The sequence below is a fragment of the Wolffia australiana genome, chromosome 7 (genome assembly GCF_029677425.1).
Source record: "Wolffia australiana isolate 7733 chromosome 7, ASM2967742v1".
Classification (NCBI taxonomy): Eukaryota; Viridiplantae; Streptophyta; class Magnoliopsida; order Alismatales; family Araceae; genus Wolffia; species Wolffia australiana.
Window position 1 is genome coordinate 19,507,174 of NC_135841.1, and position 70,106 is coordinate 19,577,279.

Here is a 70,106-nt window from a genome sequence, read left to right on the forward strand (position 1 = left end):
CCAGTGGAGTTGACTCAGTTGATAGGCTTGGTATTAAGGAGCTTGAAGGAGACCTTCTAGAACGTCCTTGGAGGCTTCCAAGTTGATCAAGGCACATGAGAATGACTCCAGCTGGCAGATCCTGGTTGGAGGAGAACCCAGGGTTGAGACCCAGCCCAGGATTCATGAGATGGAACCCATCCATTCCAGCTCAAATCTAAGGGTTAGGGATGAGTTGTAACTAACTCTAACAAACTTTTCTTTTCCCTTCCCATTGGTTAGAGTTTGTTGTAACTAACTATAGCCAGTTGGAATCTGGTTGGTTGGGGTCTGATCACCTGGATTGAGGCCTCAAGAACTCAATCCTGGACGTTCATCCATGATCCAACAACCAAGAATGGCTGGAACAAACACATGTACCCCTATAAAAGGGCCCCCTCACCCTCCTTGAGGGCATCCAAGAATTCAGTATTTTTTTGTTCACTTTCTTTCTGTCTGACCTTGTTCCTGGGTCCACCTTCATTCTGGAGGTGCAAGGAGTCTTCTAGGAGCGTCCTGGATCTCAAGCCAGTTGGTAGGGAGCTGGAGAAACAACCTTGGGCCCTTTGGGGTGTGACAAAAAAGGTTACGTGCTTCTTCTCATCCTAACTCCTAATAGAATTTTCCTAAGCTTCTTGGCTATTCTTAAGCAGGTAGCCAACATCTCAAGCTTTCCAACGCCTACTCACACGTGTCAAACCGAAATCTAGAACTCCAGATATCGTTGTTTTGGTCCACCGCACTTGAGAGGACCTCCGCGCGCGCGACCAGCGGCGGAGCGCTGAAGCCCAGCACACAAAACACGCTTCCGCCCGCACATTCAGCGGCGGAAGCGCCCAATTTGTGCGCTATCTCTCTCCTACTCTCCTTTTCTCACTCAATTAAATTCAGAATTTTTTTTCTCTCCCTAGAGATGATAAAAAATTCTGAAAAAATTCTCAAAAATCATTCTCGGTCTAAGCTTCCTATGGAAATGTTTTCACACTTGGTAAAATTCAGATCATCTTTATTAATTGAACATAAACCTGCTTAATCACCAAAAACATTACAAAAGAGGTGTATACAAATCTTGAACTTGAAATAATAATTGAAATTCATCTTAACTAGTTACCTAGCTCCCTGAGGGATCGATCTTTACTAAAATACTACTAGTAAGGAAATAAAATTGTTGATTGGTACCTAACTATCCTTACAAACGACTTGATATCAACTTTTACCCCTTAGTTTGGACCAATCAGCCATCTTATTTTATCTCTCCTGCGATCCATGAGACGGATCGCCAATGTGGCACACAATTTTAACAAGGTTTGAAAAATTAAAAAACTCATTAAAAATATTTAAATGAATTCATTTTTATTTCCAAAATTAAAAAATTGTTTCCTTTATGAATTTATGTCAGAAAAATTCGTACAAATACAGGAAAAATTGGAAAAATTGGACTACCATTCTAAAAATATAATAAACTCTTAGAAATAATTAAATGTATCTAAATAAATATTTTATTTATGAACTTAATGTTTGAAGATTCTAACAAATATTCAGGAAATTCAGGAAAATTCAGAATTCATTCTGAAAATACAACAATCCCTTAGAAATATTTTAATAAATCTAGATGTATATTTTCTGACTTATCAAAATATTTGACTTGTAAAATTAATTTTAAAAGTATTGTAAAATACCATTAAATTCATAAAAACATGAACTTCATTATTAAAAAGTAATAAATCATTTTAAGCCTCAATGACATGAATTTATGACCGTTTCACTGAAAACAGTGACATAAAATACACAAAGTTACTATAAAAAGAATCATTTCATTTGTGCTGATCAGTACCTATTCTTCTTTTCACTTTTCTCACTGGTTCTCCTTAACTCCCGATCCAAACCAAAATGGTGTAGTGGCAATGGTAGATCGATAATGGCTATATTGAGATACAGGGGGACATTCAATGTGTAAGGGATCATAATATTTGCCCTTTCATTGATTTTCTATCTTGAGATTAGGATCTATTAAATAATATCTACCATTGATTCATCTTCCAGTTCTTGGTACCCACCTATTATATTTATTTAGAGTCACTCTATATTCATATTTCCTCTTATCATAACATAATTTATCCGATCAGATGAACTGTATATGTGTATTCAAAATTAGATAATCAGGTATGTTTGCTATCAAGCGTAAAATAATTGGATCTATTTTAAGAATGATGTTCAATCTTTTCAAAAAAATTGGGTCATTTAATAGAATTTTTAGACATGATAATCAGTGGAAGCATCTTTTTATAGGGTTTTCCAACATCACATTCATAAACAAAAATTAAACTTAAGTGAGAAATTAGTTTTTTTGAATTTTTGGGCCTTCAATCCATAGATATTTTGATTTTTAAAGTTTATGAGTAATCCAGAATAGATTGGTCTGTTATTAATCATGCTTTGCCGTGTGTTAACATCTTAAGTATTTGAATAGCAACCAATAATTTAGATTCAGCAATGATTAGTTGTGGAAATCAGAGGAGCGCCTTCATGTCATAAGAAGTAACATGAAATCGCCACATTACCCTTTTTTATCTACCCTACTTAACCTCCAATTTGCAAGGCACTACATTACCAGATTGAGTGGGGGTCAGACAGCAGGTTTACAAACATGATTTGCTACTTAAGATGCACTTTGTAAAATCCTCTCTATATTTGCCTAATTATGGCAAATAGAGAGGCATAAAACGTGAAACATGCTATAACACTTGCCATCTTATTTTCGGGCTCCCAAAGTGATGCACTCCAACAATTTCCCCATCTCTCTCTCCTCCAATCATCCTAAAGTCATAAGTCAACAACTATTCTAAAAATCCAAAATAAAGATAAAAATGATTGATACAATCACATCCATGAACATCTAAGGTACAATTTGCACATTGGGGTAGTTGAATCTTGAAATCTAACAAGTAATGATGGTATGTCATTGTGCCACCGCTGTAGATATCCCTGGTGACAGCAAGATATACTAGGAATTAAGAGGCGATACCGAAGGAGTAGTGGTGTTTCCCTCGAGAATCCAAGAAAGGCAGTCACGCAGGAGATGGAAGTTCTGGGCTGAGGCGATGCGAAACAAGGTCCGCATGGGGCGGAAGAAGTCTAGGGAGGTCTCCTTGCAGGCAAAGGCACCGCCACAGGCACACTGCTCTGCGAGGTGGTCAGCCTTGACACCACGGCAGCGCACACAGAGGAGATCCTGCAGGTGGTATAGCTTCTCGCGCTGCCGTACAACTTGCAGCAATGCGTTCTCCATTGCCTGCCGCTCGTACGGCTGCCCGCACCGCCCCACCCCACACCGCCACTCCTGCTCCGCCAACGCCCACTCCCGCCCTAGGTCCAGGTCCCTGCAATCATTGCAGTAGCTGTCCAACCACGAGTCAGTATATTTGGACCTGATATCTTGAATCATCTTCAGTTTATTTATAGTCGATAATATCAAAAGCAGTTATTGTATTACAAACTGTCGTCCTACTTTTGAATTATCATCATAATCATCTAGTTCTTCCCTTACTTTGTAAATGGTACTTACCATACAATTATCGTGTTATTTTCTACTACTTCAATCATCATCACCCTTACCATCATCTTCTTCACCAAGATCTATGGCCGGCACCTTCCATTTCTACAACTAAAATTATAAGGCCGTCGCTTTCAACTACAATATTGCCATCATTCTTCTATTTATTATTATTATTATAATAATTCTTAGAGGGTGTTTGCTTGCTCACCTGCAGATGACATTGGGCAGGGTGAAGGAGGAGATCCCTCCACAGGTGTCCGAGAACTGAGCCTCCGGGGCAAACTCTTTCACACGCACCAGCTTCAGCAGGTTCTTCCTCATCCTCTGCAGCATCAAAAGCCATAAGAGAGAGAGGGAGATACGGAGAGATATAGTGCGAGATGAGCATACCAGAATATCATGCTGGACATGTTGATCGAGGGCCAGGACAGCACAGACATGCTTGATAAACTCAAGAGCAGGGTCACCGATGGGAGCCACCTCACTACCAGGATGGGCTCTGCTCCGTTTGAAATGCAACTGGATATCGTTCACTATCCTCAGCAGCTTCTCGGAGAAGTACCTGCTGATCTGTCACCCCTCCCAAGTGCACACCGTGAGACGATGATCACCGGGTAAGAGGTATAAATTAAGATAATAATAAAGAAGAGAGATAATATAACCTGTTCCTTGAGATATTCTGCCACACGCAAATCAAGTGCATCGGCGGAGATTAACGAGATGGGAGTGCTGGAGACAAGGTTATCGCCGTCTTTTTCTCTCTCAGCAGCTCTGGCAGCCCCTTGCTCTACTGCGTACTTCCACGGAATGTACAAATACTCGGATACCACCAAAATAAAATGGTCCTGTTCCATAATGAAATGCCCAGAATGTAAGTTTCTTGTCAAAGAAGTGTGTTCAGTAATATAGCAGACCTGAGTCTCTTTCGGCAGCTGGTCAGCAATGTTCCAGCTCGAAGCGATGTCCACCTGAGGTTCTCCACCTCTGTCGTTCTCATCATTGACGGTGGACGAAGCGGTGGGTGATCTATCCAGTATTCCTCCATAGTTGTACTGCACAAAACGAACGTAGAGTTAAGCCACAGAAACAACCCAAAAAGAATTGTGCCAAAACGCATTCCAAACCTGATCCATGAAAAGTAGAGAGTGCCACCATTGGAGGGGTTCCAACTCCATCCACTCAAATAAATCTCTACATCAAGAAACGCAGGGAAAATTTGATGAAGCAATCAAGATATTTGGTTAGATTTACTTTGGAGAGGCATCACTACCTGGCTTGAAGGGATTTCAACAAGCAGTCGCAATAGGCTTGTGCGGCGGCCAGATTTGTCTTCCCTGTATCTAATATAATTTTGAAGAAATTGGCAAAGACAATAGTCGCTCCCAGCTTTCGAAGCTCAGCGAGAAGCAATGCAAAGACCTTCTTCATGAGCTGAGTCCGGAAATTGCCAAAGGAGAAAGATTCTTATATTCAATGAAAGTATTTGAACTATTCAGGCCAAATTTAGAGCATACCTTATGAAGAACGCGATGAATTGCTGGATCATGGAGCTTGGAGATTGGGCTGGAAAATGGTACCAACATACCTGATTAATAATACGTCCACCAGAAGACAAGTTTCTGGCATTTGTGAAGTTCAAAACTTAAGAAGGAACCTGCATATCCAACGGTACAGATGCTGCAGGATTGCATCGGCAAACACGTTGCCTGATGAAACAGCATCTGCGATGCATCTCTGAACCAACTGCTTCAATGTCCTGAATGCGGAAGCACATGCGCTATCCTCGTCAAAACTGCCACTACTCTCGTGATCAAATCCAAGAGTAGCTCCTCCCTCAATTTCGTCTATTTGGCTGCTCTTCAAAAGTGCATTAATGGCCAGGTGATGTAACTGAAACACAATCAGATTCAGGATGCAATATCTAGAAAACACAAAGAAAACTTGAATAGGTGAGAAAAATCACCCAAAAAAAGATAAGTATTTCACCTTCAGCTCGACAGTCACTCTTCTGTAGGCTCCAGGATACACAAGAGATGGATTATCGACCTATTTATGGCGAATATCAAAGATCAAAGAGATAAAAGAAACCAAAATATCAGTTTCATTTTTTCCTTCTCTGTCACACTAATATTTTGAGTATGAGCTGAAGTTCCTACTTCATCAATGAACGATGTATCCTCCTCCAGAGTTCCTCCGAGGTCTGGAATGCCATCATCAGATATCCAGAGGATCTGTGCATCATAGTTTTGCGCAGATGATGACCAAAAGGAATAACTAGCACAAGTAAGATGAGCGATGCCAACTTGATGGTAAAAGATGCGTAATACAGTGAAAGTGAAAGCATGTAATCGTAGAAAATTGGTAAATCAACAAGTATGAGTTCATGTAACCATTTACTGACTAAACTTAATTGAACTGATTATTTGCTCTAAATATTGTGCACACAAAAGAGATCAGAAAAAAAAATTCTGCAAGAGTTTCTCGTATCAGAAGTGTTATAGAGACTCTCAGTCATGTGAATAAAAGGCTCAAGCTTCAACAGGTAACATTTATTCATAATTATGAGCAGAAGATACAAAGTGGGCTAACCATTAAAGCTGGTGGCAAAAATGTGGTTATAAAAATGGCAAAGTAGCATGAATGATTTAGGAATTTTCGTCTAGAAAGACCAAACAAAGATACACAGAAAACATAGTATATCAAGCGCTTGAGACTGTTTATGAAGTGATTAATGTCCAACAAATGCTTACCTGCTGTTTATCGCGCAAAGACCTTGAGAAGAAGATGTCTGCCGTAAAAAGAAGCCAGTCAGGTTCGAAATTCCCCACTGGCACCTGATACGTTAGGAATATTACAACTTTTCAACATCATAACTGAATCCCTCAAGAAAATTTTGATTTGAAAAAATAGATTACATGAGCATATCTCGACAGCAAGATTCTTTCATTCAACCACTGGGATGATGCAGCACATCGCATCATGCAGGTTCTTCCCGCGGCAATTTGCCATCCAAGAGTCTACAGCAAAAGGAGAGGAAAACCAAAGTTTCAAGACTCCATCAAAGAAATTACATTTTCACACACCACATTACATCCAAAATATGAGAACCTGATAACTGCAGTCGCGCGCATTGAAGGGAATCTTAACGCATGGCAGCTCGTCCAGAGCGTGGACGTTCATCCTCAGAGTATGATAGTTGACAGACTCAACAACACACATCATCGGCCCAGGATGATCTGACCTGTCGTTTTCAATAATGAAAAAAGGCATGAGGCTGATTGCATCATCAAGATCAACTACTTTCCAACTAGAAAATAAGAAATCATAACCTGTATGCAGTTAATGTCCTCTGCAGGCGTCTTTCAGCATCTTCAATAGTCTTGACATAATCAACCTAAAGAAGACGGTAAACTTGAGACTCCAGTTATCATATGACAGTAGAGATATCCATGATGTCATGACATGTGACTATCATTCTGACCTTCGATAAGATTTGAACTTTCTGGGTACTAGAATTAACAGATAGGGTATGGCAAGCTTCTCGAAACTGTTTGTCAAGAATTGACGAAGACAACTCCTTGTTTGGGAATGGATTAACCACCAGAACATTTATTGTCGCCGATAATGGGTGATAAACAGCATAAATGCCCCTCCCTTCAGAAAAACTGGGACAAAGATGTATTCCTCAGATAAGGGAAGTCTTTGGATTTGAAGTACTTGCAAAGAATAATGGAAATATTTTAACAAATGTTCACAAGGCGACAGTGCGTATTCAAATCTATTGCATGTGTACCGTGACTAAACACTGGGTGGAAGAATAAAACTAAACAAACTGAAAAAGAAAGAATCAACCAGGGAAATATCTCTGACAAAGTTTAATTATTGTTCAGGATGGCATTATCATTATCATTGGGAAGAAAAAGAGAAACAGTTGCAAGGGGATAAAATATCCCTTCAACAAGGAAACAGCATTTGTAACACAATAAGTTGTATTCCACAAGGAAAGCATTAGAGGTACATCTATAAACTGTGTACCTGTTGTACAAGTAACAAAACGGAATGGGCTGCTCCAAGTAAGGGCATTCTACTGTTGTCTTCATGTGTAGTTCTTTCAAGTACCAACTATCTTGGGCACTGCGGCGTCCAGCATTCTTATCTACTTTGCAAACACACCCAAGCTCGACAATGGCATTGAAGTCGAGCGAGATTTTTGTCTCATATATCCCCTGAAAAAAAAATTTCAATTATGCCAAATGAAAGACCCAAAAGTTGGTCCCCACATCACCAATATGGAGTGTGGAAGAAACCCATATATTCCCCAAGATGTCATGACCAGTGTTTAGTGAAGGGTTCGAGACAAAGGTCAAGGTTTACTTGTATTTAGATAAAAAAACATAAATTTAATGAGGTTCATTCTGATACAAAAAGAAGAAGAAATCTTGCTGCAGAGAATATACGCAAAGAAAAATCCAGCGAGCAACATGTGCGGAAATGAATTTTCAGACCTCAACTTCTGGATCAGCCAGGAGGGCGGCCAGTTTCCTGCCATCAGCTTTGAACTGTTCTTCTTCTATTATCACCTGAAAAAATAGATATCATACTTACAAAGAGGTAAGATGCTAAGGAGTCGCAATCCATGAGAATTAGTATTATAAGTTACCTCAATGAGATTGAAATTAGGCCTGCTACGAGGAAGAAGCTTGTTCACATGCTTTCCTGGAAATTCTTCAGTGATAGATGCTTTGGAATTGAGATAAAAGACTCGTGGCACAGTGACAGGAACCTTAAGCATTATTCCTTCACTAACGACCCAAGCAAAGAAATGGCCTGGTTTCTCACTTGCTACAAGTTGTATGATCTGCCTCCCAAAAATAAATAATCTTACAAAAAAAAATTGACGAAATCTAATAATGAAAGTCCATATAATTTAGTGCCGCTAAAAGCCATACCTGCCAATGGGTCTGAACTAGAAGTAATTCTTGTCTTTTAAAGAAAGAGGCAGGCCCACTCCGAGGTTTATTGTTTTTTAATGTAGTCAAAGATCCTTGGTTGCCAACAAGAGGAACAGACTCGCTGGATCCCTTTGTGGCGTTCAGCCTAAAGCCAAAAGATAATTGAAAATGTTAAATAACACAGACCAGATAATGTAATCAGCATCGAGTGACCGAGGCCAACATTCATCGGCCGTCATGTAGGAAAATGGCATTAGAGTGACAAGCAGATAATGATAGGGACTAGAGAATAGTCCAAATGACAGAAAGGATCTCAACAACATCGTGGGACCCGAAAAGAACCCAAGCAATATTTATTGATGATGTCTTCACACTAAATGGCATGCTAACTTCAATCTTTTAGAAACTACTGTGATATGGGTACTGGGGAAACCATAAGAACCATAAGTAAAAGACACAGTTCACACTTACCTGCGTCTCTTCTTCCTTTCACGGTTCTCTTTCCATTTCCTTTTCTTGCTGTCAAGCCATCCTTGATAGTCAACATCTCTGTCAATGTGGCAGACTGAGGCAATATTTTGCGTCAGAGATGATAGAGGTAGGTGTTGCCTGCGCCCACTATCTCCGAGCTGTTGCTGGTCCAAAGTCTTACAGCGTGTGGACAACTCTGCTGACAAAATGTTCTCCTTGTCTGTCGCATAACTGCGAATTGTTGGTCGAGGTCCGACTTTTGTTGAAGCATGGTGTCCATTGTCGACGATATCTTCCAAATCCCCAATAATCACAGGATGTTCATGATTTGACTCAACAGATGGTTGTTTTCCTCCTCTTTGAAGAGACCCGAACATGTCATGTAATTTCTTTTGTCGGAACCTATCATCCTTCTCGCGGACTTTCTTGTGCAGCCAATCAGGATGGATCACCCTTGGAACAGGATTTGAGACCTGATATAGTAGAGTAATTTAGATAAAGGATGAGGTCGTACTAAATGAAACCCGAGAAACTACAACAACCTTTTGCATGGCAGCAGGTATGGTAATAATCTTCTGAATGGCTGAACTAAGCCTCTGTTTATAGTAAGACCAATCAATGATTGATCGAATTCCAACGTCAGAGGCTATGCGACACCACTTCCTCAAATAAAACTTCACAATTTCTTTGAAAATAAAAGCCAGAGTCATTACAGAGTCAAACATGAAATGACTGGAAATGATTTTAATAATCAATACCTGGATCAGTCTCAAATATAGCCACAGGAATCGCACGTTCACTTACTGGAGTTCCCTGAATGAACAAAGTGGAGATACCAATAAATCTTTATAGTCGGTCAAGAAGTGCAGCAGTCCCAAATCACATAAAGATTCTATACTTAACTCCGGTATTGCATAAACCTAAAGCCTGAGCAGACTTTAATAAAAACAAATGCAAATAAGAGAACTAACTTACACGAGGCTCACAGGCAACTACATATCTACAGTGGAGTCCTTTATCTTTCACCATTGCGTCACCAAGAAATTCAGCTAACCGCTTAGCAGTTGTCACAGAACAGGATTTTTGATCCCCATAATCAGCCAACGACTTGCTCATCGTGCTTGATTCAGATATGTAGTCTAGTAGTTCAGTATCTGCGATATCTGCACCTTTATTCTGAAGAACAAACATGTCAGAAATAGTGTTACATAAAATAAACAAAAAAAGGAATATCCTACATCCAACAGGTCTAGCCAGCGGTTAGCAACGGATGCAACTGCTGAATAGCATTCCTCCAAAGTTGACCCAAGGAGAAACTTGTCAAAAACCTCCGCCTAAGGAACACGAAATAACCAGATCAATATTTTATCATCTTAAAATCAAATGACACAAGCGAAAGGCTTGGCAATACGACTCCATACATTCAAAGCCAAAACACAATGGTAAGATGTGGCTAATTGAAAGGACAAAATAAAGAACAATGGGAATGGATATCACGAAAAAGCAATTACACTTGCTTTCCTTTGGTAATAATATTTAGGACATCATATTAACCAGCAGCTAGACAAAGCGGATGAGAAATTTCATAAGTCGTGTTAAAATCCTGGACATGCATACATCCATCAGCAAAGCATCTGCTCAGCCCTTAAAATTTGCAGTGCTTATTGGGGTTAGAACAGAGACGCAAAAAGATGGAGGTGGAGGGGGATGGCTAAAATGCATACTTTTGTTCACTCATCGCTGACAACTTCCACATTCAAATGTTTTGACCCTCTTTCTATATCCATGAAGATGTTTATTTTGATGAATTTTTAAACATTTTAAGACCTCTGTGGCAAATTAATCTGTGAAGCCGAAGTAGAAAGATAATAGATAGTGTTTTTTCATAGAAAATTAGTATTTGCCAACAGTATTTCTCATGAGACTGCTGCAGACCTCTTACTGCTTATCAGACTTAGTCGTACTGTATCAAAAAATGTTTTCTAAACAGAAGGCATACAGTACAAATAAATTCATTGCAGACAATTAAGAAAGTGGTAGAGGGAAGTTCCAGTAGTACTATACCTGAAAAACCTTTATAAGCTTGAGCTCACCCCTACGTTTGATTTCGAAACCTTTGAGTTCGGCAAGTGTTCCATCATGGTTGAAAACAGCATACCGTTTCTTAATTAAGACCCCTTCCTCTTTTGATGCGGGAAGGACCATGGCCTGCAAAACGAACACAGATCTTATCCTGAAGTGCAGAACTATAGGAGATTAGTTCAAGTGTACCATGATATCTGATTTACCTTGTACGGACCATCGACTTCGAATTCAATGGAGCATTCACTGTGGGTGGTGTAAGTTCTTGAAGCAGGGTCATCAAGGGTCTGATGAATAATGTGAAAATCAGAAAGGGCTTTCAAGCGAAAACTAGAGTTAATCATCGCATCAAACTTTACCTGGTATTGATCATTAGTGTTATTTCTCGCAACATCAACATTAAGCATAACGCATGGATATGAGATCGTCAGCTTCCTCTTGCCATCCCTGAAATGAAAGGCCACGTGAGGCAATGAATGCGTAGAATTTAATAGAAGTGTGATGCTGATGACTGCATGAAATTTCCACCATTTTGAAGGATAAGGGACAAGGTCTATACATACTTAGTTTTGAAGGTAAAATTCTCAGGAAAAGATCCAGGAAGAGCACACCAAATGCCATCTGTATCCAATTCCAGAGGTCTTCCTATCTTTTCGACCAATAAACGAGCGTTCTGAATGATTTTTGCACCAGTATAGGTGACCACACCGGCCATTTCCATCGAGTACCATCGTGCACCTCTTCAGCAAGTACACAAAGAGAGAGAGTCAATTTGACGTAAACATGCAAGATCCAAAGAGGATTTCAATTTGTATGTTTGGGAATCAACTTACTTGCGCATAACATAACCATAAAATGAATTAAGAATACATTTGTGGGCAAGTTGAAGAGAATCATAGACAACCACCATATCCTGCAAGTTTAAAGACAAAATAGAAAATAAGAAAAGATTATCGAATTCTTTTTTTTTGAAGAAAAGATTATCGAATTCAATAGAATCAGTGAATATAATGTCCACCTGGGCTTCTTGAATTTTCATCGGATTACCACTGGCTTTTGCATCTTCAAGCTTTCCTTTCCAGACCTTATTGAGGCCCTTGTACTCGTACCTTCTGTCACGAAAACTGAAACACAAAGCCTGTGAGTTCTTTAACTGAGTAGATGAGTTATCTTGTTTACTAGAAGATCTTCTATGAAGACTATTTCTTCTAGCACTAAGTTCACACCATAGTTAAAAAAAAAAAGGACTAAGTTCACACCACTCGCTCTCATCCCCAACAAAAATGCAGAAAAGCAATGCAGTCTACACCTTCTCACAGTATCGACATAAAACGGATTTTCGCGCATGCATATCCAGGCTTCTCTGACCTCAGTAACAGGTTTGTCAAGTACCCTTTTGTATGCCTGCATAGGAAAATTAATTCTGTCAATAAGTGAAAATTTAATGGACCGTCACTTTAAGGTTTTTTATTCGTGACTGTCCTTTCTCACCTTTTGACAGTACTTCTTTAAACGGTCTTTCAGTCTAATCTGCTGTTCTGACTTGGGAAGATTTAGAAAATTCTTCGGCAAACTATCCCCCCATGCTTCAACTGATTCTGATTCAATTTGCCTTCTCAGATGAAAGTAGTCGCTGAAAAGCAATATCAAATGAATAAAGACTGGTCGAGAACATCTGATAATCACACAAAGTGTATGACAAAAACCTCTTCTTTGCTGTGAAAGTTTCTCCTCTCCAGACCCACTCTAGTTTCCGAAGACACGTTTTTCCAGGCCGATTGAAATCACATGCTGTACAGACCTCATCGGATACAATGGAAGGAGGCTGCAAAAGAAATTTATTATTTGGTAACATATCCTGGTTGAAATCCAAAATCTTATAAACCAAGTCGCTTAGAAAGACTTAATCCTATTCGAAAGAAATTAGCAAATCTTTACCAAAAACTTTCGGACCAAATCTAATCAATGTCTGTGACAAGGAATATACAGTGCTTCATCTGACGACTCTCTACTAAATAGAAAAAATAGGTAAAGTGACTGGCTGTTTAAATTACCATCAAATAAATAAATGCAAAGAGGGCAGCAGTATCACAAGAAAAATATCAATAGCTTTTAAACATGAGGGTCACCAACTTTGTGCGATCTCCCCTATGTTTCTTTCAAAAAAAGCTTTTAAACATGAGGTTACCGTGGGGATATTTTCCCCTTGAGTGGTTGGTGGAATGATTTTCAGTGGAAGATGATGGCATGCCAATCATAAAAACATTGTCTTTTTTATCACAAAGTTCATGTTTTTTTTGCAGGAAAACCATTGGTTAGCTTTTGGTATGGTTCCCATTAGAGTATATGAGAAAAGAAAAAGAAGGGGGAGTAAAATAAAGGATGTCGACCAGCCAACAGGCACCAGGGCATCTGATGCCCCATGTGGTGCTGACGTGGCCAATAACTCCCAGTTTTGACTGGGAGTGGTAAGGGAATAAAGGATGCCTATAAACAAGAGGTGAGACCTCCAGGAAAGGCATCTGCTGGCAGTTAGACTTCTTGGAGAGTGGGAAATCTTGGAGAGACCAGCTATATGTGGCAAGGGTCTGCTGAGGGCATTCATACCAACAAGAGAAGCTAGCTACAGGAGGATCGGCGTCCACTGGGATTTCTAAAGAATATCTGGCTAGGGAACTGCGACATTACATCTGTAAGTTGCATTTCTTGATCGTTTTCTTATCAATTCGATACAGATCGTATCAGCTTTCTTGTTCCGCCTGGTTCCCATGGACCACCTGTCAGAACGCTACCAGCTAGGGAACTGCGACATTACATCTGTAAGTTGCATTTCTTGATCGTTTTCTTATCAATTCGATACAGATCGTATCAGCTTTCTTGTTCCGCCTGGTTCCCATGGACCACCTGTCAGAACGCTACCAGCTAATAAAATAGTCACACCGAAAAATATTACCTCATTCCTTAATTAAATTAGGATTACTCAGTACTTATACTGGGTTACATTTATGCCTTCTTACCATTAAACCATCTTCAAGGAGACTATATGATGGATCCAATCTAAAAGGATCCCATCAGGGCACTTATACAATAGCAGGGGAATAAATGGTTTAACAAAACGACATAAATTAAGGAAAACTTCATGACACCATTATACACAAATAAAGTCTCAAATGATTTGAAGTAAAACTGCTGTGAACTTAATCCCTGCATGTCATAGTGTACACGAATAAAACAAGTGTGTCATAGGATCTGTGATCGCCCTTTGTCCCATGATCTCAAGACATAATTATACAATCTTGACAGAAAGAACGATACAAAATGAAGCTTTTGAGATAAACAAACAGTTTCATTCATACTAAATACTAGAGCTGCGAAAATAGAACAAGATGTCTCCCATGAATCTCTTTCATGCCAAATACCAAACCATCCCCAATTTGCTCACTCCCTAGTAGTTATCTCTTGATAAGATCTGTCAGCGCATCAATGTCCAAAAGAAGACCTGGCAGCAGCCCAATCCGGAGGCACAGGCCCAGCCCGTTTTGGCATCTACTGTAGCCCTCCCTCCCCGGAGAATGGGCAGGAAGAAGATCACTGGGAGTTTCCTTGTTACCCTCCCCTAAACTTGGTTCTGGTCGTGACTCTTCTTCTCCGTGTTCGTAGGCCGATGTCGTCACCCTTGCTGGGCAATGACCATTCATAGGTGATTGTACGCCATCCCCTGATCATTCCCGTTCTCTTCTTTCTACCCCATGAACTTCTCTCTCGTCTCTCCTTGACCATTGTTGACACACATGATCAATTGGGAATATCAAATTCTAGTTTGGAGATTGAATTTCAGTGTGAATCTATCTGTTCCCGAGGCGGGGTTTGTATCATCTCTCCATCACAAGTTTTTTATCTTTTATAAAAGAAGTGGCAAAACAGAAGTCTACGAATCATTCAAACTTCTTTTTATTCAAGGGTTTATTAAAGTGCACACAGATAGGAATCATAAACTTTATGATCATCACATAATCAGAGCTCAAAATGAATTTCCCATCAACTCAAAGGCAACGGTCCATATCACATAATTAGCATTTAACTGCTTTCTAGATGCTGCCTAACGAAATTAACACAGAAGCTTTTCAATAAAACATCACAGGTGTAGCTAATTTACCTCAAAAGAATGGTAACACTTATTGTTGAATGTATAAGTTAAGAATGTAAATTATATAAATGGACTATGACTAATGGGCGAACACTTATGGGCCTATTATCCGATCTATTAAATCGGATATATAGCGGCTAGTCAAACTAGCCATTAGAGCTAGTCAAACTAGCCGTTATAGACGGCTTGTATAAATACCCCTATTATGATAATGAATAATATATGCTTCTTTTCTCTAATCTTTTCCTTCTCTTCTACTCTCTGTTCTCCTTGCTCTCTGCTTCAAGAGACAAGGTTACATCGTCACTTATGACAAGAAAAAAAACTTTGACAGGAAGTACAGGAGCTGCTAATATCCATGAATTACTATGGAGCATTACTTTAGATATTTTGTTAGTCTAAAAAAGAAATAACATGTCCAGAGGTGTTACCTGAAGCCTGTTTGTCAGAATAATATTCGGGTACATAGCAGCAACATCAAGGTGGTATATTAGTGGGCATTCCTCACGATTTGGATGATCTCTCAAGTTTTGAAGCTATGAAAGAAGAGACCAGGAGAGTCAAAATATTAAAATGAGTTAAAGGTGATATAAATGCACAATTACATAATATTACCCGATCGTTATAAATACAATTCAGGGGTTGGACTAACTTATTGGGGAAATAATATTAAATTCTGATGAAAAAAAAGACTCTAGAGCTATATCGGAGGTAAAATTATACTTTCTGCCTGGTAGCCAAAACTAAAAACTGTGTCTAGTATCATGGTTTCTTGATGAATCTGAATCATCCACCACAGAAATTTTTTTGCCAAATATTTTTAAAAAAGAATCTTCTGAAAAAAGGGACGAATAAAATGAAGAAAATCTAGCATTAGTGAAATGAGTAGAAATGATGTCTTAATCAGTTTTCATGTCGTAATCATAAAAATCTACCCACTGAGATGATCCTAAGAAAAGAAAAGTAGTAGACCGAACCTTTTCTAAGATAGCACTCTTCACGTCTTCATAGTTAGTAACAGAATCTAGATCCATCTTCCCCTCAACCGTGATTGCATATTGGATATCTCGATCCAAATTTATGATTAGTTGCTGTAGAAGTTTCGAGATAGAAAAGTCAGAAATATAATGCACATGAGTTCTTTCTTAAAGGAAGCGCTCCACTTTTAGAAGAAAAAGTGTTCTCAGGATGACATGGGTTAAAACTTCAAAACGGAAGAGAATTCAACGAACTTGCCATCTTCTAACACTGGAGCATATTTCCAGAACTATGTTCATATGGTATAAGATAGCATCTAATCTTCAAATAACACAAGCTAGTTAACAAACAAAACCAACCAGATTTATACTAGTCATTCAACACGATTTATTCAACATTTTTTAATGAGACGAAATAAGCAAATCGAAGGTCGACAAAATTATTTTATATTCTTCATTAGAAGATTAGGTTTGTTAACGCAAGAGGCGAAAGCACTAAAGCACACTATAATGATAATAATTTGTGGTCTCACACATTCCAGAGAAATTAAAATTGATGGCTGGGACATATATTAATGGAATCGATTTTGGAGCTTACTTCAAGAAGAAAGAGATGAACTTGGTATTGAAATTCACAAAAGAAAAGAAGTAATTAGAGTAACAAAATAAGTGAGTCATAACCAGAAGGCGACCACCACTACCTTACCAAGAATCCATTATTAAATGAATTTTCATTCATAATATTTTTGATAAAACGATCATTATGGATGCAAAACACAAAATGACTTTTCCATATCATTTGCAAAAAAAAGAAGGAACTCGCAGATAATAAAGCAGTCAAAGGCCATCCTGAAAAGAAAAATTACCTCATACGCAGATGGATCTAGTTGAAACTTAGTGGGAAGATCGGACCTGAAAACACCACTTTCTAGGCACTCTACGTGGCCTCCAATATATGTTTCACTTTCTAGAAGTCGATTATTGTAGAACTTTTCAGGATCAGCGACGTGCTTGTTTGGGCAGACAACGTTTGCTTTGTATGCCTGAAAGCAATCAAATTCAGTAATAAAGTAGGATGAAGATAAACGGCACATGATTCAGTTGCTAGAATGGTCAATAAGTAACAATCATCTATTTGGCGTGATAGATAAATCGCAACAGAGATAATCGTTTCACGTTCAGCATCAGTGATGAAGAGTGTGAAGGGCATTCGCGAAGGAAGTTGTAGAATGCTTGATGTTTAGAAAGAAGAGGAAGGAGTAGATAGACAGAGATAGGAGGAAGCAAAAACTTAAGTTAAAAACAAATACAAGAGTCATATATATATACATCGGCTCTAATGGCTAGTTAGCCTTCTAACGGCTATTTGTAATGGCTAGTTTGACTAGCCGTTACTTACCCGATTTGACTTTTAAGTAAATCGGGTAAAACCATTGGGGGCCCATGAGCATCCTTTATGGGCCTGGGCCATATTCGTCAACAGAAGTGGTTCACGTTCGGCGTTTGAAAGAACTAAAACATCCAGAGAAGGATCCTCAGCTAGTCACGGAGATTTCTTTTCAGCTTAACTTTACGAACCATACAGATCAAACAATACATGTAGTATTATCATGGAAATAATAGGTGAGTATTCTTCTGCTCCAAGAAAACGTACTATGAGTGAAGGAATACCAAGCAAAAAAAGTTATTACCACACCATCGAGTAATCCTATCTAACATTCAAAATCCCAACCAAGAAATTTAATCAAAACGAAGGAACAAATAAATTATAAAACTTGTTGAAAAAGGTCATCAGGAAAAATGTTTGACTAGTGAATTCAAGTGCACAAAAAACTTGCCTGGACCATGAGAAGCATTTCACAGAGCGTACCACTTCCTTTGCGTAGAACCTCATCAGGTGGCATAGGGATTATGGTTGCGAGAGAGAAAATGAAGGGATGAACGTATGTCATGTATAAATAATATGTTGCCACAGCATCTGACACGGAGTATGAGGCCATTGTCTGTAATAACATAAAAGCACAATATTGAGTAACTCAAAAAAGGGACTAAGAATGCCCAGAAAATTTATTAGGATTCTTTTGTTTGTGGCGAATAACACTATAAAAATAAGTGAAAATTGATTTTGTCACAACCTCTGAATTGATTTCCTTACGAATTAAAGACGACTTTCCACCGTATAATAGTTAAAACTTTGTGAAGCAAGACACTGTCAGCTGTCACAATTTGGGATTGGAAAGAAACTGATCCTATGTCACATTATGGGCCACGGACATAATTTTCAATTTCCAACAAACAAACAATTTTCCATCGGGACTGAGAATACAATCGCAGAATTTAGTTTCTTTGAAAACAAAATGATCGATTATCCAAATAAAACAGATGAAAAAATATACCTGGGGCTGTTCCATTGCAAAACGAACCATATCTTCAGGGTTCACCTCCATTGGATCATATCCTAACTTAGCTTTCGTGACAGCCTACAAAACAGGACAGTAATACATGACGATAGAGAGACAGGTATCCAAAAAAACAGGTAAATAGTTTTTATAACAGAAAGAATTTCACGATAAGATATTCATTTTGTCTATCATAAAAATTATCCAACAATAGATAAAGAAAAATCACAGACAAAAGATGACTTTTGAGAATGACAGTAGATATTACACCTGCTAATAGTCTGGAACTCCCAAATAGAGTCGCGACTCGTTAGATAAGGTCCCCTAAGGATCTATCACGAGCCGAAGAGGAGACACCGTCAATCTCATGTGCGAACAGAAGCCGCACATGCCTCCTTAGAATAAAGATGAGTAGGAACCTCTAGCTACGAATAAACGGGGGCCTGACGATGATGACTCGCCATCTTTCAAGATTGTGGCAGTTGAGGGGAGTACTGATCCAGGCTCACCCTCAACTATCACCGGAAGTAGACTGGTCTGGCCCTCATTCCCCCTCAGTTCTCTTACCAATCTCACATCAACGAGGAGATCATAGTTTTCATGATCTGCAAGATATGGTATTGTTCTTGGTTAGTGTACTATCTTTAGAAACATTTACAGATCCCACTCTCATGTACAATTCTTGAAAGCTTCAGGTTGCTTTTGCCATATCGATTGACTCTCTACTTTCTACAATTCTTGGAATTCTCTATCCAAACACAGTCCTTATCGAGTAGACTTCAATCTCTAATAACGTAAGGATTAATTTCTAAAAAAATGTACAAGCTATAACAGCATGAAGCTAATGAAATGAAATTTTAACGAACATATCATTCAAGCGCCTCAGTTCTCGTAAGAGGGAAGAGTAGGGTGTTTCAATCTGATCACACTTGTCAATATTAAATGCTTTAGAATAAACAAAACAGATCTTCTCGGCTCTGGAAATCATTAGAAATACAATTTAAACTGTTCAATATTGAATGATGCACGTAATCAAGTCAAGAAGAAAGAACAATAAGCCCCTTTTTACAAGAAATACCACCTTTAGTCCATGGCTTCCTTGGGGAAGATAACTGTCCCTTTTGACCCAGGCAAAACAATCCAGATGACAAGAAAATTTTGATCGGCATTCTCCCTGAACACTGTCGCATAAGAAGCCAAGTTCCTACGAAAGACATCGGCACTATAATTAGCATTTGAAAGATAAGTCGAATCATGAATGAACAGAGAAACCATGGCCTTGGACAGCCTACAAAAAGATTTAACACTGACTAGTGAACAGATGCCTATCGTTCATCCACAAAAAAGTTGAAGAAAATCATAATTTTGGGTGGTTTTTCTAAAACGTCTGTCTACCATTGCTACTCCTTCCAAAATAAAGAAATTCTACTAAGGTTCATGAACCACTGTTAAAGGTCACCTGTATCATCCTCTTCTTAAAAGAAAACGAGATCCCATCTGTTCACTCGTTTTTTCCTGGAAATTAGATTTTAGGAGGAAGATTCAGATCACCATTCCACAGAAACTACTTTTTCACGAAAAAAGGGGTCGATCACACAAAATCTGTGATCCTCAACATGTTCTAAATGAATATGATCGTTATATACACATAAGACCAAAAGATCCACCCTGCATCCTAACTGCATCCTCGTATATTCCTCTACACTTTTGTCGAACTGGTTGTCGACCAAGCATGAATTCCACGTACCACCCCAGCACTCACAGATTGTGGCATGAGGGATTTGTGCAAGGGCAAACAGGCGTGGAACTCTGCTTTTCACATGCAAATAGCCAACCATGTGTCTAGCCAAAACTGAAGGCATGTGCCGTCTTCCCCCAGCTTGGCTTTGAAGAACTCCAGGACTTGAGGAAACACCTGTCTCAGCTCTTGCCGGACCGCAGAGGACACACGGACCAGAGCTGCGTGACTCTCACAATCCAAGTTAGATCCATACCTGTCTTGCAGAACCCCTGTAGCCATAACTGCCTCCAGTCCATTTAGTTTACCCACCCATTTGACCAGTAATCCTATGTTTTAATCTTGTATTTTCAATACTCCCAGCCCCCTTAAGCAGACCAGTCTACAAACTATGTCCCATGATACGAGAGTCATCCCCCATCCGACCCAGAGTTCTGCATTGGAATCTTCTCCTCATACCCTCTAGGCACTTGCCACCCCCCACTACGAATTTCAGCACCAAGAGGTAGAAGATGGTGTTGGATAAGCGGTTACCAACTGTGCTAAAAGCTATAACTAATATCTGATAAGATCCCCTCACTGCATGAAGGGCATTATTGTCATTCGCTATGTTTCCTTTCCCCCAATGTTCCCTTTAAATAGCACAGCCATCCTTGGAGGAGGGCAGACAGAATGTTATTGGCTTAAGTGAATATTGGTCCTCTCTTCCGTCTCGTCTCTTCTTACATCCATGCTCCGTCTTTTCTTACATCCATGCTCCGTCTCCCTCTACGATCCCCGTCCTCGTGATCGTTTCCACTTCACTGCATCTTCAGGCGGCTCGTCCTCAGCCGATCCCTATCCCCTCAGCTCGGCTTTCCCCCGACCATTCCCGTTCTCCTCTCTATCCCGGGAACTTCTGCCCTACCTCACCCTCTACCGTCCCTCCGATACGAGCCTAGATCAAGGTCCGTAACAATATCAAGGGCACTACTTTTCATCTTTAAGCAGGATGTTATATTTCAACACTCTCCCACAACAAATGTCGCTGGCCTTTTTATGGCCCAACATACAGTGCTGCTTTTGGGATTTGAAGTTGCCACCTGACTCTAATACCCTATAGGATTCAAGCACTTATCAATTGTGCTAAAAGGCAGATAGCAAGGACACTACCTTTTATCTTTTAGAAGAATGCTGTATTTCAACAGATGGGTATTGTTAAGAGCACATATCTGAGCAACACCAATTGCCCCCCCTTCGACAACACTCTGGCCTACTATCCCTCTAAAGTTTGCTCTACCTTCTCTAAAACAGGTTGTGTTGAACTCCAGGTTGTGTTGCAATGTGGTGGCTAGGGTTTTGGAAGAAGAACAAAACAGATTAAACTAGCGATAGTGTTTTCCCCTATTTATGGGGTTACAAGTGGGCCAGAAATTACAGGGCCCATTAAGACATAAGCGGGCCCAAAAGCAAAGAAAAAGAATTAAAGTAAAGTAGAACTGGGCTGGTTACTACCCAGGTTGCCAATCAGTATTCTTGATTTTTAGTCCGACAGGCCCATTGGGCCCATCAAGAGATGACCGTTGGACTCCAACGGTCATCTTCCCTTGTTTGAGAGGCTATAAAGCCAATATAACTTGCGTTGTAATGTGTGACTTTTTATGAAAACATATTTGTCTATTTTTTCCACGATCACTCTTCCTCAAAAAAATCTCCTTTCACCCTTCCGAGATAACATGGTATCGGAGCAAGGTTCATAGAAACCTTTGCTTCGAGGGATTAAAGGGCTGCAAAAGCACTCGGATGCTCTCCCGCGAAGATCGATCATTTGTCGGAAATCGTCCTCCCACGGAAATCATTCTCCGGCATTCCTTTTTTCTACGAAAATCGACTCTCTGGCCGGAACTGCTCTTCGGCGAAAATTAGTTCGACTCTGGTAAGTACTTAAAGATTGCTCGATCATCTTGTTCGGTTTCGACAGAAATCATTCTGATTCCGGCCGTGAGACCGTCTTCTTGCGATCTCGGTCGCAAGTACTGAAGAAACGCGATCTTCTGTCGAACCCCTCCTCTCGACAAAAGTATCATATTGGTGGGCCGTATCCATTCGGCGACTACTTTTTTTTCTTCAAGAGGAGATTCAACAGAAAAGTGCCGTATCCATTCGGCGGAAATCGATTCGGCGACTACTCCTTTCTTTTCCTTCAGTTAAGTGTCGTATCCATTCGGCGGGGTTTGTTCTGCGGGCCGTATCCGTTCGGCGTATGTGTTTCCGTCTGGCAGTAATCACCAACTGCTCTGGTTGGTAATTCTCTCCTCGTCCAGTTTAGTTCACCAGCTGTAAAGACTTTATGGGAGGAAAAACCCGATCCAAGATGTTGGAAAGGGAATTAGAAACTCGAATCTCTACTACCAAAGAGGCTGATATTACAATCCAGAACAGGTTAATCTTACCCGATCTGGATATGAAATATAACGGGATTAATGGGCAAAAATGGGTTACTCTCGCTCAAAGATCCCTCAAAGCTGCATATTTGGGCAAACATCTAACGGAGGATGCCCCTTCAGAAGATGACCGAAAATTATATATTTGGGAGTCGGAAGAAGCATTGATTGTAAACTAGATGATACGAAATATAGAAGAAGAACAAAGAGACGACTACCTTCTTATAGACTGTGTTCGGGATCTGTGGGAAGAGATCAATAAATCCTGTGCAGAAACCCACAGCGACTTCCGTGTCTTCGACCTCCGGGAGCAAGAAAGGACACTGAAGCAAGGCAGTATGTCCATATCCTCATATTCAGCAAAGCTCAAGGCTATCTGGAGGGAACTGGATCTCCTCTGGCCCACTGGAGATAAAAATTCACCATCCTACCTCCGAGAAGTAAAGTTCAGAACGCTTACCTTTCTGATGGGTTTAAATTCAGAATATGAAAATTTACGGAGTCAACTGCTACATCGCGAACGATTTCCGACACTAGCAGAAGCTATCTCCGAACTGCAAGGAGCAGAACGTCGAAGAAAATTAATATGTAAGGATGAAGAGTCTACTACTCCTGCTTCTGTAGCTCACCTGGCTAAAAGGGGTGAGCCTCGGAATAATTCAAGTCCTGCAGCGCCTCCTCCACCAACTCCTAAAGCAAATCCAAAAGAAGGTAATCCCCCAGAACCACTCGTTTGTGGCTACTGCAGGAAGGCCACTTGAAAAAAGACTGCAGGAAATTGGCCTGGAAGGAGGAGCAGATCCGGAAAGGTCTCTGGGTGCCCAGAGACCAGAAAAAGGCCTATGTTGCAAGTGAAGGAGGAGATCCCTCCACCAAGAAGAGCAATGATGGGGGCGAAATTCAAAAGCTCATTCAATCTGAGATGAATAAAATTTTGCAGAAGATAAGCTCCACATCATTGGCCAGATCAGGTAAGCACTTTGCCTTCACTACCTACAATAATATTAGCCCCATAGCATCGTCTTGTATTTTGGATTCAGGGGCGACAGATCACATGTCACCCCAAAAATCCCTCTTTAAATCATATGAATTAGTTTCCAGTGATCATAAGGTTTTCACCGCTAATGGTGGGATTTTAAAAGTATAAGGAAGAGGGACCATTTTTATCAAAGGAGTACTACTAAAGAATGTTTTACACGTACCTGAATTAAAAGCAAATTTACTTTCTCTAACACAGTTGGTTGTTGATACTGGATGGAGATTTATCCTCGATTCCGATTCCTGTTTTTTGTGCATAAAGGACACCTGGAAGAAGATTTCATCTGTTAAATGGGAAAGGGGACTTCTCCTACTAGACGGCCTGAAGGAGGATGATAGCCAAAAGGTGGTCTACAACACTCAGAGTGAAGAGCGGGTCATCCTCCTCCATCTGAGACTAGGACATCCTTCATTTTCTCTTTTGAAACATGTATACCCCAACCTGTTTAAAAGAATTATTGTTGACAATCTGAGTTGAGTCTTGTCAATTTGCTAAACACAAAAGAGCCAGTTTCCTGCCTCAAATCATCGATCTTCCGCTGCATTTGAATGTGTTCATTGTGATGTATGGGGGCCTTGTTCCACCACTGGCCTCTTCCAGCACAGGTGGTTTATCTTGTTTGTGGATGATTTCACTAGATATACGTGGGTATATCTCCTGAAATCCAAATCTGAGGTCCCATCAATCATTACACTCTTTTGCGAAATGATTAATACTCAGTTTAGCAAAAAGGTCAATGTGCTGAGGACTGATAATGCTAAAGAATATTTTTCTGGAGAAGTCAAAACGTATCTAGGAGATAAGGGAATTGTGCATCAGTCCTCGTGTGTGAACACCCCTCAGCAGAATGGTCTCGCTGAGAGGAAAATTGGCCATATCATGTCTACGGCAAGAGCCCTTCTATTTCAAGGAAACTGTCCCAAACAATACTGGAATGAAGCCATTGCCACGGCCACACACCTTATAAATCGCACCGCATCCAGAACCTTAAATTTTTCTGCCCCAATTGATCTTATGTCTTCTGAATTTCCTCATTTATGTCTAAGGACTAATCTGCCAGCCAAGATATTTGGTTGTATTGTATATGTACATGCTCACAATGCAGGAAAGTTGGATCCCAGGGCTCTCAAGTGTCTATTCCTGGGTTATTCGTCTACTCAAAAGGGTTACCGATGTTATCAGCCCAGCTCAAGACGACTCTACATTACAGCAGACGCTTCCTTCGAGGAGGCAAGGATGTTTTATGCTTCAGAGAGCAGGTCGGATGGAAACCTTCACTCCGTGGTGCAGGAACTTGGCGACAGTGGGCCTCAGGAAATCTCCGTGCCATCCAACATTGGTCAACAGCCTGCTGCAGATCCAATTTTCAGCCCGATTCAGGAGGAGGAACAGCCTGATGTCTCAGAGAGTATTCCAAGTAATGATGAAACAGTTTGTGAAGATATTCCTAGCAACAACAACTGGTCTATTGCCGTTAGCAAGGGTGTTCGGGCATGCACACAGACAAAGCGGTATCCAATTGGCAATTATGTTTCATATACTCAGATTTCTCCTGAGTATCTGTTAGATCACGCAGTACTAACTTATGGGCCAGAGGCCATGTATATGTAATAGAATAACCCTAGGGGATAATGGAAAACCTAACTGAGAGCAGCTGACTAAGAGGGCCCAATAGAGGCCCAATAAGAGCCCACTAAGGGCCCATTAAGGGTCCAATAGTGGGGAGCCCATTAGGGCTAAATATTAGGTCCAATAAGGACCTAATATTTACTGGGCCTGATGAACATCAGGCCCAGTCTCCAACGGTCAGGAAACTGACCGTTGGACATCCAGCTGCGAAAAGCAGCTGGATGTAACCTTTCCAACGGACATATTTTTTCAAAAATATGACCGTTGGAAAGGCTATTCTCTCTCTTGTTTAAAGTATATAAAAGGGGGCACTGGTGAAGTAAATAGATGATCCATTTTTTCTGCCCAATCTTCTGTGCATCTTTCTCTCTATCTCTCTCCTCTCCCATCCTCTCTCCCATCACTTACAGTATCATAGAATAATTCAAGCACTAATGACCGTGTCGGTTCCAAAATCAGTCGACGAAGCCATGTCTTCCACTGAATGGAAGAAAGCTATGGATGAGGAAATGGAAGCACTTGAGAGAAATGGTACGTGGGAAATGGGACCTCTCCCAGCTGAAAAAAAGTTGGTCGGCAGCAGATGGGTTTTTATTATTAAATATCATTCCGATGGCTCAATTGCAAGATATAAGGCTCGCCTAGTTGCACGCGGATATACACAGTCATATGGTATTGATTATAACGAAACTTTTGCCCCTGTTGCCAAGTTGAATACAATTCGAGTCTTAATTGCTTTGGCAGCGGTATTGGATTGGAAGCTGTATCAATACGATGTCAAGAATGCTTTCCTATATGGAGAATTGGAAGAGGAGGTGTATATGTCACCACCTCCTAGGTATTCTTTAAGTAAAAATTTGGGCAATGTATGTCACCTCAAGAAGTCCTTATATGGTTTCAAGCAGTCCCCCCGGGCCTGGTTTGGAAAATTTTCCAAAACCATGCTTTCTGCCGGATTCTTTCAGAGTGAAGGAGACCACACTTTATTCATCAAGCATAGTTCCCAAGGGAAAATAGCCATTCTTATTGTATACGTCGACGATATTATAATTGTGGGCAATGATGTGGACGCAATTCTGCGTCTTGAGGCACATCTTACCAGCTCATTTGATATTAAAGCACTTGGCCTCCTTACGTACTTCTTGGGAATCGAGGTGGCATATTGTCACAGCACAAGTATATCCTTGATCTATTGAGGGAAACAGGTAAATTGGACTGTCGTCCAGATGCTACTCCTGTCAACATCAACGTCAAGCTGAAAGCTGAACAGCGTGACAAAGATGCCCCGGTGAACAAGACGTCTTTTCAGAGACTTATTGGAAGATTGTTATATCTCAACCATACTCGACGGGATATCGCATTTGCTGTTAACTCACCGAGTCAGTTTATGAGTGACCCCCAGGAGTCACATCAAGGAGCAGCAGATCGCATTCTCGCTTATCTTAAAGGCTCTATTGGGCAAGGCCTACTGTTTCGGAAGGGAGGAGAACCTAGTGTAGTCCTCTACACCGACTCTGATTATGCGGGTTCGTTTGAGGACAGTCGGTCCACCACGGGCTATTGCAGTTTTATTGGAGTTAACCTTGTTACCTGGCGAAGTAAAAAACAGAAAGAAGTATCCCTCTCCAGTGCTGAAGCTGAACTTCGTGCCTTGAAGAAGGGTGTTTGCGAAGGCATGTGGCTCAAAGATATTTTACAAGACTTACATCTCTTTCCTGGTACGGGGATCAATCTTTATTCAGACAGTAAATCGGCTATTGCCATGGCCAAGAACCCTGTCCAACATGAACGGACCAAGCATGCACGAGTGGCACATCACTACATTAAGCAAAGCATCGATGATGGGTTTATTGTTCCCCACTACATCCCCACTTTGGAGCAAGTTGCTGGCGTCTTCACCAAGGGCCTCCCTGGCCCACACTTCCAAGCATTGGTGTCCAAGTTGGGCATGTTCATCGTCTATACCCAACTCGAGGGGGGGTATTAGTCCAACAGGCCCATTAGGCCCATCAAGAGATGACCGTTGGACTCCAACGGTCATCTTCTCTTGTTTACAAGGCTATAAAGCCAATATAACTTGCATTGTAATGTGTGACTTTTTATGAAAACATATTTGTCTATTTTTTCCACGATCACTCTTCCTCAAAAAAATCTCCTTTCACCCTTCCGAGATAACATTGATACAACCCCTCGTCAGTGGCGGGCCCAAATATTACATGAGCAGTGTTCCAATCCGCATCCCCAAGGCCCTAAAACATGGGGCACCCCCATCTTGGTGTAATCCAAAGCTCTCCACCATGTGTGCTTTTAAGTTATAGTCCGTACAGGTCTAGCAATATGGATAGATTCTTGGTCCCCTCCTCTAAACCCTACATGAAAGGTGGTATCATCCTCATATTGTAGTAGAGGGATACCTGTTTGGAAGTTAGCCGACAGAAATCACTTCGGCAGCAACCCCCGTTGTGCTCATGGGATGGGCATCTGCTGCCAAGATGAAGAGGAACAGTGCTACTGGGTAACCTTATCTGAGCCCTTGTTGTGGCTGAATTCGTCAACCTTCAGGACACCCATTCACCAGCACCAAAAAAGAAAAGGATGAAATACATCCCTAAGTCCACTCACCCATTATGTTGGAAAGTCTCAGTGCCGCAAAGATGCCCTTAGGAAATCCCGTCAAGGTATTCGTAAGCTTTTGCGAAATCCACCTTCCACATACACCCCTTGACCTTCATTCTTTCATACACTATCAAGATTTCTGTAGCTACAACTGTGCCATCAACCAGTTGTCCTCCTGAAATAAAGACACATTGGAAAGGTCCTACCAGGTGGCCAATCACTTCCCTGAGCCGGTTGGTCAAGACCTTGGCTATGATAAGATGCATAGAATTGGACAGCGCAATAGACCAAAAATCCTGCATTGCTGTGGTTGCTTGACATTTCAGGAGCAAAACCAGATAAGCACAATTTATACTCTCAAATCCCAAATTGGCCATTATCTCTGTCTTGACCATCTTTGGGCCAGACCAATGAAACTGGTAGTTTTAGATATTAAACAAAAGATGTACATTTTTAAGAAAAGAAGTTTTGTGAACTATAAAATGATTCCCAATAGAGCCACACATCGTTCATACCCACAAAAAGTTAGACAAGACCTTTCCAACAGCTAATGTTTGCCGCAAAAATCTTGCAGCACAATAGTTCTCACACAAAATAACGAAGATTAAAAATGAATATATAACCCTTTAGAATAAGACTTCCACGAAAATGTTCATGAACAGGCATAGAGATGGCATTCTTGCAACAGATGATTAAATGTGGGTTTTAAGCACCCTGTCGTCTGCTGTTTGAAACGAATGACAATAAATATTACACTGTAGTATTGCAGAAGATTGCATTGTCATTTGACATACCTCACTCATTGTGATTCCATGATGAGCAGCTCTTTTTTCCAGGAAAGGCCAGTCAAAAAAGTCCCCGTTGTATGTGACATATATGCCAGGTTTTACAACTTGCATATGAGAGAACCATTCTTTGATGAGCTCATGCTGAAAAAAGATAAAGCACAGATGAGGCAAGAACATACTAATCTAGAACATAATATTCAAACTGACGTACTGACCTCATTTTTAACGTTTGTCACTTTAAAATAACCTTCAAACTCTGGTTTTGGAGTGTACTCTAGATCTTCAATGTTCTCGCCAACACACTGACAGGGAGATTAAAAAAACTGCTAAACATAAGGACGCAAGCATCCAGATACCACAGAAACCCTTCACACCAACATATCAAAACTAAAAACCTGAAGATTACATTGACGAAAAACTAAATAAATGGCAGAATCCTTTAACGGATTTATCTGAGCATAATATCTATCCGCTACAATCAGATTTAAGACATCTAGAACAAGGTATCTGTTAGATCATCAAGGCCCATTTAGGGCAGATTGGACTGACTTATGGGCCAAAGGCCGTGTACATGTAATAGAATAACCCTAGGGAAATGAATAAAAAGCCTAACTAAAATCAATCTAAATAAGGGCCCGTTAAGGGCCCATTTAGAGCCCACTAAGGGCCCATTAAGGGTCCAATAGTGAGGAGCCCATTAGGGCCATATATTAGGTCCATTAAGGACCTAATATATACTGGGCCTGATTTACATCAGGCGCAGACTCCAACGGCTAGAAAAACTAGCCGTTGGACATCCAGCTGCAAAAAAGCAGCTGGATGTGACAGGTCCCAACGGTCATATTTTTCAAAAATATGACCATTGGAGGGACTGCTTTTCTCTCTCTCTCTCCTCAGTGCATATTTGTATAAAAGGGCAAAGGATTAGTAATGGAAATCCCAACCTTTTTTTGCCCTATTTTCTGGTGTTCCTCTCTGTCCATCCTCCTCTTCATCTCATCATTTCCTCATCTCTCAAGAATTACAGTATCCAAGTCCTTAAAAAATTTAGCAGTGTATACGAACCAAAGAACAAAGTAACTGCGTTATAAACTACAGGTTAAGCGGCTCAATCATTCAAGTCTCTTTTTTCGGTAAATGAACCTGGCAACCATTGATTCCTCTGAAACATTCGTCATAAAATAAGAAAATGCAAACTCCATTTGTCTTAATTATGATGCTCCACCTTCATTTTCTCCCACCAAGAAAGTTTAGTCTTTGTACACAACGAATATCTTTTGAGAGTGAGAATCCGGAAGAATGCACCAGGAGATTTATCGAGAGAGAGAATAATCGTAGGAAAAATAGACAAAATATATTCACACGAAAAGAGTTGAAATTACAACAAGGGCAATCGAGACTTTATAGTCTTGTAAACAAGAGAAGATGACCGTTGGAGTCCAACGGTCATTTCTTAATGGGCCCTTTGGAGATGGGCCGGACTAACACCCCCCCTCGAGTTGGGTATAGACGATGAACATGCCCAACTTGGACACCAATGCTTGGAAGTGTGGGCCAGGGAGGCCCTTGGTGAAGACGCCAGCAACTTGCTCCAAAGTGGGGATGTAGTGGGGAACAATAAACCCATCATCGATGCTTTGCTTAATGTAGTGATGTGCCACTCGTGCATGCTTGGTCCGTTCATGTTGGACAGGGTTCTTGGCCATGGCAATAGCCGATTTACTGTCTGAATAAAGATTGATCCCCGTACCAGGAAAGAGATGTAAGTCTTGTAAAATATCTTTGAGCCACATGCCTTCGCAAACACCCTTCTTCAAGGCACGAAGTTCAGCTTCAGCACTGGAGAGGGATACTTCTTTCTGTTTTTTACTTCGCCAGGTAACAAGGTTAACTCCAATAAAACTGCAATAGCCCGTGGTGGACCGACTGTCCTCAAACGAACCCGCATAATCAGAGTCGGTGTAGAGGACTACACTAGGTTCTCCTCCCTTCCGAAACAGTAGGCCTTGCCCAATAGAGCCTTTAAGATAAGCGAGAATGCGATCTGCTGCTCCTTGATGTGACTCCTGGGGGTCACTCATAAACTGACTCGGTGAGTTAACAGCAAATGCGATATCCCGTCGAGTATGGTTGAGATATAACAATCTTCCAATAAGTCTCTGAAAAGACGTCTTGTTCACCGGGGCATCTTTGTCACGCTGTTCAGCCTTTAGCTTGACATTGATGTCAACCGGAGTAGCTGCTGGACGACAGTCCAATTTACCTGTTTACCTCAATAGATCGAGAATATACTTGTGCTGTGACAATATGATTCCAGTTTTAGAATACGCCACCTCAATGCCCAAGAAGTAGGTAAGAAGACCAAGTGCTTTAATATCAAAGGAGCTGGTAAGATGTTCTTCAAGACTCTGAATTGCGTCCACATCATTCCCCGTGATTATAATATCATCAACGTATACAATAGGAATCTCGATTTTCCCTTGGGGACTAGGCTTGATGAATAACGTGTGGTCTCCTTCACTCTGAAAAAACCCGGCAGACAGCATGGTTTGAGAAAATTTTCCAAACCAGGCGCGAGGGGACTGCTTGAGACCATATAAGGACTTCTTGAGGTGACATACATCGCCTGAATTGCGACTCAAAGAATAGCCTGGAGGTGGTGACATGTACACCTCTTCCAATTCCCCGTGTAAAAAAGCATTTTTGACATCATATTGGAACAACTTCCAATCAAATAATGCTGCCAAAGCGATTAAGACTCAAATTGTATTCAACTTTGCCACCGGAGCAAAAGTCTCATTATAATCAATACCATACGACTGACTGTATCCTTATGCAACTAAGCGAGCCATATATCTTGCAATTGAGCCATCAGAATGGTATTTAATAGAAAAAACCCATCGACTGCCAACCACCTTTTTTCCAGCAGGTAGAGGACCCATGTCCCACGTACGATTTTTTTTAAGTGCTCCCATTTCCTCATCCATAGCTTTCTTCCATTCAATAGACGACATGGATTCTTCAACTGATTTTGGAACCGACACGGTCAATAAGGCTTGAATTATTCTATTATACTCCGGAGAAATCTGGGTATATGACACATAATTTCCAACTGGATACCGCTTTGTTTGTGCGCATGCTCGGACACCCTTGCTAACGGCAATAGACCAGCCGTGGTTGCTAGGAGTATCTTCACACACTGTTGCATCGTTACTTGGAATATGCTCTGAGATATCAGGTTGCTTTTCCTCCGAAATTGGGCGGAGAATCGGATCTGCAGCAGGTGGTTGACCAATGTGGGGTGGTGCAGAGATTGCCGGATGTTCATTGTCGCTCACCGGCACCTCAGAGTCGAGGTTTCCATCTGACCTGCTTGCTGAGTCATAAAACATCTTTCCCTCGTCAAAGGAAGCGTCTGCTGTAGTGTAGATGCGTCTTGAGCTGGGATGATAACATCTGTAACCTTTTTGAGTAGATGAATACCCCAGGAATAAACACTTGAGGGCCCTGGGATCTAACTTTCCTGCATGGTGAGCGTGTACATATACAATACAACCAAATATCTTGGCTGGCAAATTAGTCTTTAAACATAAATGTGGGAATTCTGAAGACATAAGATCAATAGGAGCAGAGAAATTTAAAGTTTTGGACGCAGTGCGGTTTATAAGGTGTGTGGCTGCGGCGACGGCTTCACTCCAATATTGTTTGGGGCAGTTTCCTTGGAAGAGAAGGGCTCTGATTGTGGACATAATGTGACCAATTTTCCTCTCCGCAAGGCCATTCTGCTGAGGAGTGTTGACACAAGAAGATTGATGCACAATTCCCTTATCACCTAGATATGTCCTTAGTATCTTGACCTTTCTGTTGAACTGTGTGTTAATCATTTCGCAAAAAAGGGTAATGATTGATGGAACTTCAGCTTTTGATTTCAGTAGATATACCCAGGTATATCTAGTAAAATCATCTACGAATACGATGGACCACCGGTGATGAAAGAGGCCTGTGGTGGAACACGGTCCCCATACATCACTATGAACACATTCAAATGCAGCGGAAGATCGATGATTTGAAAGAGGAAAACTAGTTCTTTTGTGTATAGCAAATTGACAAGACTCACAAAGCAGATTGTCGACACAAATTCCCTTAAACAAGTTGGGATATACATGTTTCAAAAGATAGAATGAGGGGTGCCCTAGTCTTCGATGAAGAAGGATGACCCGCTCTTCACTTTGGGTGTTGTAAGCCATTTTTTGATGATTATCCTCCTCCAATCCGTCTAGTAGGAGGAGTCCTCCTTCCCGTCTAACAGATGAAATCTTCTTCCCGGTGTCCTTTATGCACAAGAAACAGGAATCGGCATCGAGGATAAATTTCAAATCAGTATCAACAACCAACTGTGTTAGAGAAAGTAAATGTGCTTTCAATTCAGGTACGTGTAAAACATCCTTTAGTTGCATTCCCTTAATAAAAACGGTCCCTCTTCCTTCTACTTTTAAAACCCCACCATTAGCAGTAAAAACTTTATGATCACTAGAAACCAGTTCATATGATTTAAACAGGGATTTTTGGGGTGACATGTGATCTGTCGCCCCTGAATCCAAAATACAAGATGATGCCATGGAACTAGTATGATTGTGGGTAGTAAACGCAAGATGCTTACCTGATCTGGCCAATGATGTGGAGCTAATCTTCTGCAGGATTTTATTCATTTCGGATTGAATGATTTTTTGAATTTCGCCCCTGTCATTACTCTTCTTGGTGGAGGGGTCTCCCCCTTCACTTGCGACATAGGCCTTTTTCTGGTCTCGGGGCACCCAAAGACCTTTCCGGATCTGCTCCTCCCTCCAAGCCAATTTTCTGCAGTCTTTCTTCACGTGGCCTTCCTTCCTGCAGTAGCTGCAAACGAGTTGGTCTGGAGGATTACCTTCTTTTGAATTTGCTTTAGGAGCCTGTGTAGTAGATGCTGTAGAGCTTGAATGATTCTGTGGTTCACCCTTTTTAGCTAGGTGAGCTACCGAGGGCAGAGTGGTAGACTCTTCATCCTTGCATATCAATTTTCTTCGTCGCTCTGCCCCTTGTAGTTCGGAGATAGCTTCTGCCAGTGTCGGAAATCGTTCCCGATGTAGTAGTTGACTCCGTAAATTTTCATATTCTGGATTTAAACCCATCAGAAAGGTAAGCGTTCTGAATTTTACTTCTCGGAGATAGGATGGTGAATTTTTATCTCCCGTGGGCCATAGGAGATCCAGCTCCCTCCAGATAGCTTTGAGCTTTGCCGAATATGAAGATATAGACATACTGCCTTGCTTCAGTGTTCTCTCTTGTTCCCGGAGATCGAAGACACGAAAGTCACTATGGGTTTCTGCACAAGATTTATTAATCTCCTCCCATAAATCTCGAACACAGTCCACAAGTAGGTAATCGTCTCTTTGTTCTTCTTCCATGTTTCGTATCATCCAGTTGACAATCAACGCTTCTTCTGACTCCCAGATATATAATTTTGGATCATCCTCTGAAGGGGCATCTTCTGTCAGATGTTTGCCCAAATATGCAGCTTTAAGGGATCGTTGAGCGAGAGTAACCCATTTTTGCCCATTAACTCCGTTGTATTTCATATCCAGATCGGGTAAGATCAACCTGTTCTGGATTGTAGTATCAGCCTCTTTAGAGGTTGATGTTTCAAATTCCTTTTCCAACATTTTCGATCGGGATTTACCACCCATAGAGCTTTTATAACTGATAAAGGAGATGGGAAGAAGATTACCAACCTGAGCTGTCGGTGATTATGCGCCAAATAACTATCTCGCCGAATCGAGTCTTGCCGAATGAATATGGCCCCAACCTGTTCTTTCCTTTTGAAGAAAAACAGTTCACCGAATGAATACGGCTCAATGAGTAATCCCTTCTTGAAGAAAAAACAGTTCGCCCAATGAATAATCTCATCGAGGGGGGGCGAATCAGCAACGGCTCGTGGCCAGAGAATCGCCGGGAAAAAACCGCCGACAACGGCCGCAAGTCCAAAAATCGAGCTATTTCCGCCGACGACTTTTCGACCGGAATCGTCGTGGAAGACGAATGTCGAAACCCGACGATGTAAACAAGAGTCGACGGAGGAGACTTTCCGCCGTAGTGCCGGCAAAAATCGGGGTATTTTCCGCCGCAGTGCCGTTCTCGCCCGAGGGTGGTTTTGCCGTTTCAAAAAGACTTCGCTGGAGGAGACTTTCTGCAGGGAAGTGTTTCTTTCGCCGAATGCCCAAAATGCCGTTCTTGCTCTGATACCATGAGAATCCGGAAGAATGCACCAGGAGATTTATCGAGAGAGAGAATAATTGTAGGAAAAATAGACAAAATATATTCACACGAAAAGAGTTGAAATTACAACAAGGGCGATCGAGACTTTATAGTCTTGTAAACAAGAGAAGATGACCGTAGGAGCCCAACGGTCATTTCTTAATGGGCCCTTTGGAGATGGGCCGGACTAACAGAGAGCAAAGCCTAGCTTTATTTTTCAAACTAAAAGAGTAAAAACCACAGTTGAATAAATTAAACGAATTTTCTTCACGATAAATAAGAAATATACAGATAATCACCTCCCGATTGATAATCAAGAAGCCCCGTCCGTCAATCATGTACGAAATCATCATAACTTGGTCATATTCAGCCTCTGGAAACTTAAGCGGAAGCTTTGTTGTCTCAATATCAAATGCACAAACATGAACTTCAGCGCGTTGGAGAAGATCAGTTCTCTTTTCCATTACGACATCAGTGCCAGAAACACAAACGTCATACCACTGTCCACATCTCACATCTGATGAACACAAAACAGAACAATATAGAAAAAGTGTTAAGGAGAACTATATTATCACTATTTTAAAAAAGGAAGCACTCACCGTTGTCTATGGCAAATCGAACATGGTACGGAACATCATATTCTCGGAGATCAACAATGCAGTCTATAAAGTCTTGAGGCCTTTCCGTCCTGAATAATGTATGCATGAGTCAGTAAGCATCAAAACGTCACACTGAAGAAAAATCGAGTGATGAAAATCACAATCAGGAAACTATCAGCCAAATATAATTTAAAGATACTTTTTTTCTTAAAACATTTTTTTCTTAACAGACTTCAAAAAATTCCACACGAAAGCAACAGCCGACTTGGGCCACGGCTATATTTTTAAGTTATCGGTGAAGAACTAGGGCTATATTCATAGCCAAAACTAATGTTCTTTATCTGAAATGCCCATCATAGTCACCCAGGCGACAAGCTAATAGACTTATGGTAAAGTGGAAAGCTAACAGAAAATGGCAGCATTGACAATTTCCGAGTACCTTTTACCACTAAATATCGATTCATAAGCTTCTGCGGCGTCAGCCTTTACCCGATTCCTTTCAACAATATGCATCAGATCACTCTTCACACGCATCAGCTGCTGAACGGTATCAAACTGAATCTTCAAGTAAGTCTTCTGCAAACCAGCAAGATGATTTCTCTGCCACATACATCATTGAATTGTGGTCAAGGGTAAGAAACATTGGCAGATAATTAAAGCTAAATACATGGGTAACATAGAAGTACTTAGACAATATCTCACAAATCATGATTTTTCAGCGAATAAAATGAGAAACAAATTATTCGAGCAATCTCAAGATGCCAATGCAGTGGAGAGACAAATTATCATAATTATGCAGTCAGTTTTGAAAGGATTCCAAATCGACTTGATGAATCAATCGGCAATTCTGACTAAAATTTCAGTCAACAGAATCTCCACAAACTGACTTAGGTGTTGAGAACAAGATTATGAGAAGCAGGAGCAAGAGTATGAGGTGTGATGAAATAGGGATAGCAGAGGGAAAGAGGTAAGAGAGATAGAGCTAGCGGGTTGGCTCAGCCCATCCAGTCCGAGTGAATCTCCCACTGCTGGCCAACCGCTCCTGCGATTCACGATTTACAAAACAATATGACTGCCTTTCTTATAGGGGTTGGCCTTTTATTTATTGCCACCTCTTCCCTCACCATCCTCTTTATTCGAATCCGCATGCGCAAGTGTGGCTCTCGTCCACTTCTTCAGTCTCAGATAAGTTCTTGGAAGGTTCTTATTAGTATTTCACCAAAGGCATAAGAAGACGGCACCCAATTTCATTCATTACAACTGTAAAAGAAACATCTTTACTGCTCTGGCATCAACATTTGCTGTGCACGAATATGGTCTGGCATGCAAAACATTGAAGATTTTTATGATCTCTGAAGGTTTGCGTCCCTACATATTTCATCGTATTAGGTCCATCATTCATTTATCTAAGACAAATTCTATTCTGTCGCACAAAACGTATCATCCCTGTTAGACAATGGCGGGATCGCAAAACCTTTAATAGTAAAAGAGTTTCAAGTTAAGTTGAATGAAAGATTATAAGTGCTGGGGCATGAGACTTCAAACATGTCCTTGATGACTTTGATCTGGAAAGGAATATAGACAAGCTTAAAAAGTTGGTGACATACTAAATCCAAGTCCTCTTTGTCCACCAACGAAATTTCACCAATCTGTCCTTCGTATCTTCTCCTAAGATATCCTTCAACATCACGCTCCATATTTTCCTGCATAAATGTAGTAGTGACCCCAAATACAGCTATTTTCTCATAGCGTGTTATATAATGCATTTTGAAATTCTGTTCCGCGAGTATATAGGGCAAATACCTTCGTTGCAGCATAAAAATAAGGAGAAAATTTGTATTTGCATTTGAACGTGCTTCCATCCTGCAGAACAAGAAATTGCGACAAGAAGTAGGTAAGGCATATGAATCAATTTGAGTCTCTGAGTTTCTTTGTAGTCTTGTTCTGCCTCATCTTCATCCCATCTTATCTCTTGTTCCCGCTTGCAGGGAATGAGATGATGATAAAATCAAGTTTTTCTTTTCAATGATGTCTTTATGTCGGCCACTCTTCATTCACATGAACAAATACCTTGACCAGTGTTTTCCAGGCTATTTTTTATAGATTCAAGACGCACTGAATTCGCAGGAATTGTTAAAATTTTCCGTTCAATGCAATTTAGGTCCATGCATCTAATCAGTTGTTATGATCAATTTTCTATAATCTGATTATCTGATAACTTAGCCTTTCAATGAATCATTGAATAGGTAATTTATCTCTCCCGTGTTATGTATTAGGTTTCGCTTGTTGACATTCAAACTAAAATCCGAAAAAATATCAGGGACAGCGTTCCTTTCCAAAATAATTCTCACATGAAAGGAATGGGACGATAATATCCGGTATACATCCAGACCGGACGGACGGATATAGTCGGATAATATTCACCTGACAGACAAAATAAAGATCCACACAGCTGTATAGCTTGTTGGTTTCCTGATGCTCGAGGGAAGACTGCACATTAAAAGAAAAAAATCCTGTGAGGGTGAGTAAAATTAATCTAATTTATGATATCAACATAAAGATGCTGAGTTATTAAAAATGTCAAATTCAATAAAAGCAATGAGAAACTCTGAAACAGCAGACTCGCCTCAAAGACATCATAACCGCAATAATTTAGTGAAGTTATTAAGAAAATGCACATTCAGGTATGAGTAGTCTCTAAAATCAGCTAATATGAAAGCAATAGCTGTGTCTCAATTTATTATGACATGCGACAATGAAACATATCAAAATTTTCAACTAGTTCACAATTATTGCGTCTGATGCTTATAAAATGCTTTTCATATATTTCATGTTTTCGTTCTTTTGTGATCATTATCGATCATTGTATGTCATTTCATTACATTGACATGAAATATAGGATGAGAATCTCTTTATAAACAGCAAACACAATGGTGAATAGTTGACAAAATTGAAAAGTTTCCGAGATAACGGTTCTCGTAGACACATCCATGGAGAAATAGAGCACCTATCAATTGGAAGAGCTCATTCGTTGACCACAAAAATTGTCAGTCACCTTGACACCCCAGCTCCACATAAAGAATAGTGTTTGGACGTAGCGACTAAGCGGGCAATCGAAAGTCAGATGCTAGAATAAGCGGGAAATGGGCAGGAAAGCTGCGAAGCTGATTGGCAGCCGGTTCAAACACATCAAGGGTACTTGAATCCGGCATGGGAAAAAGAAATACTTAAACATGAAAATGAATCCTTCTTCAGAGAGATTAAGTGCACAAATGTCTGAACCAATAACATCACTGCTATGGAGGCGGGCTAATCACCAAGGCCTCATCGACAAATAGATACATAGGCAAAGCGACAAAAGGCAAAAAGAGCGCGTTTAACCGTACATTCTGAATCTAGGCATTTTTTTTTTCATCCGCTCTTTCAGAACGTGTCAAATTCCTCATCAGATGTCAATTTGCAGATTCATCAACAATACAATCAATTTCGACTGGGATATGCATCATTTGAAAAGATAAAAACGAGAGAAAAAGTTAAAAAAGAGCAGTAAATATGATTTCGCTGATTTAAAGCAAAAGGAATGTAAGCTGACCGGAGAAAGAGTGAGCAACCATCCCAGTCTCTTCTCGCCTTCTGTGAAAAGATCGAAACCTAATTTGGTCTCGAGCTCTTCTTCCTTCGTGAGCCGAAGCTTCTGAAAGGATGCATTACTGGGATTGCTCTTCTCCCATCGCTTCCCATCCCCCTTCCCCATTCCACGGCAAGAAACTCCCCCCAACTTGGAATCCGTCGATCTCAAAATCTCAGTCCAGGAGAGATCCCGCATTTTATATCTCCTGGGCGCCGGTAGCCGTTTCCCGCGCTTTTCCAATACAATTTTCTACAAAAGCCCAAGAAAATTCATAATTACATAACAAGCCCCGGTTTTTTGATTGGTGAAAAAAACTAACTTTCTATTTCACAGATTTTATTTTTAAAGGAGAGAGCGTTTGACCCTTCGTTGTCAATTGTCAGTGCGATGGAGAGTGAGGCTGTCGCGGCGATTCCACCGACGTCGCATTCTTCACATGGGGAGGCTTCGGCGCGATCTGGCCTAGGCGGGGGTCTCAATCCACACCTAGAGTGCCTGAGGATCGTCTTATCGCAGATCCAGTCGATTCGCCGCCGGCGCATTCGCATTCCCCAGGTTTCGGGAAATTCCGGTAAGATCGATTCAATCGGTCTCCCCCCGCTTTTCGTTTTCCGGATCACGTTTTGCGCCAGGATTTTGATGCAGGTTGTGTCCGTAATTTGGCCTTTAGAACCGCTGATCTAGTCTCTTTGAATATCTCCGGTGCATTCATTCGCTGATTTGGAATCAATCTTCGTTTACAATGCCGTGAAATTCTGCCGATTTTTTTTTTGCGGATCAACCGTCTCGTTTTTTGTCAATCTGATACGACGAGACGCAAATCATCTTCAAACTTCTTGTCATGCAATTCTTATCTTATTGTCGGTCTTTTCTGCTCATCTACTGACGGCGATTCTCTTCTTTGCAGTTCAATGGGTTATGTTTTTGGAATTGAAAGTTTAAAATGGACATCAAATGACAAAAGGCAGCTGAATTTTTTATAACATCATCATCAGAATTCCTGCTACATTTGTCTTGATTATGTGTTATTCAATTTCCTGCCTGCTGGAGCTCGCAACAAATGCCTCAGCAGTTCTCACCAGCACATCGCCCCATCCGAGATTGAATGACTGTGCAGTGAAGACAGCCAGAGAGAGAGACGCGTTCATCCACCGGAATTTCTGAGATCACAAACGCAACCAATGAGTTAATTCTGATTCACAGGGCCAGTAATCAACACCCCGAAGAAAAGGCTGGTGATGGCAGGGGAAGAACTGGAGATGAACACTCCCAACTCATCCAAGTTCTTGATCATCAATCATCTAGGAAGAAATATGCTCAGAGGATGAACAAACCTGAAACACTTAAGCAGGCTCTGAGAAGATCATGCATTTCACACGCGTCAGACGCCGCCACCATGAAGCGTCTGTCAAGGCCCACTAGCTTGTCCGACAATTCAGAGGCCTCAACAATCAAACGCCTGTACGCAGGCATCATCAGTCAGGATCAGAAATCTCTTGCAGATGAGGGAAGTGGTCTCTTGAACAACAGCTTAAGTGATGACAGCAACCAGAGCTTCCCAAGAGAGCATCACAGCAAGCCCCACACATGCAGGGACGAGCGATGGGCGGCGATCCGGCGGCTGGAGACGAGCCAGGGATGCGTGGGGCTGAGCAATTTCAAGCTGCTCAAGCGACTCGGCTGCGGAGACATCGGAACAGTGTACCTTGCCCGGCTGCTCGGCTCGGGTTGCTTCTTCGCCCTCAAGGTCATGGACATCGACTTCCTCTCCAGCAGAAGGAAAATGGCCAGGGCGAAGACGGAGAGGGAGATCCTGAAAATTCTTGACCATCCATTCCTCCCCACCTTGTATGCGCACTTCACCTCGGATAATCTCTCCTGCCTGGTCATGGAGTACTGCCCAGGAGGGGACCTCCATGTTCTCCGGCAGAGGCAGCCTCTGAGAAGCTTCCCAGAGCCAGCGGCCAGGTGAGAAGGAAACTCTGGCAAGATCATGTTGAGTTTGAATTTCTTATTACTATTCAGTAATATGCATTCTATTAGAATTAGAAGGCCAATGAGATCAGAAACGCCATCATGGGGGCAAACGATGCAACAGCTTTGGTTAGAGCAAAACCCAAAATGACATAACCAAATGATTGTTTACCCAATGATGGATTCCGGTGCCACAATATGAGTGGAAGAACTATATCTTTGTATTAACACGATAAAATTAAGTTAATTATGGGAGTCAGACATTTCAGTCAAGTGCGGAAGCTAAATCTATCTTAAACATAATGATCGTCCAGGAAGGGGATACAGGACGGCATGAAGATCACGCGTCCCAATTTTTAGAGATTCATCTAAACCGTCACATGTATTTTTGTCCACATCCCGTCCAGAAACCTTTTCAACGAGACGGGTTTCGGGACGGACCAGGCCATGACTCGACGAAAGAAGAAATTCAGAAATTCAGTCATCCTAAATTATACAGTATAAGAAAAAATTATGTAAGATTTCTGCTCAATTTTCTGTAGATTCTATGCAGCGGAGGTTCTTCTGGCTTTGGAGTACCTGCACATGCTGGGCGTGATATACCGGGACCTGAAGCCGGAGAACGTGCTGGTCCGGGAAGACGGCCACATCATGCTCTCCGACTTCGACCTCTCTCTCCGCTGCGCGGCCTCGCCGGTGCTGCTCAGATCCCCGCCGTCGGATCAAGCTTCCTGCGCGATCCCCTGCCTGGCGGCCTCCCGCGATCCAGGATCGACGGTGATGATGGTGGCAGAGCCGGCAGCGGCGCGATCCGAGTCGTTCGTGGGGACGCACGAGTATCTGGCGCCGGAGATTGTGAAGGGGGAGAGCCACGGCAGCACCGTGGACTGGTGGACGGTGGGGATCTTCCTGTATGAGCTGCTCTACGGCAGGACGCCGTTCAAGGGGGAGACGGAGGAAGAGACGCTGGCGAACATAGTCTTCAAGGAGCTGTACTTTCCCCCGGTCCCTGCCGTGACGGACCAGGCCAGGGACCTGGTCCGAGCCCTGCTAGCCAAAGATCCGGCCCGGCGGCTCGGCCGCGCGCGCGGCGCCGCTGAGATCAAGCGCCATGGCTTCTTCCGAGGCCTCAATTGGGCTCTCATCCGCTCCGCCCCTCCGCCGGTGCGGCGAGCTCCCCCCGACCGAGATCTCCAATTCGAATTCTTCTGATCCCGCCCAAAAACACATCTATTTATGGACCCACCGAGAATCAATTCTTTACCATACCGTGCCTTTCCTCGAACTTCTGAAAATTGAGGGGTTTTCTCGCAAAAGGTTAAATCCTTTTATTCAGCGGTTGGTCTTCGCTGTGAGACGCTGTTCCGTGGTGGACATGGAGATGGCGTCTTCCAGACCTTTCGGCGTTCTCTTCGTCTGCCTCGGTGAGTCTCTCGGCCTTTGTAGCCTCGTTCGCGGTGTGATTCTTACCTGCGATTTTTGGTTAGGGAACATCTGCCGGAGCCCCGCGGCGGAGGCGGTGTTCACGGATCTAGTCGTCAGCAAAGGCTTTCAATCGCGCTTCAACATCGATTCCGCCGGCACCATCGGCATGCACGAGGTATTTTGATTCTTCGATGGATTTCCGAAGCCGGTCGTCCGCTCTGGACCGAGGATTGGCTGGCTGCTGAAATTCCTGGTTTTTCTTTGGTCGATCGATCGGGCGGAAGGGGAATATGGCGGATTCGAGGATGCGATCCGCGTCGAAGAGGAGGGGGATCGAGATCACTTCACTCTCGCGGCCAATCCGTCCGTCGGATTTCAGGGACTTTGATCTTATTCTGGCCATGGACTTCCAGAACAAAGGTCTCAATACGACAATCGTTGGCTTTCTTCTTTGCGTCGGAGAGAATACCGACTAACGAATTTGTTTTGTTCTTCGCAGCGGACATACTGTCAGCGCTCCAGAGGTGGAGAACCAGAGAAGAGTTCCCCGCGAACGCCCAAGAGAAGGTATCAGTTGTATGTAACATATGAAAAGTTCAACGATTGGGGTTTATCTGTTCTTCATTTCAGGTTATACTGATGTGCTCCTACTGCCGGAATCACCAGGAAACAGAGGTCCCCGACCCCTATTACGGTGGACGGCAAGGATTTGAAAAGGTCAGATTAATCACAAAGTTCTTCTCATCTTCAATTTTACCTGAATTTCAAATAACGGGTTATGTACATGAGTATGTTACAATCCCAGGTGCTGGACTTGCTGGAAGACGCCTGCCGCGGCTTGCTTGATGACATAATCAACAAGAATTTATGGGTGAAGAGGAGCTGAATCTATACTTGATAGGGTGTGATCGATCAATCATTGAAACCATAGGTCGATTTGGATCATATGGAATGTGGGGACTCGGTTGAATTGGAGAGTTTCTCAGACGATGTAGCTGGTCTTCTGGGGGGGCTTGGAGGAGCCACGCTTCCTGCGGGGGCTGGGGGTGAGGCGGACGTTGTTCATGGCGTTGAGCAGCTCGGCGTCCTCGTGGACGACGAACATGGTGGCGGCGGTGGGGTTGGCAAGGAGCAGCTTGGCTGCCAGGTAGCCGGCGATGGACCAGGTCTGGTAGAAGCGGGCCTGCTTGCCTATGAAGCGACCCCGCTTCGTGTCGTAGTACTCGGGCCACTTGTCCTGGGCTATCCTCTGCTCCGCCACCTCCACTGCCCTCGCCGCCATGTCCCCTCGGCCCATCTTTATGCACGCCACCGTCAGCTACACCCAGCAAGAAGGTTCAGTTTTCTTCAGTCTCTTGTTCTGAAGAATAGGGATCAAACAAGTCGAGCTGATGATGATGATGATGATGATAATGGCACTCTCACCTGCCAGAGCAGCGTCGGCCAAGAGCCTCCGTTGTGATATGACCAGGGCCTGAAATCAGAACCTCATGTCAAACGAACGCCAAGAAGATGATGATGATGATGATGACTATATAAACATGATGATGGGGTCGGATGAAGGAGAAGATAATCATAATGATGATGGGGTCAGGTGGCCAAGAAGATTTTTTTTTGAAGAAAGATCACCCAAAATTGGTGACCCTACCCAGATGACAAAGAAGATGATGATCATGATCATAATGATGAAATGGTCAGACGGTGAGGAAGATTGATGATCATGATCATGACAATGAAGGGCTCAGATGGTGGTGAAGATTGATGAAATGATCAGATGATGACGACCATGACAATGGTGGAAGTTGATGACCGTGGAGTCAAATCGTGAAGAAGATAAAGATGACGATGATTATGACGATGAAGAAGAAGATAATGATGATGACAAAGAAGAAGAGATATTGATGATGATCATGATGATGTTTTTTTAAGAAAGGATCACGATGATGATGCAGGAAGAACCCAGTATTGCAATCAGATAATGATGATGAATAATATGCAGAATGATGAAGATGATGAAGAATGAAGAGGACGATGATCATGATGATAGGGTCAGATCATGAAGAAGATGACGATGACGATGAGATCAAATGGTGAAGAAAATGATGACGATGATGATGCTGATGATAGCAATGGGTTCAGACGGTCACGTGTTTTTTGGGTCACTGCCGGTGATGATGGCCCATTCCTGGCCATCAAGAGCAGGGTAGCATATCTTGAAGGGCATGTCCCCCACCAAGTCAGCCCACTTTGCATCGATGAGGTCCAAGATGGCGTGAGACTGTGCAGGCGTGGCCAGATTAGACACGACAGACCAGAGATTACCGAGAGAGAAGAAGCGGAAGTCCATGTGGGCCGGCTGCAGGTTTCCAATCAAGTAGCCGCCATTGTTGGGCATCCAGTCCATCAGCCACGGCGAGATCTGATCCGGGTAAATGTTGAATTTGTTGATGGCGTCATATGAGTACTCCTCCGTCTTATACCGGTAAATCTCGTTCAGCTTCTTCATGTCAACCCAGTAGTACTCCCTTATGTGGAATGATAACGCAATCAGCCGGTTGTTCAGTGCTCGGATCAGATCTGCAGATCCGTCTTCAGGGGCCAGCATCTCCCGGGCGCACAGTAGAGCCGAGTAGAACAGAGCCTGATTATTTCACAACCCAAAAGGAAAAAAGATGAAAAAAAATCAGTTTCCTCCTAGATTTTTTTCTGTGATGAACTTAATAAAATCTCACGAAGGGATAAGATGATGATGATGTCGTTGTTGTTGTTGATGATGATGATGATGATGAAGAAGAGGAAGAAGAAGATTTTTTTTGAAAAAGAAGATAATGTTGATAAAGAAGAAGAAGCTGATGATGATTACAATGAAGATGATACTCTCGATGATAAAGAAGAAGACGATCATGATGACACTGATAAAAAAGATGATGTTGATGTCAATGATGATGATGATAAAGAATAAGAAGATGAAAAGGTTTCTGATGATGATGATGATGTTGGGTCATTTTATGGATAATCACCAGTTTTCCCCTGATAATAAAATCTCATGAAGGAATGTGGATGATAAAGTAGCTTTGTGCGACCTGAATTTCCAGGGGATGGCCGTGGATGCCCATGCGTCGGTCGATCATACAGGAGCCATCTGTGACCAGCAGAGTAGGAAACATGTCGAAACCGTCGGTGAGACAGAGTTTAAGAATCATCTTGATCCCTGTCTGAACGTCGATTCTCTCCTGAACTGAGAGATCCCCTGAGACTTTTCCATAAGCTCTTAGCAGCATGATCCACCACAGTCCTGTCATAAAATAATTTTCAACGTGCTAAATTAGTCAAGACGTCAATAATTATTTGAGTGATGAATGATCGGAGAAGGCAGTAAAGAAAGAAGCATTCTACCGGAGTCAACGGGCGCGACTCTGCCAATGGCAGATTCGCCAAAGTCAGGATCAAGGACTTCTTCCGATGATGATTCATCACCGTCAAGGGAGATTGAACGCACTTTGAAGCTTGCTGGCATCAGGCCTTGACCAGGACTGTGACAGTCCACCGTCTTCTCCCAACTCTGCCGTCAATTCAGTTGGAAAAAAATATGAACACAAACTTCTATAATCCGGAAAAATGATCAACACAATATCACCGATAGATCAATTCAAACACCCGTCCAAGGTCTCCATAAACTAAATGAACGCATGAGCAGATTCCTGAGCCGTATTCCTTAAATTGATCATGTCTTTTAGAAGTCGATGTATGAGTTTCTTAGTTTGATCTTGAAGTGGTGGATATCGCGCTAGACGCAATTTGATGATCCGGAAAAAAAGAAAGAGTACTCAAGTCACAAGGCATAAGAGAAATTAATAAAAACTAAGTTGACTGATAAAGTAGATGGGCAGATCCACTGGTTTAATATTGTCAAATGCAAGTTTTCCCTATATATTAGCTCAAAATCTTATTACTTTCAGCTACATAAAGAGGATGATTCGAGAGTGCTTTTTACCTGAAGCTGAAGCGTGTGGAGGATGAAGTTGCGGACAATATCATATTCCCCTTTTAACAGGAAAGTAACACCAGATGGTATGAAATCACGAATAAAGACTTGATCATAGTTGAGAACGCTGGTATCAGATGGGTCATTAGCCGCAATCGTCCCAATAGGATTACCACAATAGTAAACCACTGATTGCTTCAAAAGCCTCCACGCTTCATCCTCAAGGCTCTGAACTTTATTCTTATTCTGGGTGGTTCTTGAGAACGAACCGGCACCCAACAAGTCTTCCTCCCCTTCTTCCGTGAGTGAGCTTTTCTCTCCAGCTTCTCTAAAGGAGGGCCCATTCGTCGACTCTATTCTTAGGTCGGCGACCCTATCTGGGCGCTGGCATCGGCAGATGGGAAATTCTGGGCGCTTTCTAGTATCAGTTTCGCCTTTCCAGTACACACAGATCTTCCTATTATGAGCACGAGACCTAGAAGGCCATCTAGGGTTGATGCGGCTCCATGACCTTGAATAGACGCCATGTGGCGGATTCCCACTGAGAAATTGCGGAGAAATTTCAAGATTCATCATCGAACTGGTGAAGGCCGTCTTGGATGACGATCTTTATCTGCTCCGATTGCAAGAGAAAAACGGAAGATGGGGAAATGTCGTTAGAGACTTAATTGGAAGACGCAAGAAAAAAAATAAGCATCTCGTCACCCGAACAAACGATGAAGAGGACGAGGGGGATGGCAAACAAAACGCATAAGTTTGGACGCAAAGATTAGTAGTAATGTCGTGAAATCAAATAGTATTCAAATAGTTTCACCAGGAATCCTTGGGATAAAGAAATTGAGAAGACGATGAAGAGGACGAAGGCGATGGCAAACAAGATGCGTGAGGTAGGAAGAAGAGATATGCTGCAATGTTTTTAAATCGAGCATGATGGACAAAGCATACGCTATGATTCAGATAGTTTCCTCCCGCATCCGGAAGATTTATGCTGAGGGATGGATGAATAATTGAATCAGAAATTTAAGACGATGATGAAGAGGACAACGGCGATGGCAAACAAAACGCATCGGAGAGGACGGAGAGATTTGTTAAAATACGGAAAATTCTAGCAGGATGAAAAAAGAACACACAATTATTCAGTTAGTTTCCTCTCGCGAGAGAAAGAATTATGCTGGCGGATAAATAACTAACCGCGAAAATTAACACGAAGAGCTGATCGGCTGATTTGTAACGGAGAAAATGGCCACAAGAACAGTCGAAATCACCTGAAAAAAATCAACAAATGCAGCGGCTGATGAACAGACAAGTTGCGGAAGCCTTTTTCAGCTCATCCCCCTCCAGATGCGCCCCTCTCTTACTCTCCTCGGAGGAACGAACAGCGGGTAGTTCTCCCTTCCCGCGCACGCAAATGAAAAACCAGAACGATCTCTTGTCCGATTCTTATACTTGGCGCGCTACGCCGGACCCATCGTCGTTCTCATCATCATCCGTTCTCGGATTAGCCGATAGACCCTACATTTTCTCTGCTCCCTTCACCTGCCTCCTCCAATCACCGTCTGCCACCTAGGACATCCCCCCTCTAAATTCTTTTTTGCGTTCGAACCCTCGGAAGTGCTCCTGCCACGTGCCCTTCTGCATTTGATCCTTCGAGTTCTTTATTTCCCACGGACATCAAATCACAGCAAAGATACGAAGTCGCCGACATAACGGCGATGATGACAACTAGCGTTTGGCTTCTACAAAGAGAGATGGAGATTGAGATAGAGAGAAATATATAGAGAGAGAAAGAGATACATAGAGATAAAGATAGAAATAGAAATAGAAATGGAGATAGAGATAGAAATAGAGATAGAAATGGAGATAGAGACGGAGATAGAAATAGAGATAAAGATAGAGATAGAGGTAAAGATAGAGATAGAGATATAGATAGAGATAGAGATATAGATAGAGACAGAGATAGAGATAGAGATATAGATAGAGACAGAGACAGAGATAGAAATAGAGAAAGATATAGAGATAGAGATAGAGATAGAGATAGAGATAGAGATAGAGAGGGCGTTTTTCACGAGGCGTCGTCCATGTTGGGGCCATTGTCGTTGTCGCCGTCGTAGTACTCGTCATCGCGTTGAATCTGCTTGTCCTGAGTATGCTCTGAAATGAAAGAAAGGGATGTCATATGATGGCATGAAAAGGATGTATCCCTCTCTCCCTTTTTTATTATTTGTTGAACAGTTTTGGATTAAATAGAGGGATGATGGTTGAAGAAAGAGTATGAACAGAGATATCAGAACAAGGTGCAGCATTCATAGCAAATCGTATCGTATTATTTCGTGTCTCATTGTGTCATCATTTCGTGATTGAATATTCACCTGAGTAACAGACCTTGATATTGGAAATGAGTAGCTTCTACATAAGAATGAAATTTAGTCAATCATACAGTACAAAACATCATAATCACGTATCATTGAGCACCATTTCATCAGTTCCCGTCAAAGATATTCATATGTATCTAAACCTGACGGGATCAAAGACTCATAGTTTATCATACAATTCCAAACATCAAATCAAATATCATATGGCACACGAAGACTATATTATCATATCATAGCTAACGCTGAAGTGTTTTGAATAAAAGATCTTAGAATGATCTTCACGTGAAACTAAGATTTTTTTTTGAAAGAAATGAAACTAAGATTAGGTTTGGAAATTTCATGAAATTCATGAAAGATTTTTTAAAAAAAGAAGAGACAAACCAAAATATGAGGATTTAGAAAAACTTTTGAAGGTAAAAACTTAATATTGACTTTTCTTTTAAAAGAATAACGCTGACTTACGGTCCATCCTTTCATCAGGGTTCTGCTCAGTTTCATCAAAATCCGGGATGTAAAAATCGGGAGGCACCTGCAGCAGTAAGGCAGATTGATCTCAGAATTAATGCATAAAAGCAAGAAAAATGAAAAAACAAAAAGTAAATTGCTGCTCGATCCGTCAGTCAGTACCTCGTGCATCTGCACGCTGGGAGCATGCTGTATGCACCGCAAGTTTTCAAATACTTGGCTCCTTATTGCACTGATGTATGACTTGCTATTAAAGTTCTCCTGATCCCAGAACAACGATTGGTTTCAAACACATATGTAACTACCAACCACCTCATCCCAACTACAAATTCTATGAAAGAACATGAAGATGTGCAATCTGAGGCAAGCTTTCATGAATCATACCATATTCGAGCTCTGAATTCTCAAAGAGTAGTCTGGGCCAAAATATTTGATGTAATCGTTTTCTGGAATTTCTGCAGGGAAGACAATGAATAAGCAAGTTTAGTACTATCAGATCTAACTTTCTGACGTTGGAAATCATCAGTTGAATTAAAACTTTAATCAGCTTTGAATTAAAAAATATTTATGCACCATTGGGAAGCTCTGTATCTAAAAGGACCCCTGTCTCGACAGTCCAACACCGTGCCACATTCTCCTTTGTGTATCCTCCACCCCCGGTTACCTTCAAAAATGCAATTAACATGCTGGAATATCTTTTCGGAAGAGCCGGAAAAAAGCCACAAAAAAAACATACCAGCAGAGGTAGATTAAATTTCTGTACGAAGCTTACACATTCGGAATGCCCTGGAAAAAGCAAAAAAAAATGACAAGAAGTCACCAAACTGGCAAACAAATCGAAGACTTCATATCACGAATTTAAAAGTTGTGATTTAGGGACAGTCCGTAATGAGCGAAATGCCCATTAAAATTATTTCTACGTTTTGGGATTCTTGACAACCTCGAGACTCATTGATAGGTTTCATCTCATGGTAATTTATAGGACTTGTCCCATCTTACATCGCATAGTTTGCTAATAAAGTAAAAACTACAGCAGAAGGGACGGAAGAGGCTGAGGCAGATCTACAACGCAGCAAAACATCAGATAAAAAAATTGAAGGAAGAGAACCATCGATGGACAAATTGAAGCAACCCAAGCGATCTCTTGCAAGTGAATCAGCACCGCACTGGAGAACGATAGCTCCAGGTAAGTACGTTTCAACCACTTTCGCAATGATCTACATATGAAAATGTCCTTCTGAAGCTGTCAAAAACAATAGCTAGGAATTTTTAGAGTAAAATATTGACATTTCGTGGGGTAGTCATCAGTTTGAACTTACTGATTTAAAGAGGCGGGTGAAAGTACTGTCGTCTATACCATCCTTGAGAGGAACATTTATGGCATAATGTTTCCCTTCTCTTTCCCCTGTTTCCTGCAAGACCCACGAGAATCAAACACTTATCTTATTTCAAGAATATATCTGATGAAAATGTGACGTCAAATTGGAAGATCAGTCGTGATGCAATCATTATAAGAAATTTAAAATATTAAAAATAAAGAAATTTTAAAAACAGAAGAAGAAAAAAAAAATACATGACCGCTCCCGAAAAAATCGACTAATAGAGAAGGCACATATATCTCCAGAGATCATGTGAAGTCGTCTCAGAACTCACTTTATTTGAAAAACTCTTTTAAAATACGTCAATACATCTAAAAGTATTGTTTAGTGAATAAAAATTTCTGATACAGAATTCGGAAGTAAAATCAGAAAACAAAATTCTCTTATCCTAATCCTGGGCAGAAGATATTTAAAACGATATTTATATTTTAAAAATCTCTCCATATTTTATACATAATAAACAGGTTCCATAACCCGTATAAAATACATAGATTATTCATCGTGACAGATTGAAATAAATGATCGAACATCTGAGAAACGTGGCACTTTCCATTTTTTATATATAGCTAGCTAATATGCAGATAGGGGTGTTCAGCTCTGCCGACGATACTTTTCATCTTTTTAACTTAGAAGAATAAGTTCATTTATTGGTAGATATATGATTCAGATGTCACGTGGGCATTTGAGGACTTGATTTTCAGCAGTTACTTATGCTGAATACGGAAGTACACGGTGACAGCACTAGAAATAATGTACCTTTACGTCTCCTGTCCCAGGGAAGAACATATCACCATATTTGTGAAAGCTAACAGTCATCACCCTGAAACTCAACAGAAGAGAGCAGCTCGTTAGATCATTTTGATGAACTCAAAATATACAGATCCTTGAATATTATGTAAAGTTCCCGTTAAAAAAAATATATGGGTATTTAATCAAAAAATAAATAATATGGGTATGGATATAATATGGGTATACTTTGAATATGCCTCGACACGCCAAAATCACAGGCTTTACCTGTCAGTGAAATAGAAGGCTTCTTCAACGCCATCCCCATGATGAACATCAATGTCAATATATAAAACCCGAGCATGATACTTAAGAAGCTCCAAAATTCCCAAAACTACGTCATTAATGTAACAGAAGCCTGAGGCCTGACACTTCTTAGCATGGTGTAATCCACCAGCCCAGTTGATGGCGATGTCACAAAGCCCATTGTTCAATCTCCGAGCAGCATCTAAAGAAAACAATCAATTCGTTCCCATAATTCCAAGATAATCGTAATTGAATGTTTACAAATCTTACCGAGTGTACCACCAGCATAAATTTGACAAAATTCAAACAAATTCTCAAATATGGGGCAATCTTCTCCGACATTATCTGCAGATTTGAGAAATGTGAACTGACACGATGAAGATTGGAGCAAATCTTTAGAATAGACAAAACCACGGAACAAATTATCAGCATCTGGATGCAAGAGTTCATCCGATACCGTAACCCAAATAATCTTGAATATGTTAAAGCTCTTACATTTTTTCAATTCATCCGGAAATAAATGTTGCTTATCTGGAGTAATCCGGTGCAAAAACTCCACATAGTCTGTCGAGTGAAATTGGGCGAGTTCCACTGGATATGCCTTATGAGGGCGCTACATGGGTAGAAAAAAATGTACGAGGGCCTCAATTAAATGCACATGAGCATTAATCAAAACATCATTAAGCGTAGTAAACAACACCATCTAACTAACATATATCTCCATTTTCTTGTGGAGGCCGTAAGACAAAACAAGATGGTGAGTCATGCAGAGCCTATGAGGCTTCATTGGATGGTTCGGTCCAAAGTAAACATTACCCACGTCCCCTGCAACAGAAACAAGAATCATCTTGAAAACGCGGTAAACAAAACCAGCTCGATTCAATCCTGAAATCAGTCCTCAATTAAACTCAAGAAACCCCATCTACCTCGCTCTTTGATTGGAAAAAGTCCACCAGAATAGAAGAAAAAAAATCTTCAAATGATGCACCTTCTCTTATTCTAGCCTTAGGTATCATTTCCAGCTCAATAACCGAAAGATAAAAATAATGGGGACGGGGATTTTTCGAGATTAGCATTGAAGAATTTGAAGAAAAAAGATGGGCAGGACTCCAAAAGCATCTCATGACACTCCCAATATATTGGCAAAGTTTCCACTCGTAAAAAATCACAAAAGAAGACGCCAGATTTTCATCGCCAATGACCACTTTGAAAATCTCCATGCAGGAATGCTCCTAAAACCAACGACAGTTGAAGACTTTTTCGGAAACGCCAACGACCACTTGATGAAGAATATGTATCATCGTAATAATGGAAGCAAGAAACATCACAGACGCGTGTAATTCCCTAAAAAATGCTCTGGAAGAGGATTCAGAAGGGATAAATAAGAATCATGCGCGTTCTTCGAGAGGCCAAGTGCGAGAGACAGAAGGGCACAGAAAGAGAGATACCATCGTAGAAGTAGGCGATTCGATCCTTGCTCTTCATCTCGGCACTACCGAGGACGACGCGCGATCCCCTTCACAGGATCAGAGAACACGAAGCTTCAATGAACACAAAGCTCCCGCTCAGACTATATGAAATCGGCATCCATTTTATCCGTCGTCCGTCTTGATCTCGAAACGGAGAACGGGATGAAAGCTTACAGTTCACCCTATGAAATCTAAAGAAACTTTCCCCGTACGAAAAAAATTGTAAAACAATGTTGTATATTTAGTTTTGTTTGGCACGGAAATTAAATATTACACTCGCATGTTTATGTGTTCTTGCCTTCAATTTTGGATGGTCCAAGTCCATGTGATATTTTAGCAGATTAAATTTTTTATTATTATTATTAAGAATGGCAAAAATCACGGTGCCGGCTACGTCCAACTCTAGGGTTGGGCCCGTAGTCCGATCCAGCCGTGCCCTGGATGCCACCCAGGGGATTTTTATTTATAAAGTGTAGTGTTTTTCAATGTTTGTGGGCGTGGATCGAGTATATATATCCCAATTACACTCGGATCCCACTCGTCCACGCCCATAGTTAGGGAAAAGAAAAGATACATGAGTGATACCTCGCAGACGCTCGAGGAAGTGTGTTCGTCGTCGTTTCTCCGGAGCGGTTCCACGAGGTCATTGTAGCGCTTGGTGGCGCTCTAGTTGGGGTAGTTCTTCGTCGTCGTCGTCATGTGTGCTCGGAGTGGGCGGAGTGACACTCTAGTCGAGGCGGGCGCGATTCACGCCTCGTACGCCAGCGCTCCAGGCAATCCTCCAATCCCACGGGTCGGGCGTCGCGAGGAGGCGGTGTATGCGGAGGGAGGGCAAGCCAAGACGATCGAGCCGATGACATCCTCGGGCCATGGGCGGAAGCTCCTGCCAAGAATAGAAAAGAGTGGAGTGGGTGCGAGCGTGTACCGCATGGTTGGCGAGGGCATCAGCTGTCTGGTTTCCCTCTCTCAGCTGATGATGAAAGCACGCGATACGCAAGCGGCACCGCATGATGTCGTTCCACGCTCGTCGTAGTCGCCACTGGGAGCATGTGCCTGCACGAAACATATCAACTAATATCTGTGAGTTTGATTCCACGACGATATTATGAAGGTTCCGTTCCTCACAGAGGAGGAGACCATCGCGTATCGCCATAACCTCGGCTATTGTATTAGTTTGTTCGCCATAAAAAGAAGAGAAGGCAAGAAGGAGGCTCCCTATGTGATCTCGGAGGACACCTCCGCCCCCTGCTGGCCCTAGGTTCCCTTTCGCCGCACCATCCACATTCAATTTGAGAAAGCCTACTGGCGGTGGGAGCCAATAAACTACTTGATACTGGATGCGGGTGGCGAGGGGGGTCACCGGGATGCCAATAGAGCAGAGGAGGTCGCATGCAAGTGGTGATTGGCTGTCTCGCAGTGTGAGGAGAGGCTGAATGCGTCGAAGCCACAGCTGAACTCGACGCCTAATGTCCTCAGCTCGCATAGGTGTACCTGCAAAACGAGACGAATTTCGCCCTTTCCAAATCTCCCATAGAAGATAAGCTATGGTGATGGGGAGGATGGGGCTCCCTGCAGAGCGAGTCGGCGAGAGGATAAACTTGCTGAAACACTCAGACGGTGTCAAAGGACGAACACAATCGTATTTCCTTCTTAAGCCATTTCACATGGTATGAGAAAAAGTATTTAAAAATATTGGAAAAACCTATATTTGAGACCAGTATAAGGTACCATCATCCAACCTCAAAGGAGAAGAGGCAGATACCAATAGGGTTGGGAAAAAAAAATTCATTCGTTCGTGAACATGCGAACGAACGAACACAAATACAAAAGCGAACATCCAAAAATGGACATGAACATATTCGCGAATAGACGAACCGTTCACAAACATGTTAGCTTCCCGAGGCACATTGGACAATTGTAACGGCACTTCCATATTACTGCCAGGTGATCTCCCCACCCTCCCCCCTTCTGCCCTTCCCCCCCCCCTCTGACGGGTCCCTCTCTAGTAGACGTCAATTTTCCTTGTCAGCAGCTCCCTTCCCAGCGGTCTTCCTCTCTACAGCTCTCTCTTCGGTGGCTCCCTCCTGGCGGTCTTCCTCTCTGCGACTCCCTCTCTGGTGGCTCCCTTCTTCTCCCTCTACTTTCAGCTCCCTTTTCTCTGTGTCGATGGGTATTATGTGGTCGTCATGCCAATCACACTACCATGTTTATTTTAGTTCACTGAACAAAATATTGACGTTCATTATTATTATGTGTGATGTTTATAATGAGGTCCATGAATATATGCAATGACTTAGTGAATTATGATGAGATCATAACACATATATCACTAATCTTTAAACATGTATTCTAAATATTCCTATTCGATGGGTAGTCGAGATGGACATCGAATTATCCGGATAGAATAGCGAGAGGTGATCCTACTTATATGATAAGTATAGCTGATCTTGTGGCTATTAGTGTGGCGAAACTAAGGATAGATAGTGGGCTCTTTGGAGAAAGAGTTCACTAAATTGATCTGTATGAATTCCGAAATGATATTATACTTAAACATCAATCAATTTGATTCAAGTCATGGTTGTGTAAGTTATCCACTAACCTAAGACACCAAGGACATCTCGTGAGTGGGCGACTATATTTTGACTATCACTTACAAGCCTCTAATCATGGGATTCAAATAAGTTATATATATGATGTAGAAAGAAGCTTACGGAGATCACTGAGTGGTCAAGACAGGATCATCCACCCTCGGTATAAGAGGAGATTGACTTAAGGAAGATGATGCAGAAAATTCCCTAGCAGGGTAGTGAGGATGTTGGAGAAAACGTTCTCCAATGATCCTCGTTACGCATCAGTACTAATCGAATGACGGATTAGGATTTGACAATAAACCATACCCTAAGTCGTTCGAGAGTCTCGCACGGATGATTGATTATACATATACGGTAACCGATGACAGTAAAAGTTCCATGAGAGAGTTTGAGACTACTTGGTATCTTCTAGAGAACGAGGTGTAGCTTGGCACCCCACGGGCTGAAAACTTAACCTATTGATTAGGTTACATCGATCATTATTTAATTAATCTATATGTTGATATAGTTAATTAATAAGGTTGGTGAATACATATTATTGGGCCACTAAAATTATTAACTATAATAATACATGGGTCTAAAGGGTCACAAGCACAAGGTCATAAGGGCACTAGTGGATATATTTTACTTTGTAGGGTTTTTGAGAAAAACTTTAAGAGTGAAAGGGATCCCACTTTAAGCACCCATGCAAGCCTGATTTGAGAGCCCCTCCTTTTCTTCATTCTCTACATCAACCAAGGAGAGAGTCTCCAAGAAGAGTTGAAGAGGAAGAGGTGGAGATCCAAGCGCCGAATGATCGTGTGGATACTTCTAGAGGCCAAATGTATGAATGGCTTCAGACCGATCTCAAAGTGATCATGTCAAGGGTGGAATAAGTTTCCCAAAAAGGTACATTCAATATGATGATTTTAAAGATCGATTGTGAATCAATCTGCACACTTCCGCATCCATGGAACGTGTTTTCCATGGATGAACTAAGACACCGAACCCAACACCTGCATCGTCCCCAAATCCTCCCTCTCCCTTCTCCCCTTCTCCCTCCCCCTCCAACTCCCTTATCCCCCTCCATCGTCCCCAACTCCTCCCTCTCAGTTCTCCCCTTCTCCCTCCCCCTCCATACCCCCGCCTGCCCCTTCACCCTCTCCCTCCATCTCCCTCCTCCCCCTCCATCGTCCCCAACTCCTCCCTCTCCCTCCTCCCCTTCTCCCTCCCCCATCAGAACCCTGCCTGCCCCTTCTCCCTCTCCCTCTAGCTCCCTTCTCCCCCTCCATCATCCCCAACTCCTCCATCTCCCTTCTCCCCCTCCATCGTCCCCCACTCCTCCCTCCCCGTTCCCCCCTTCTCCCTCCCCCATCAGAACCCTGCCTGCCCCTTCTCCCTCTCCCTCTAGCTCCCTTCTCCCCCTCCATCATCCCCAACTCCTCCCTCTCCCTTCCTCCTTCCCCCTTCCCCGCCAGACCCCCGCTTGCAACTCCAGCAACTTCCGCTGCATCATCCCCAACTCCAGCAAGACATTCCCTATGTCTCTCGTTCTCTCGTTCATGCCTACAGCAAGCCCCTATCGGCAGCTCTTAGTCTACATTCACACCCTTCGGCAAGGCTCCCCTTCGGCTAACTACAAGAAGGTACTTGATTGCGGACATGGTTTGATTCTAATTTACTATATGAGTTATATATTTCTTAGTTTTGCTATTTGTTTATTGCTCTGGTTATAGTGTGTATTCTGAATGATATGCTCATTGATTGATTGGTAGACTATAACGAATGGTCATGTGCGGCAACATCTACATGTTTGATCTTTCAGTTGTCTGTGTGTAACGAGTGATCATATCTAAAATTGCTTTTAGATGTGTCTATACACATCAATGTATGTGTCTATGGCCAGTTGCATAATGATAATGAGAAGTGATACAACACATGAACAGTTGTGTTCTTAATTCTTAAAGAAACATCTTGGAAAGGCATATCCTCTATGAACATTGACAAAGCTCAAACGGGCATCAATTTAAATCAGATGGATGCAAATTTTGAAATGGCAAAAGACCATAACCACATACGAGAGTCATGCATGACTATTGAGAGAAACAAAGTCATGCATAACCACATACTCCAATAACCTTGCGCAGAAAGCGTCGTGGGCGAGAATCAGAGACCATGCATTATTTTGAAGAGTTCAACCCAAACCAGTATGAATTTATTATGTGCAAGGAGAACAACCCTCCAAGAGTTACAACTATTGAGAGAAACAAAGACAAGATGATAAATATGTTTTGGACACTTGTAGAAGAGTCATAAGGAGCTACGCGATCGGCTAAAAGGTAAACAAGTCCCAAGGTCAAAGGAGGAGCCGAGTTCTGGAGGTCAACGATCTATTGTTGGAATGTTGGGTTCGCCAATAGGGCAAAATACCTTCTTATTGGGTATATCATTTGAGAGAACAAAGGAGATGCTCACCAGATTTACATGTCTCGCTGACCAAGCGTGGACCATCATTGACGACAAAAGTTTCAGAGATGTATTGCTTTATTGTGCACAACATAAGATCAGATTACCATGTTCGAAGACCATTTGTGAATAAGCGAATGCCTACCTCAAGCAAGAGAAACAAAAGCTGGTACGCTCACTATCAAATGTTAGAAGTGCTTGCCTAACAGTAAATGAATGAACAATTGAAAATATGATTCCCTTATTGGGAATCATTGTGCATTGGGTCATAAACAAATGGAGACTTGAAGAACGTCTCTTGGCAGTAAAGAAAATTGATGGTCCACATAGCGAGAGTTACCTCGCACAACTTTTTCCTACAGGTGTTGGTTGACTTTGGCCTGGGAAGAAAGTAACTGTTATTACGATGGATAACACAAGTAACAATAGATCGATGATTACATCATTGATAAATGTAGTAAAAAAGTGAACCCCAACTTCGATCAAAATTGACACATGCTTTGTATTGCGCATGTCATAAACTTTGCAGTGCAGGATGGGTTGAAGGCATTGGGAATTTCACCACCACTTACACTCGACAAGGCAATGGTGCTCGTGGATGGGGAGTCCGAAGAAGCATGAAGGCGATGGGTTGGGCGATCTGCCTTGTTGGGAGACTTGGTAACATGAGTGCATCAAATTCTTGCAGCCATTCATTCTTCGGATGATAGACGAAAGAGCTATGTCCAATGGTGTACGCAATTAAAGATGCCTAATAGCAAAAAGTTGGTGTTGGATGTGAAGACTAGATGGAACTAAATGCATGAAAGGTTGCAAGTCGCATATCAGAAGAGAAAAGTGTTGTACAAGATGGATATTTTGGGCTGGAGAGCACGTCGGAGAAAAACTTTGTGATTGATGATCTTGAGTGGCAAATGGTAGCACACTTTGCTCAAATGTTAAAGCCTTTTTGTGAAGCGTCAGATATTGTTTGCAGCTCTAAACGTTTGACGACGACAACAATTTTATCATTGCTCCAAGTCCTTGATCAACACATTCATGAACAGATTGATGGCATAGACCAAGGATGCCTTTTCCCAAATGGTTTTGTCCTCATAGTGGAACAATGGCCTCCAACCAACTCACGTGTAGAGACATGAGAGCAAAACTGTCTAAGAACGAGGCTCACGTCGGGGGAAATACTGCCTTCTCAGTTGTATCAGTTGTAGAACCGCATATTAAATTAGACTCTATTGCTCTAGAGGATTGTGACACGTTGGTGGCATGTATGCAAATACTTATGAACGACGTTAGTGAGGAGGAAGTCCCAAATTTGAGGAATGAAGACAACATTTAGAGACGATGGAGTGAGTCGACAATAATATATGGATTATGACGAGGAAGCAGGGATGGATGAGAGCTACATACCATCCATCAAGGCGAGGCTTGCACATGTATTCCCACGACAAGAACATGTCACTCCATCAGTGGACAACAAGTTATAGAGTTACCTACAAATGTCTCATGTGTCGATGGATGCTCACTTATGGTGGTAAGACGATGGTTGCAAGAGATTACCTAAGCTTTATGTTTTGGCATGAGATTTTTTTCCTGTTTGTATGTCCAGTGTACCAGTCCAATGCTTCTTCTCCATTGGACATGGAATTTGCACATATAAACGTTCACGGCTTTTGGCGGAGAACATGTCAATATTGATGACTCTAAGTGTTGGTTGAGGCAACAACATCCAGAAAGCAACATAGTAGAGTCATTGCCTAAGATTGAAGAGGTCGAATTAGTGGAAGAGGATTTTGACGAAGAAACTGTAGAGGAAGGATGATAGCCTAAAATCTCTAGGTATATGTCATTTTTATCATGCATTTTTTTTATTCCTTCATATTACAAGAATGATTACATTGATTAGTTACTTTTAAATTTCTTACCAGGTATCGCAAGGGGTTAGTTGTGGAATAAATATCATCAAAACGCGCTTTAAATTTTTTTGTAAACACGACATTTGGATGTCATCGTTTAAAAGATAATTCATTTTGAACGATTTTGACTGCATTGGAACATTATTTCTCTCAGACATTGTATGTGAATAGTAAAAAATAGGTACCATGGATTATGATGCACCCAATTTCTAGGGCTCGCTCAATGTTGATGGCCTGGCCGAGACGATAGAGGAGAAGCAAGAGCCCAACAAAGGCGCATACCACGGCGGAGTATACGACTTCTCCAATAGAGATTAGAAAAGCAACCCCGAGACTCTATTGTTGTCGTCATCAGCTCAAACTCTGAATCAGACGGTGATGACAGCGTCAAAGACATTTATGATGCCAATAGAGGAGATCCAGAGCCATTCTCCGTAGTCCAAAACATATTAATTGGGGTAAGTACCAAGCGCATCCTTATAGAGATCCTTTCTCTCAAGCCACTAGACTTCATATTTGAGCCCTACAACCCCGCAAGGCATTGAATATAAGTTTTCAACACTCAATGGAATGACAACATATTTTGGGAGCATCGCAACTTCACTCATGCAATGATTTCTTATGTCCAGCATAATGTCAGCTGCATCGCCTCTCTAGAACTTGCCTAACTAACCCGTAGGGGCGCCAACAGATGGATCATTGAGTAATCATCTTTTTTGATGCTTTTGAAACTCCGTTACCAGAAAAGTCTATTTACTTTTCAAATTGAACTGAGCTTTGAAATTTAGCCAATGAACGCGTGTTTCATAGTTTGAACTCTAATAATCTTTATACGAATTGAATCGTTAAGTATAGTTAATGCTTGTGGACACTAGATTTAATTATATTTCCACATATTACATAACTACTTTTCAAAGACAATTCCACCTATATATTACTTCCAATAAAGATAACTACAAAGCATCTAGCGATTTCACATCTACTAATTATTTCCCTGTAATAATCATCAAGTGACTAACGCCAACGAAAAGTATCTACTATTGAAAATGATAAAACCATACACAAGCTTAAAAAAATTCAAACCTATTGATTATTTTTCATGAAAATGATTACTGACATTATTAATATTCTTGTAATGAAATGTAATATTCAGTTAGACCACCAAAGTTAAAGTGACAATTTTATTTCAAATTTGGTGTCTCGTTAACTTTGGTCATCTAACTTAAAATATAATATTAAGATAGACCCCCAAATTAAAAGTGATATTCAGTTGCACCAAATTTAAATGCATGGTTAAATACCTAGTTATTTACATTTTCCCATAAAATTAAAGTTTCCAAATTCACATCTCCTTCATGTTTGCTTGCAAACGAACAAAAACAAACCAAAGACAAACGCGAATGAGATTTTCCTTATGTTATTTTGTCGACGAACAGTGTTCGTTTGACGATGGACAACGAACTTCCCATCTTTAGATACCGACCTACGGTGGATATCTTTGCTGTAGGAAACTATATCCGATATCTTCACCTGTAATCCAGATATCAGATTTCTGTAAGTGAATAACATTGTTCTGCATGTGGTAGTTATGTATGTGTGCATTCTCTCACTAATAACTCCAAGCACGCCACAATGGACGATGAACATGCATCTGCGACACGTATGCCCTACATGTAACGTTTGGGAGCAACCCATCCCAATCATAGGCGACAATTCCCACAGAGTTAATGTTGGTCTTATGTGAAGTACATGCTGACTCGGGTTGGTTCTGACATGGGGGTAAGGAGAAGTCGTGCTCCGCATCACATCTTCCAAATTTTGCGCAAAATGGATTAGATCCAAAGAGTCATTTGGATTAAATCTATCTTAATGAAAGCAAATCACTGGATTTAATTCAAAATAGTTCTAAGAAAAAATAAAATATTGACACAATTAACCTAATTGATTCTAAAATTATAAAAAAAACAAAAGATAATTTTATGAACATTGATTGTTGACACTACTAATTAAAGTGTCTTAGTCGGTGCTTAGGGAGCATTGACTGATAGTAGATGGCAATGGCATGAGCGGCGTGGAGCGAATGAGTGAAAGATTTTTGTTGATTCTATGGTGGTGGATACACACTGAGGAGTGGTGGTGAGGCCCACCACACATAGAGAGAAGTGAGAACCTTAGGATTATATCTAGAGACAAGTACATCTTTCAATCTCACTTCATTAGCTCTGCCCAAACTAGAAGGGGTGGCTCCAACATTGATAAAATGGTTAGAATCCAAAGTGTCACGGGGAGTTCTCATTCTTAGCATGCATAACACTTCATGCAAAGGTCTTTTGGGTCCTAGACAAAAGGGTGACCTAGAGAACTAAAGACATGTTACTAAGGGACTAGAAATGATTTAAGTGAGGGGGTATGATAACATGCAAACTATTTTGGAAATATCATGTATAATCATAAGTATTTGCATCTAAATGTAAATATTTGCATGTTATCACGCTTTAAACTGATTTAAATTCCCTTCAGTATGATTTTTATGATTTTTAAAGATTTTTCTAGAATATTTACATATTTTATTGACATTACATTCACTGATAAATCAATTTTACATGGAAAATACTGCATATTTAATTTATTAATGGTGTTTCCTAGTTTTATTAGAATTTTTTCCACATTTTATCACAGTTTCCAACACCAAATTTGTAAAGAGATTCATTTCTTAACATGGAAAGCAAGCTGAGCTTGAGACAATTGGAGGAGATAGAAATTAACGAAATTAGATGGTCATTATTCACAAAAATTGAAACCTTGATGTCTCGAGATCTGGGTGTCAGATAAACCTGAAAATTTGAAGGCATTTTTATCTTTTCCTGCTCTTTGAATCCACTAAAGGGATTCGTAAAATAATATCGTGAAGGGAAAAGAATCATTTCAAACAGCCCCAACACTAGTTGGCAAAGAAGGACACACCAAGCTTTTGAAGTTAATTTTTTGTGTAGTTATTGAATTAATCTGGCGAGTTTCTTCTTTCCCTCTTGATCTCCTTCTCCTTAATTGCAAAAACGCCAAACATGGGTGAAATTTTCATGATCAAGGAGTTATTGAGGGGAGATTATCACTTTTAGTTCAGGAGTGCAATCTATAATATATATATATATAAACAAATTAGATAGGATTGCTTTCCCGAAGGGAAAATCAATATCAATAAGGGGTAAGCTTTGTTTCCATCCATTTCTTCTGTTAGGTAGTAACCCTTCCAAGTGGATCAAGCCCTAAACACCATAATCATTATCATCATTCATTCAAGTGATCTGAATCTTCAAGAGAATGTTCAGCTTGCTTTATCCCCTCCCCTCCTTTAGCCTCCCCTCTTTATTTATTAAGCATTCCAGCCATTCCTGCAATTTCTAGCTCCTAGAACCATAAAATAGATTTATAGTTTAAGGATATTTTCCTCCTTATAGATCAACCCTTTGCGCATTCTATACTTTCTATACTTTAAAAAAGGAAGTTTTATAAATTTTATTGCATAAGCTTAAATCCAAATGACACGATTAAAATTACATTTGATCACATCATTTCTAGGCTTATCAACAGGCCAATCACACATTCCACATCTCGTTCCATGTTCATTATAGTGCACATGCGATGATCACAATGAGATCTGTGAATATGGAATAAATGATTAGACTTACTGAATTATGATGAGATCATAATACAGAGATCACTAGTCTTTAAGCATGTGTTCTGAATATTCCTATTCGAATGATAGTTGAGAAGGACATCAAAGTATCTGGATATAATTTCCTTGTCCACCCTCACTCATATGATGAGTATGGACGTTCCCGTATCCATTAGTGTGCATACACTAATGATGGATTGTGGGGGTTGTTTAGTGGAAAGAGTTCATTGAATTGATATATACGAATCCCTGAATGCTATTATACAAAATTCTCAACCAGGTTGAGTCACCTCATGGTTGTGTAAATGGTTCTTAGACATGAGATACCAAAGACCTCTTGTGGATGGACAATTGTACTTTGAATATGACATATGAATTTATAATCATGGGATTCTAAATAGTCTTAGTTTGGGTGCATCAAGAAGTTTACGAAGATGATTTAGTGGTCAAGATGGGATAGTCAACCCTTGGTATAAGAGGTGACTACTCAGAGAAGACGAAGCGATGAAGTCCTTGGCCAAGGCAATGAAATATCACAGAAGAGTTTGATAATTGACCATACCCTAAGTCATCCTAGTAGCATCAAGTGGATGAGAGACTATATATACACGATAATCGATGATGAATATGTTCCATGAGTGAATCAATGCACACTCAATTTTATATTCTAGAGCATGAGGTGTAGGTTGGTACTCCACGTGTTGGAACTCAACCTATTATTGGGTTAAATTGATCTGACATTAATTAATCTATATGATGTTATAGCTAATTAATTTGGAAAGCCAATAACGGTTATCGGGCCACTTGAAACGTCAACTAGATGAATACATGGAACAATAGGGTCACACACAAATGGCCTTTGGACTTTGTAAGATATACTTAAGTCTGGGGAGTTTTTATACAAAATACTCACTTTGTATAAATAGGGGAAGGCCTTGAAAAAATCACAAAGGCTTTCTTCTCCCTTCTCCATGCACATCCTTTCTACTCTCGATACGATCAGTATGACGTAACAATGATGACGGAGGGTGAACGGAGTTCACAAGGATGAAGGAGGAGATTTGATGTGCCAAAGATAGCGTGGATATGTCGAGAGGCTGCACACTTGAGCAGCTTGACTCATCTTGCTCCGAGATCCAAGAAATCATGAATATGATTTGTGCACATGTGCTTCATTTAATGTTTTATTGATGTCGTTATGAGTCACTTAATTTGTGTCTCCCACTTTGTGGAATCCTCATGTTTGTCCATATCTAGGCCTCTAGAGCCCAACACCCCCCACTTGTCTCCTTCCTTGTTCATGCTGGCCATCCTCCCCTCCCATTCGTGCTGATCGTGATCCCCCCTCCCTTCCCCTTCCATGTTTGTGCTCCCCCCCCCCATTCCTTTCTTCTAATTTTTTCTTTCTTCCTTTTCCAACATAATATGAAGCCTATATACTCTTTCTATGGATAATGGATCCAATTGATAAAAGAAGCAACGTAAAGATCCATTAGCAAGGTTCTCAGTTAATAAAATAAAAACTGCTTATTTATCCTCATTTTACTTTTCTCCTCTTCCTATTTTATTCCTTCATTTTCTTCTTCCACTTTGATTATTGCTTTCTTCTTCCATTCTTATGCCTTTATTAATCTTTTCATATTCCTTTCTTATACTTATCTTTTTCTTTTCGCCTTCCTTTCTTCTTCTTTTATCCTTCTTTTTTATTTCTAATATTTTCATCTTCCTTTTCTTCTTATTTTATTTTTTTATTTTTATTTTTATTTATTATAATCCTATTATTTTTTATAATTTATTCTTAGCCTATTCTTCCTCTATTACTCTTATATTGTTCATCATCTTATACTACTCTTTTTATTCATAATTTAATATGGTTTCTTCTTTTTGTCTTATTTTCTCTTATTTTTCAATGCCATTTTATACTTTTATTCTTTGACTTTGGTATTGACTAGTCAAAATGACTGGATGGGAACCAGACCACGACCAATCTAGGGTTGGATAAGGACTGGACCAGGATCAGAAAGACCAGATCAGAATTGGACCGAAGTCTCAATAAGGCTTAGGCCCTTAATAAAAACCAGAACCTGAATAGGATTATCAAACCCAATACCTAAAATCCATCTAGGCATGCCCAACTTTATCATTTCATTTGGCATTATACTATGCAATGCTCTCTTTCAGGGGCCTACCTTGTTACTACTAATTCTGATGTACGAAAAAATATGACGTTCTGATGAGTTTTTCTTGACTTCGTGCATAGTATCAAGGCTGGCGCATCGCAAAACTTCAGATTTGCCCCTCCCATGTTTAACTGCTTGACAATCGGCACATGGACATGCAAATCCTAAGGCTACATGTCGGCCCTTCACGGAGGAAGACCTGGTTAGTGCCAACATCGGACGTGGGTTACACGTAACGTAGACTTCCCCTACGGATCCAACAGAAGAATTGGACAACCCATGACTCATCATGGGCTAAGGAGTGGCCATTCTCGGGAAGTTTGAGCCAGGAAGACCCGGACGACAATTATCACATCCACCCAGATCCATTCATACAATATAAAAGGGGAAAGCACGTAGAGGGGGACATGATCTTTCTTATTTCTGTTATTTGCTTGTTCCGTTAATGTTTGCTTATCAACGTTTTTCCTTCTATTCTCTTCCCTTCCTTCTGTTTCTCAATCACAGTACTATCAAGTCGTGACACTACGGGATGGAGGGCAGAACATCATATCTGTCAATCATCCATCACAAAGTGTATAGTTCTGTTCAATTTTTGTTTAATAGTAAATTATGGGCTCCAATGAAGGAACATCAAATGATACAACAGAAGTTTCATAGAGCTTTTGTTTCATTTTCCAGTTAAATGACACCTCATAACGGTAATGGACATGACGGATGACAGCACCGTCCTCTCAGAGGTTAATCTAGACCGATATTCCTTGAATCTTTCACATTTCATTTAAACAGATATTGAAAAATGAAATTTCACACTATAATCAGGTTTTTCTTAGACTACTGATAGGGTTTTCTCAGACTATTTATTTGACTTACAAAGTTATTTTTTACGAATTGAATGCCAAAAAATTGATACAAATATAAAAATCAGAATGTCATTTTAAAATTATAATAAACACCTTAAAATATTTAAACATATTTAAAATTATTTTATTCGTGATATCAATGTCAAAAACCATGTTAAATTTTCATAAAATTGAGAAAAACATATTAATTCTAAATGTGCAATAAATCATTTTAAACATCAATCACATGCATTTATGATAATTTCAATGAAAAGAATCATATACATGTGTGAAATTCATTGGTCAAATAGCATGATATTTTGGACTATTGATGGGTGTGTAAGTGTTGTAAGAGCGGAGCGATATAATCAACATTCCAACCTTAGGTTGGGCCATACAATTAGTCATAATGAGGTGCAAGGCCTTATTCCATAATAACTCTAAGTTCAAGTGTCAGTTGTCTAAGCTAGGTTAGATAGGGTTCCCAATATTTTGGACAGGGGACTGGGACCACTGGCCCCACCATTCTCAGGGTGGACTGATCAGTCTAGATCTGATCTGATTTGATGGACCGATATCAGATTCAGTGAACCCCTCCTCCCATGTTCGTGCATGATCCCCCGCTTGTCCCCTTCTCCATTCGTGTCAACCATCCTCCCCCCCGCCCCGTTCACGCCAGTCGTGATTCTCCCCCAACTGTCTCTCCCTTTTTTCCCCTCTATTCTTTTCTTTTGTTTTTTTTATTCTTCCTTTTCTTGTTCATTTCCTTTTTCTCCTCTTCTTATTTTCTTCCTTTATTTTATTCTTCTATTTTCATTCTTCCTTTGTTATCCCTTCTCATTCCTTCATTAATATTTTATATTCATTTCTTATATATTTTTTCTTCTTCTTATTTTCATCTCCCTCTCCTCTCCTGGCTATATTTTAAAAAGTGAGAGAGAGGCGTGATTTTAGGAGCGAAGATTCTTATCCCATTCTTCCTCTCTTACTTATATAAATTTATTCATCTTTTTTTATTCATCAGTTATTATTCTTTCCTTCTTTTTATCTTCTTTTTGCCTTATTTTCTCATATTTTTCTATGCCCTTTTTTATTCTTTTGCGCTACTGAGAAAGTGAACAGTCTTGAAGAGAAAAGGTTCAACAACCGAGCATTGGCAAAGCATCATTCTCATTGTGAAGTGCTGTAGTAGTACCGAAGCCCTATTTCGTATGATGCTGAATCGACTTTGTCATTGACTAGTCAACATGACTGAAGGTTGATCAAATGACAAACAGACTAGGACTGGTCCAGTGCTAGATCAGGACCAGACGCGGACCGAAAAGATCGTACTGGAATTGGACCGAAGTTTCAATAAGGTTTAGGTATTTGCTAAAAACCAGGACCGGACTGGGATAGTTTAACTCTAGACCTAACACACATCCAGGCACACCAAACTTTATCTTTTCTTCTAGAAATATACTACATAATGTTCTCTCTCGAGGGCCGACCCTATTATTACTGAGTCTGATATACTAAAAAATTATGTGGGTATGATGAGTTTTGCTTGACTCAGTGCGCAATATCAAGGTCAGTGCACTGCTAAACTGCAAATTTGGCCATGGCAAGTTTAGCCGCTTGACAATTGGTTTATGGACATGCAAATACAAAGGCTCGAGAACAGAGGACAGAACGTCATCTCTATAATTCATTCATCACAATGTGCATAACTCTGCTCAGTTTATGTTCAAGAGTAAATCATCGTCACCTAGTGACAAAACATCAAATGATACAATTATAGTGCAGGGACGCGGACGGTACGATTTTGTCGTCCCACGATGAAAAAATCATCCCATCTGTGAGACAGGACAAACAACAGGATGGAAATTTGTCTCGGGACGAACGGACGAGACGGTTTTCCTATTGTAGGACGAAAAAATTGTCCCATCCTGAGGTCTAAAATCTGTCAGATTTGCTTCCAATGGTTGAGATCTTGCCACATGGCAATGGACTGCGAGAGGGAAAGAGGGAGCAGGTGAGAGGAGAGATAGAGAGAGAGAGGAAGAGGGAGCAGGTGAGAGGAGAGAGTTCGAGAGGGAGAACTGGAGAGAAGGCGAGAGAGTGAGAGAGGGAGGGAGAGAGAATGAGGGTGAGAACGGGAGAGAGGGAGAGCGTGATAGAGAGAAAATGAAGGTGGGAGAATGGGAGAGAGGATGAGAGTGGGGAAGGAAGAAAGGGAGAGTGCGAGAGATGGTGAGAGAGAGAGGGAGAGATTGAGAATGATAGCGGGAGGGAGGATGAGAGAGAGGAGAGAACGAGAGGGAGAGATGACAGTGAGAACGGGAGAGAGGGTGAGAGAGAGGACAGAACGAGAGGGAGAGAGGGTGAGAGAGAAGGAGAGAACGAGAGGGAGAGAGGAGAGTGAGAGTAGGGAGAGGGTGTGAGAGAGGGAGAGAACAAGAGGGGGAGATTGGAGGGAGAGGGGGAAGTGAGAGGGAGCCGCCGGCGGTGCACAGGAGGGGGTGGAGGAGGGGGAGGGGCAGACAGCCAGAGTTTAGGGCGTTTTAAAAATGTTAATTTTTTTTGTCTGGGATGTGGGACAAGATGATTTTTTTCAGACGGGACAAATTTGGCAGGCTCGGGAAACGGACGAATTCCTGATGGGACGTTTCGGACAAATTTGAAATATACGGATGCTAGATGGGACGATATTCATCCCGTCCCGTCCATCGTCCACGTCCAGATCCGGAACTATACATACAACAGAAGTTTCAAAGGGCCTTCGTTTAATTTTCCAGCCAAATGACATCTGACGACGGTAATGGATAGGATGGATGACAGCTGATAACTTGCAAATTAACATGATTAACTAGTAAATTTTACATTATATTTATGTGTTCTAATGACTATATTTGCATGTTATCATATAAAAATGAAGATAAAACACTTACATTTTGATTTTACTATTATTTATGATTTTTTACCATTTTTTACATGGAATTTAACCTCAATTCAGTGAAGAA

At 41.2% G+C, this 70,106-nt stretch overlaps 6 protein-coding genes across 8 annotated transcripts; 2 read left to right on the plus strand and 4 right to left on the minus strand.

Annotated features, from left to right (window-relative positions):
• Nucleotides 1-2,874: 2,874 nt before the first annotated feature.
• LOC144705701 (DNA polymerase epsilon catalytic subunit A-like) lies at nt 2,875-39,600 on the minus strand. Of its 2 annotated transcripts, XM_078578471.1 has the most exons (49): nt 39,318-39,587; nt 38,150-38,215; nt 37,529-37,588; nt 37,333-37,428; nt 36,165-36,325; nt 35,726-35,814; nt 35,426-35,643; nt 29,051-29,137; nt 28,842-28,976; nt 19,684-19,806; nt 18,600-18,683; nt 18,042-18,206; nt 17,070-17,246; nt 16,204-16,317; nt 15,658-15,762; nt 12,786-12,904; nt 12,571-12,712; nt 12,389-12,483; nt 12,098-12,203; nt 11,913-11,992; nt 11,643-11,819; nt 11,439-11,526; nt 11,286-11,366; nt 11,062-11,205; nt 10,236-10,331; nt 9,973-10,173; nt 9,756-9,810; nt 9,540-9,682; nt 8,998-9,470; nt 8,524-8,671; nt 8,235-8,432; nt 8,080-8,154; nt 7,610-7,800; nt 7,056-7,239; nt 6,904-6,968; nt 6,683-6,815; nt 6,490-6,591; nt 6,325-6,408; nt 5,731-5,805; nt 5,561-5,620; nt 5,229-5,464; nt 5,089-5,137; nt 4,845-5,005; nt 4,699-4,765; nt 4,489-4,626; nt 4,237-4,419; nt 3,965-4,144; nt 3,783-3,898; nt 2,875-3,416 (listed from the first exon to the last, which is right to left on the minus strand). In XM_078578471.1, the coding sequence occupies exons 1-49, from the start codon at nt 39,549-39,551 to the stop codon at nt 3,023-3,025; spliced, it is 6,753 nt and encodes a 2,250-aa protein (XP_078434597.1). In that variant the 5' UTR covers nt 39,552-39,587; the 3' UTR covers nt 2,875-3,022. The 2 variants fall into 2 exon arrangements, with proteins under 2 accessions (XP_078434597.1, XP_078434598.1); XM_078578472.1 differs by lacking the exons at nt 2,875-3,416; nt 3,783-3,898; nt 3,965-4,144; ... (1 more) ...; nt 4,489-4,626; nt 4,699-4,765 and having other exon boundaries at nt 4,928-5,037; nt 39,318-39,600.
• Nucleotides 33,011-34,868, minus strand: LOC144705702 (uncharacterized). The gene is made up of 2 exons (XM_078578473.1): nt 33,496-34,868; nt 33,011-33,166 (listed from the first exon to the last, which is right to left on the minus strand). The coding sequence occupies exons 1-2, from the start codon at nt 34,556-34,558 to the stop codon at nt 33,138-33,140; spliced, it is 1,092 nt and encodes a 363-aa protein (XP_078434599.1). The 5' UTR covers nt 34,559-34,868; the 3' UTR covers nt 33,011-33,137.
• A 146-nt stretch (nt 39,601-39,746) lies between the features above and the next one.
• Nucleotides 39,747-42,674, plus strand: LOC144705397 (Protein kinase superfamily protein). Its single transcript, XM_078578042.1, has 3 exons — nt 39,747-39,927; nt 40,264-41,324; nt 41,873-42,674. The coding sequence occupies exons 2-3, from the start codon at nt 40,681-40,683 to the stop codon at nt 42,540-42,542; spliced, it is 1,314 nt and encodes a 437-aa protein (XP_078434168.1). The 5' UTR covers nt 39,747-39,927; nt 40,264-40,680; the 3' UTR covers nt 42,543-42,674.
• A 31-nt stretch (nt 42,675-42,705) lies between these two features.
• On the plus strand, nt 42,706-43,641 carry LOC144706043 (uncharacterized). The gene is made up of 5 exons (XM_078578913.1): nt 42,706-42,930; nt 43,040-43,175; nt 43,255-43,322; nt 43,386-43,472; nt 43,561-43,641. Exons 1-5 carry the CDS (start codon nt 42,706-42,708, stop codon nt 43,639-43,641), a joined length of 597 nt encoding a protein of 198 aa, XP_078435039.1.
• LOC144705396 (neutral/alkaline invertase 3, chloroplastic-like) lies at nt 43,479-48,280 on the minus strand. Of its 2 annotated transcripts, none has more exons than XM_078578039.1 (7): nt 48,006-48,280; nt 46,750-47,353; nt 46,152-46,317; nt 45,839-46,050; nt 44,903-45,396; nt 44,181-44,229; nt 43,479-44,073 (listed from the first exon to the last, which is right to left on the minus strand). In XM_078578039.1, exons 2-7 carry the CDS (start codon nt 47,314-47,316, stop codon nt 43,738-43,740), a joined length of 1,824 nt encoding a protein of 607 aa, XP_078434165.1. In that variant the 5' UTR covers nt 47,317-47,353; nt 48,006-48,280; the 3' UTR covers nt 43,479-43,737. The 2 variants fall into 2 exon arrangements, with proteins under 2 accessions (XP_078434165.1, XP_078434166.1); XM_078578040.1 differs by having other exon boundaries at nt 47,932-48,280.
• Nucleotides 48,281-48,426: 146 nt separating this feature from the next.
• HDA9 (histone deacetylase 9) lies at nt 48,427-53,647 on the minus strand. The gene is made up of 14 exons (XM_078578043.1): nt 53,437-53,647; nt 52,701-52,813; nt 52,484-52,601; nt 52,259-52,333; nt 51,971-52,190; nt 51,713-51,776; nt 50,897-50,989; nt 50,686-50,794; nt 50,314-50,363; nt 50,151-50,241; nt 49,962-50,032; nt 49,740-49,838; nt 49,575-49,641; nt 48,427-48,891 (listed from the first exon to the last, which is right to left on the minus strand). Exons 1-14 carry the CDS (start codon nt 53,471-53,473, stop codon nt 48,803-48,805), a joined length of 1,296 nt encoding a protein of 431 aa, XP_078434169.1. The 5' UTR covers nt 53,474-53,647; the 3' UTR covers nt 48,427-48,802.
• Nucleotides 53,648-70,106: the final 16,459 nt, after the last annotated feature.

Bases quoted from the DNA above. Each gene is read 5' to 3' on its own strand.
- LOC144705702 (XM_078578473.1), bottom strand. From the start codon at position 34,558: ATGGGTGGTAAATCCCGATCGAAAATGTTGGAAAAGGAATTTGAAACA. The intron at 33,167-33,495 runs GTAAGCATCTTG...TTGTGCATAAAG, and splicing joins CACATCATTGGCCAGATCAG to GACACCGGGAAGAAGATTTC.
- LOC144705701 (XM_078578471.1), bottom strand. From the start codon at position 39,551: ATGCGGGATCTCTCCTGGACTGAGATTTTGAGATCGACGGATTCCAAG. The intron at 12,905-15,657 runs GTAACACCTCTG...TTTCTTTTGCAG, and splicing joins TTCTGACAAACAGGCTTCAG to CCTCCTTCCATTGTATCCGA. The intron at 11,206-11,285 runs GTAAATCAGATA...TTCGTTTTGCAG, and splicing joins AAGTCGATGGTCCGTACAAG to GCCATGGTCCTTCCCGCATC.
- LOC144705397 (XM_078578042.1), top strand. From the start codon at position 40,681: ATGAACAAACCTGAAACACTTAAGCAGGCTCTGAGAAGATCATGCATT. The intron at 41,325-41,872 runs GTGAGAAGGAAA...AATTTTCTGTAG, and splicing joins TTCCCAGAGCCAGCGGCCAG to ATTCTATGCAGCGGAGGTTC.
- LOC144706043 (XM_078578913.1), top strand. From the start codon at position 42,706: ATGGAGATGGCGTCTTCCAGACCTTTCGGCGTTCTCTTCGTCTGCCTC. The intron at 42,931-43,039 runs GTATTTTGATTC...ATCGGGCGGAAG, and splicing joins GCACCATCGGCATGCACGAG to GGGAATATGGCGGATTCGAG. The intron at 43,473-43,560 runs GTCAGATTAATC...TTACAATCCCAG, and splicing joins GACGGCAAGGATTTGAAAAG to GTGCTGGACTTGCTGGAAGA.
- LOC144705396 (XM_078578039.1), bottom strand. From the start codon at position 47,316: ATGATGAATCTTGAAATTTCTCCGCAATTTCTCAGTGGGAATCCGCCA. The intron at 46,051-46,151 runs GTAGAATGCTTC...ATTTTATGACAG, and splicing joins AGTCGCGCCCGTTGACTCCG to GACTGTGGTGGATCATGCTG. The intron at 44,230-44,902 runs GTGACCGTCTGA...TTCTGATTTCAG, and splicing joins GGCAGTGACCCAAAAAACAC to GCCCTGGTCATATCACAACG.
- HDA9 (XM_078578043.1), bottom strand. From the start codon at position 53,473: ATGAAGAGCAAGGATCGAATCGCCTACTTCTACGATG. The intron at 52,334-52,483 runs GTAAGAGCTTTA...TCAAATCTGCAG, and splicing joins TCCGGATGAATTGAAAAAAT to ATAATGTCGGAGAAGATTGC. The intron at 51,777-51,970 runs GTAAAGCCTGTG...GTTGAGTTTCAG, and splicing joins GCCTTCTATTTCACTGACAG to GGTGATGACTGTTAGCTTTC.